This window comes from Elephas maximus, chromosome 3, assembly GCF_024166365.1.
Source record: "Elephas maximus indicus isolate mEleMax1 chromosome 3, mEleMax1 primary haplotype, whole genome shotgun sequence".
In the NCBI taxonomy this organism is placed as follows: domain Eukaryota; kingdom Metazoa; phylum Chordata; class Mammalia; order Proboscidea; family Elephantidae; genus Elephas; species Elephas maximus.
The window spans coordinates 64,083,097-64,154,295 of NC_064821.1; the positions used below are offsets into that span (position 1 = coordinate 64,083,097).

The following is a 71,199-nucleotide window of genomic DNA, read 5'->3' on the forward strand; positions in this document are numbered from 1 at the left end:
AGAAGGCTCAGGTGGAATGGGGGGAGGGTGCAGTGAGCTGGGAGAAGAGGCAGGGCCCCTACAGAAGGCAGACAGGTGGGGCCAGAGCAAGGCCAAAGTGAGAGATCATAAGACAGCTACCACATTTGAAGGACGGCACTGTGCTTGGAAATCATCACCTTTCGCCCTCTTAATAACCCTGAGAGGCGGGGAGAGTTATTGCCCTCATTTACAGCTGAGAAACTGTGTCAGGGAGCCCAGGGTCACACAGCAAGTAAATATGAAGCTGGAATCTGAACGCAGGAAGTATGACTGCCGGGAGAAAGGAGATGATGGAAATCAGAGAGGCTGGGAGCAGGCAACAGAAGGGTCCTGCTGCTGAGCATTCCTGTGTCTGTCATTGTGTGTGTATGAGTGTGTATATGTGACATGGGTAGGGAGAAAGTGTCTCTGTGTCACATCCTGGTCACAGCCGTGGGGCGTGAGTTGTCTGACTGTGGCTGAGCAAGCTGAGGTTGGTGAGGGGCCTGAGAGGCTTCTTGTCCTCCCCAACTCTGGGTGGACTCCTAGGTATCCTTCCCAACTCAGATTAAAAGTCACCTCTCCTGGGAAGCCCTCCCAGATTGCTAAAATGGGATCAGATCCCCATGTTACACACTCTCACTTCCCCTGTCAAGTACTCATCGTTAACCATGTAAGTGGCTAAAGTGTCTACTCAGTAGAAGTCCTTTGTTCTGACACAACTGGAACTGGGAGTAGGCAGGTTCCAGAATGCTAGATAAAAACAGACATGCAGTGGTGGATTGCAGAAGGACCCAATGACCATGAACATTTGGGGTCTCCTCAGCTCCAGGCTGTGGGTTATTTGGAGGCTTGTCAAGCGAGCTTCTACATGTCTGCTTAATGTCAGTCTCCCTTGCAGCCCACGAGACTGTGAACAACTTCAGCCAGGATAACTGTCTTGACCCCTGCTGCATCCCAGCGCTTAACACAGTGTTCTGGCACTTAATAAATACCTACTGAATGAACAAATGAGTAAATGAAGCATGGGTTTGGGTGCGGAGCTGGGGAGGCCAGATTTGTGAGTGAGGGAATGAGGGGAAGGGACCCAAGAAGGTAGGGCACCAGTGGTGCAGGGAGCCACCAGGACACATGTGGTCACCTTTGTGATGGCGCCCCCTGGCCTTGGGGAGTGCACAGCACAGCCTGTAGGGCCACCCCTGGGGCCCTGAACCATCCCCTCTGCGTGGGCTGGCTGGCCTTAAAGGCAGTCATGGGACACAGAGCCTGGCAGTGAATTTTGGGAAAGCAGGAAGCCAAAAGGTACCCTAAACGAGCCCCCTCCTCCTTGATTTCTCCTGGAAGCTCCTTGCTCGGCCTCCTCACTGCTTGGCTTCCTCATAGCTGCAGAGTTCTGGACAGTGGATCAGCTGGGAGGGCAAGCGCCCACAGCCTTGGACTCAGCTGACCCTGGAGGGGGTGGTTAAGGCCCGGCTTCCCCTCCTCTGGCTGCCTCACCTCAGGCCCACCGAGGAGTAAGGTAAGCCTGCCTCTCTGACGCCCTGTGACCTCCTCTCCTGTGAGATGGGTCCTTAGGCTAGACCTATGGAACAGGAAGGAAGGAGGCCAGGGCTGGAGAAGGCAGGCAGCTTGTCCCCCTTCCTCCCAACCACCACCCCAGGTGACAGGTGGCTAGCTACTCCTTGCCCTCCTCCTCCCTCCCAGACACCCTCTTGCCCAGGTTTCAGGAAACCAAGGAGGCTAGGCAGCCACCCCACCACAGGCAGCTGGGCCAGACCCCTTACCAGGCAGCTGCCAGATACCACCCTGGGCCTTTCGCCTTCAGCATTCCTGGGAACTTCAGTAACGGAAATAAAAACTCCCCCAAAACATTTCACTTCTCACCCACTGCCAGGCCTGATCCGATGCTTGGCTGTTTAGTTGCAGGCTTCACAGCCTCCACCTGTGCCTCCCCTTGGGGACATGTGTGCTGCAGTTTGGGAAACCCATGACAGAGGCACTCGGCAGTTATTACTTTTTTTTTTTTAACCTGTTATGGATTTCACTCATTTAAAGTGTACAAGTCAATGGCTTTTAGTATATTCACAGATATGTGCCAACTATCACCACGGTCAATTTGAGAACATTTTTATCCCCTCAAAAAAAAAAAACAACAAAAAAATCTACCCTTTAGCTATCCTCCCCTGTTTTGGATTGACTTGTGTCCCCCCAAAATATGTGTTGTAAATCCTAACCTCCGCCTGTGGTTTTGATCCCATTTGGGAATGGATTGTCTTTGTTATGTTAACGAGATGGGATTAGTGTAGGGTGTGTTTTAAATCAATTTCTATTGAGATGGAAAAGAGATTAAACAAACAAGCAAAAGAAGCAGAGATGAGGGAAGAGAGATGCCAAGCTACATGAAGACCACCTGGGAGCAGAAGCTCAAAGAAACAAGGGCCTTCCTCCAGAGTTGGCTGAGATAGAAAGCCTTCCCCTAGAGCTGGTGCCCTGAGTTTGGACTTCTAGCCTCCTAAACTGTGAGAAAATTAATTACTGATTGTTAAAGCCACCCAGTTGTGGTATTTCTGTTATAGCAGCACTAGATAACAAGACATCTCCCATTCCCCTTACCTCCAGCCCTAAAAAAGCCCTAAGTGACCACTAATCCACTTTCTGTCCCTACAAATTTTCCTGTTCTAGACATTTCATATGAATGGAATCACACAATCTGTGACTTTTCTGTCTGGCTTCCTTCACTGAGCATAAGGTTTTTAAGGGTCATGCGTGTAGTAGCATGTATCATAACTTCATTCCTTTTTAAGGACCGAATGCTACTCCATTGCGTGAATACACCACATTGTGTTTATTCGTTCATCAGCTTATGGAGACTTGAGTTACTTCTACCTTTTGGCTAATGCTAACGACTAATGCTGCTATAAACATTCATGTACAAATCTTCATATGGACGTAAGTTCTTGCTAATTTGAGAGTGGACAGTGACTGGTCATATCTGCATTACAGAAGGTATACCGTGGCAGGAATGTGGGGGAGGGACTAGAAGAGGGACTCTGGAGGCTGGGGTGCCGCAGTCCAAAGTCCCGGCCTCCAAGGCCTGGGGTGGGGTGATGTCTCCGGGCATGACCCCAGTTCCAGGGCTCCACGCCTTCCAGTAGGGCCGGTGCTCATCATGCACGTCATCTGCATGGTCACCTACTGCCAATGCATGGAGGTGAGCTGGCCATCATGGCCTTGTGGTGAGCAGCTGCCTGGCCTCTAGTGATGCATGCCCACAGCCTTGACCTGAGAACTTTAATGCAACGTGTCCCACCACCTGAGAAGAAAACATACTTCTCAGGATGGGTTGTTGGAAGGAGGAAAGGTGAGCGGGTGTCCATTGGCTTGTAATCACAGGCAGAGAGACCAGCCAGAGCAAAGGCCTAGAGGTGGAATGTGTACAGAGAACCAACTCAACTCAAACCTCATCTGCTCATGGTTCAACTCCCAGAGAACACCCCCATCTTTCTGCCTCCCCAAGCCTGATGGAGATATTTATTATCAGCCTGGCTCAATCCATTAACAAACAGTGTATGGCTGGGGCTAGGGATGGCCTAGTAGCAAAGGTCTTCAAAGATGAGAAACTTGTATTCAAATCCCAGCCTCACCCTTTATAGGCAGTATGACCTTACATGGGTCACTTCACCTCTCTGAGCCTCAGTTTTCTCATCTGAAAAATGGAGAGAATATCAACCAAACTCAGAGTGTTGTGGAGAAGGTTGGATGAGCCTGACTCTCCAAACCTCCCACATTCCAGGCCCTGTGTCCAACTGAAGCTCAGAGTCTCGTGGGCCCTCCTGCTCGTCACCTTCTCGTATGGCTACCTTTCACCCAGATCCCGGATGCTGCTGGACATCCTTGTCTGGGCTGCCGGTCTCCTCCCTGCTCAGAGTCCTGGTGCCCTCAGCCACCATGCTAGACCTCCACTACCTCATCCTCCTGCAGGCCCTGTGGGGTTCACAGAAACAGACACACCCTTGTGGAGCCCAGCCTCCAGGACCTGAGCTCAACCGGGAGGGCAGGGAACCGAGACCCCAGCTACAACTTTATGAGGAAGCAGAGGCAACCCTTAAATGTTTTAGTTTTTTAAAACTAAGATGTGCAGAGTGGCCATACCAGTTGGTATAAACCCATTGCCATCGAATGGATTCCAACTCATGGAGACCCAGGTGTTGCTGAGTAGAAATGCCCCATAGGCTTTTCTGGGCTGTTATCTTTGTGGAAGCAGTTTGCAGGACTTTCTTCCATGTTGCTGCCAGGTGGGTTCAGACTGCCAAGCTTTAGGTTAGGTCATGGATTGACTTGTGTCCCCCCAAAATATGTGTCAACTTGGTTAGGCCATGATTCCCAGTATTGTATGGTTGTCCTCCATTTTGTGGTTGTAATTTTATGTTAAAGAGGATTAAGGTGGGATTGTAACACCCTCATCCAGGTCACATCCCTGATCCAATGTAAAGGGAATTTCCCTGGGGTATGGCCTGAACCACCTTTCATCTCTCAAGAGATAAAAAGGAAAGGGAAGTGAACAGAGGGAGGTAGCTTATACCACCAAGAAAGCAGTGCCAGGAGCAGAACGTATCCTTTAGACCCGGGGTCCCTGCTTAGAGAAGCTCCTAGGTCGGGGAAGGTTGATGAGAAGGCCGACAGACAAAGGAAGCCTTCCACTGGAGCTGATGCCCTGAATCTGGACTTTTAGCCTACTTTACTGTGAAGAAATAAATTTCTTTTTGTTAAAGCTATCCACTGGTAGTATTTCTGTTATAGCAGCACTAGATGACTAAGACAGGTTAGCAGGTGAGCACAAACCGTTTGTGCCACCCAGGGACCTTATACTAGTTGGTAAACTATGGAAATATTTCTGCATTGGGTGGTAAATAGTAGTTGCTCAATGAGCTATAGTTTTGTCATTTTGAGAAGGTTATATAAATGGACTCATACAGTATGTAACCTTTTAAGATTGACATTTTTCACTCAGCATAGCTCCCTGAGGTCCACCCAGGTGGCTGCATGTATCAACAGTTCATTCCTTTTTATTGCTGGGTAGTACTCTATGGTATGGATGTACCATTTGGCCATTAGAGGACATGTGGATTGTTTCCAGCAATTTGCTGTTACAAATTAAGCTGCTATGAACATTTGTGTTCAGGTATGAAGTTAAGTTCTAATTCCTCTGGGATCAATGCTGGGTCGCGTGGTAAGTGCAATTCTTTAAGAAACTGCTGAACTGTTTTCCAGAGTGGCTAGACCGTTTTACGTTACTATCTGTATTACTTTTATCATCTGAGAAAAAGAATTGGATTTTTTTAAAGAAAAAAAATCTAAAAGAAATACACTAATTTAACTGCAATAGTGTGTGGGTGTGGAAACCCTGGTGGCATAGTGGTTAAGTGCTACAGCTGCTAACCAAAGGGTCAGCAGTTTGACTCTGCCAGGCACTCCTTGGAAACTCTATGGGGCAGTTCTACTCTGTCCTACAGGGTCACTATGAGTTGGAATCGACTCGACGGCACTGGGTTTTTTTTTAGTGTGTGGATGATTGTAAGATTCTGAATAATCCGGTGTTCTTCTGTTTTTTCTGTAACCTCTATATTGTGCACGTATTGTTTTAATTTTTTTTCAAATCCAAACTTTAGTATTAGGTTAAAAAAAAAAAGGAGACAGACCCATGAAGGGATGATGTCTGGTCAGTGACAGACTGAGCTTGGACTGTGTGTTTTGTACCTTCTCACTTCATTCCCAGCCACAGGCCTGACGAAGGATGCTTTAGTCTGATTCTGGACAAAACTCACCGATTCCTCGAGCATTCAAGGAAGACCTACTGTGCACCAGGCCCTTTGCTAGACCCTGGAGGATGCAAAGGTGACTGAGGCGTGGTCCCTGCCCTGGAAGACCAGATAGGCTAATGGAGTCTCCAGTGGGTTTTCCTCAGAGCTAGAAGTCTTTTAGCTGGGGGCTCAAGACTTAGGCCAAACCAAAATGTCCAAAAATGGAATCTGAGTAATCAGGAAACCAGCAGGAAAAACCCTTTGGAAGGAGGAAAGGAAGAAAGAAGAGACAGTAGTTGCTGATGTTTTAGAAAAGGAAACTGAGTAGCAAATTACTGATGGTGGGATTTCTGGCCACTATGACAGGCTGGGGCAGAGAGGGACTTCAGGGGACAGTTAAGCCATTACCAACTTCATTTGGCAAAAAGCCTATCCCTGTGCTTTCAAAACCAACACATACCAGAAAAACCTCTTGAGAGGTAAAAAGAAATTTCTGACCCACTCGGTAGATTGGGAAGGAGCCCTGGGTGGCGCAAACAGTTCAGCACTCAGCTGCTAATAACTAAAAGTTTGGAGGTTTGAACCCAATGGTTCTGTGGGAGAAAGACCTGGCAATCTGCTCCCATAAAGATTACAGCCTAGAAAACCCTATGGGGCAGTTCACATGGGGTCGATATGAGTCAAAATCAACTTAATGGCACCTAACAACGGGGAGTCTGGGTGTCAAATAAGGGCACATAATGAGTCCATTTATTAGGCACCTATTTACATATTCCCATTCGCCAATACCAGTCTAGGACATTCTTACAGCACTTTACAGTTTACAAAGCCCTTTTACAGCTAGCCATCACAATAATCCTGTGAGAGCATCTATCATTCTCCGTTTCTCACTGATGAGATGAGGCTCGGAGAGGTGAAGTGACCTGCCCAAGATCACACAGCCAGGAAGTGGTGGGGCTAGGACTTGAAGCCTGACCTTTGGATCTAAAACCAACCAGTTTTTTTTCCTCAATACTCCACAGATACTCTCAGGGCCTCACTTTACCTTTTATAAATTTATGGGAGTTATGGCCATGAAATTCTATTAACCTCCCTCCCAAATGCGAAATAATTCCTGAAAAGCAAAGTTTAGATGAAGGTGAAATTAGCTGTATTATCCAACCACCCACTCACAAAATTTTCTCTTCCACCACCTGTATTCCAAGAGGAGGGACCAGAACTGGTCCATGTAAGAGGAAAGGGTCGGAATGACACACCCTCATTCAAGTCCCCCCATACTTGCCCAGGTTGTAAGAACGTTGTTCTCTGTGGGTTGTGGTTAGAGCACCCCCATGTGTTTCTACTTTGCCTTAAGTCTTTAAAGAATCTATCATCAGCATCAAAGGAGTCCCTGGGTGGCGTAAATGGTACTCAGAAAGGTTGGAGGTTCAAACCCACCCAGAGGTGCCTCAGAAGTAAGGCCTATCTGTTTCCAAAAGGTCATAGTATTGAAAACCTTATGGAGCCCAGTTCTACTCTGAAACACAGGGGATCACTATGAGTCGGAATCTCGTCAACAGCAACTAACAGTAAGATTATCAGCATCTACAAAGAAAGGCCTGGCAATCTACTTCCAAAAATCAGCCAATGAAAACGCCGTGGATTACGGTGGTCTGATCCACAACAGATCATGCGGATGGCGCAGGACGGGGCGGTTTCCTTCAGTTGTGCATGGGGTCACCATGAGTCAGGGTTGACTCCATGACAGCTAACAAGGACTGTAACAGCATTATCACTATTTATAACGGGAGAGCGTGCGTGGGGGCAGGGCTTTATCTCCTGGAACCTGGCAACATGGAAAGGTAGGTGAAGCCGAGCTTCAGAGGGGCTAAGGGACCCATCCAAGGAAAGGGGAAGAGCCAGGATTCTAATCCTGCTCATCTCAAACATCTGTACTTTCTGGAAACTTTCTCCACATCAGGTTGGTTTCCAGGCACAGAGCCTGGCCCTTGGGAACGAATGTATGGATTGTTCTAGAAACTCAGAGGATGCAGGACTATACTGCCCTCGGGCTATAGTCCAGTGGCTCTGACCCTCAACAGTGAGGGCTGCCCTTCTCCGAAGGGAGATAGACCCTCTCCAGGTCATCTTACTGCTACACTTCTCCCGGTGTCTGACCCTAAATATTCATTCAACACCCCGTGCTGTGTGCTGGGACCCCAGGGGTGAACAGGGGTGAGGTTGGAGTCAGGTTCTCACTCACCAACAGGCAGAGCTAGGCTCTGGCTAAGATTCTGAGGTCAGGGAACAACTTGCATTCCAGTCCTAGTTCTGCTCTTTCTAACAGGTGGTCCTGCTCCTGGCCTCCAGTTTCACCTCTGTAAAAGGAGGTGAATGATAGCCACTCTCTGCAATTCAGTCACTAGATAGTAAAACCTGAGCAGATCTCTCTGACCCTTGGTCTCCTCATTTGTCGATGATGTTGGTAGTAGTAGCATAAAGGAGATGGTGCCTACAGAGCTTGGGGTCAGGGCCTGGAAGACAGTACACAGTTTCTGCTGGCCGTTATTCATTCACTTAACAAATTCAGTAAGGTTTACCATGGGTCTGGCTCTGTGCTGGCCGCTGGAGACAGATGGTTCGTGATGCCCAAGATGACCCAGGAGGCGGATATGTAAAGAGTTGGAGCCCCCACCCCCTCTCTCCATCCCCCCCCATTCAGATACACACCCCTGAATGGCCACAGAACCCGAAGGCAAGGCTTCAAACTGGTTTATCCCGGTTTGAACCCCTGTGGAGAATTTATATTTCCACCCCAGATATAGTGAGTCAGAATCTGCAGTTTAACAAGATCCCCAGGTTATTCTTATACATAGTAAATTTGAGAACCACTGCCCTGCTAGTGGTTCTCAGTATGACTCCCTAACCAGCAGTATTAGCATCGCCTGGGAGCTTGTTAGAAATGCAAATTATAACAATTTCAAGGGGAGGGAGTCCGGGGTCCTCCCCAGACCGCAGGTTCCTGCTTTCCCTTACCCCCAAGCCTGCCTTTGACCCTGGGGCCACCTCCTACTGCCCAGTCTGGGGGGAAGAAAGGAGGTGGCAATCAATATCTCAAAGCCCAGAGCCGCCTCCTCCAGGAAGGCACCTAGCTCACTCCCCTCCCCACCTGAAACACTAGAGGCCTCTGGGTTTTTCCCATGAGCATCCCGAGGGCCATTGGGAGCCAATGAGGATGCCGGGATGTAAAGTGTAAAAGGGGGTGGGGAGGGGTAACCGGTTGGCTGCTGTCACTGAGTGTTGGTGTGAGGCTCCTCCTGGCTCAGGAGGTAGGCATGTCCTCTTTGGGGCTGGGTAGGGGAGAGGTTTGAGCACCCTCCCAGCTGGTGAGAAGTCTTGGGGTGGTCCCCCTTCTCCTGCCTCCCTGGCCCACTGTTTCCTGGCCATCCTCTGGCCAGGTGGTCCAGTGCCAAGGAAGATGGGTTGGAGGTAGGGGATAGTCAATTTACCCCCTGAGCCTGTCCTCCTCTCTCCTTGCAGCCCCCACTATGGGCAAAGATAAGACTCACATCAACATTGTGGTCATCGGCCATGTGGATTCAGGCAAGTCCACCACCACTGGGCACCTCATCTACAAATGCGGGGGCATTGACAAGAGGACGATAGAGAAGTTCGAGAAGGAGGCGACAGAGGTGAGGCTGCTCTGCCTGAGGTCCAAGGTGGAGCCATTTCCAGCCTTAGACCCCTGTGGATGCCTTGTGGTGGGGGAGGGGGCAGACCATGTCAGCTGTGCAACTAGTGGGCTGGTAGGTGCTTTCCATCGCAGTCATGACGGGCAGGTGGTATTGCCCCCACTTTCCACATGAGGCAAATGAGTCTCCAAGGGTTGAGCAGCTTGCCTGAGATTGCTTAAGGAGAATGGCAGCAGGTTTAAATCCTAGTGTGACATAAGATGCCACACTACGTCTCAGGAGGTAAAGGTGCCAACATTGACCAGTTTAAAAGGGGGAAAGGATCTATTCTTTGCCGTACATCTACTATGGACCTTGGGGTAGCCCCCGGGGACACAGTGGTGGACATGACAGGCCCTGCCCCCCAGGAACTTGTGGTCATACACCCTATGTCATATGATAAGCTCAGCAACAGTGGGGGTGCTGTAGAAGCCCAGGGCAGGGACGATGAACACCGCCTGGGAAGCCCGGAAGGCTTCCCAGAGGAAAGGACCTCCTCTGAGCCTTGAAGAATGGGTGAGGGTGTCTGTGAGCCATGAGGACATCAGAACAGGGGCGCAGAGTGCCTGAGATGGACAGTGGGCATCTGGTGAGCTTGGGGGTGCAGGCTCGAATGCCTTGTGTAGGAGCCTGGCTGCTTTCCCTGCAGCCAGTAGGAAGCACTGAAGGAGGGGAGCACGGGAATGGTGGGATCAGGCATGTCTTTGAGGAAGAGCACTCCAGCCACAGCGTAGGCAGAACAGACCGGAGGGCCCAAAGCTGGGGGCTGAGAGGCCATTTAGGAAGTTGTTGCAGCTGATCCAGGACAGTGAGGATGGAAACCTGGGCGCAGGCAGCAACAGTGGGGATGGATGAAACTTATGGAGTCCAGGAGCATGGAGGCAGGGAACCCACAGAACTTAGAGGTTAGCATAGGGAAGGGGGCAAGGGAGGAAGAGGAGTTGAGGGTGACTCCCAAGTTTCTGGCTTGGGAAATCAGATGGTAGGTGAATCCCAGAGGCAGAGCTGGTCTGGGGTGGGATCAAGTCTCTCCTAGATGTGTGAAATTTGAGGCGTCCATGGGGCCTTCAGAAACCCTGGTGTCGTAGTGATTAAGAGCTACACCTGCTCACCAAAAGGTTGGCAGTTCAAATCCACCAGACACTCCTTGGAAACTCTGTGAGGCAGTTCTACTCTGTCCTATGTGGTCGCTATGAGTCGGAATTGACTCAATGGCAACAGGTTTGCTTTTTTTTTTTTTTGATGGTGCGTTCTGTGCTGATCTCCTGGGGCAGCTGAATATTGAAATCTGGAGCTCAGAGCAGAGACTTGGCTGCGAACTGTGAAGCACTGGAGTGAACTGGGTGTATGCTTTGGGAAAAGGTGAGAAGGAGCCAGAGCCCTGGGGATGGTGGAGAAAGAGGAGCCCGTGCAAAAGGGAGAACCAAGGAGGTGAATGGAAAATTATGGGATGGATTGATGAAGTCTCTCAACAAGATGAGAGTGGTCTTTAGAATCAGCTGCTGCAGAAGGAAAAATGGGGAGGGTTGAAACAAGTTAGCAGGTTGTAAATCAGTGTCACTCAGCTATATAGATCCCGTCTTCTTCATCTGGGCCTCCTGAGGTGTAATCTGAATTGTTGTGGGGCGCTTGCATTGCAGGGGCTTTAAGGAAAGTTTAGAACCCTGAGAAAAAGCTGATTGGCCTGTAGCCCCCCCATATGGTAGAAACATAACCAAGAGGGTTATGGAAAGAAAAAACTGATGCGGTAGTTCTCGAACTTTCTGGTCTGAGGAACCCTTTCCACTCTTAAAGGAACCCAAAGAGCTTTTGTTTATGTGACTTGTATATCCCACAACGAAAATTAAAAAGAAGTTTTAAAAATATTTAATTCACTTAAAAATAACAGTAACAAACTCCTTACATAGTAATGTAAATATATTTTTATGAAAAATAACTATTTTCCAAAACAAGAAGAAGTTAATGAGAAGAGTGACATTAATTTATATTTTTGCTGCTGTCTTTAATGTCTAGCTTAACAGAAGATAGCTGGATTCCCGTATCTGCTTCTGCATCCAATCCTTTGCAATATTACATGTCATGTTGTCTCTTGAAAATGCCACTGCGTGCTCACGAAGGAATGAGAGGGAGAAAGGCAAATAATGTTGTGGTATTAGTATGAAAATTGTTTTGACCTTGTAAACTCCAAGGGAGTCCCTGGGAGGTGCAAACGGCTAATGTGCTTGACTGCTAACCAAAAGGTTGGAGGTTTGAGTCCGTCCAGAGATGCCTCAGGAGAAAGACCTGTCAATCTACTTCTGAAAACTCAGCCATTGAAAACCCTGTGGAGCACAGTTCTACTCTGACACACCCGGGGTTTCCATGAGGCAGAATTGACTTGACAGCAACTGGTTGGTTTTAAACCTCAAAGAGTCTCAGGGAACCTCCCATGGATCCCTGGGCCCCCCCGAGAACTGCTTATCTAATGGATGGACTTTATACAGGTTTCTATGGTAGGAAAAGACAGGACACCTAGGTTCTAGTCCTGTTTTTTTTATTTAAAAATTTTTTTTATTGTGCTTTAAGTGAAAGTTTACAAATCAAGTCAGTCTCTCATACAAAAATTTGTATACATCTTGCTCTCCCCCTAACGAGACAGCACACTCCTTCTCTCCACCCTGTATTCCCCATGTCCATTCAGCCAGCTCCTGTCACCCTCTGCCCTCTCATCTCCCCTCCAGACAGGAGCTGCCCACATAACCTCATGTGTCTACTTGAGCCAAGAAGCTCACTCTTCACCAGTATCATTTTCTGTCTTATAGTCCAGTCCAATCCCTATCTGAAGAGTTGGCTTTGGGAAAGTTAGTCTTGGACTAACAGGAGGTCTGGGGACCATGACCTCCGGGGTCCTTCTAGTCTCAGTCTGGTCTTTTTACAGGAATTTGAGGTCTGTATCCCACAGCTCTCCTGTTCCATCAGGAATTCTCTCTTGTGTTCCCTGTCAGGGCAGTCATCGGTTGTAGTCAAGTACCATCTAGTTCTTCTGCTCTCAGGCTGATGTAGACTCTGGTTTATGTGGTCCTTTCTGTCTCCTGGGCTCGTAATTACCTTGTGTCTTTGGTGTTCTTCATTCTCCTTTGCTCCAGGTGGGTTGAGACCAATCGATGCATCTTAGATGGCCGCTTGCTAGCTTTTAAGACCCCAGACGCCACTCTCCAAAGTGGGATGCAGAATGTTTTCTTCATAGATTTTTATTAGGCCAATTGACTTAGATGTCCCCTAAAACCATGGTCCCCAAACCCCCGCCCCTGCTACTCTGGTCTTTGAAGCATTCAGTTTATTCAGGAAACTCCTTTGCTTTTGGTTTAGTCCAGTTGTGCTGACCTCTCCTGCATTATGTGTTGTCTTTCCCTTCACTTAAAATAGTTCTTATCTACCACCTAATTAGTGAATACCCCCTTCCCTCACTCCCTCTCTCCCCACTCTTGTAACTGTCAAAGAATATTTTCTTCTCTGTTTAAACTATTTCTCGAGTTCTTATAGTAGTGGTCTCATACAATAGTATTCTTTTTGCAACTGACCAATTTCACTCAGCATAATGCCTTCCAGATTCCTACATGTTATTACGTGTTTCACGGATTCATCCTTGTTCTTTATCGATGCTTAGTATTCCATTGTGTGAACGTACCGTAATTTATTTATCCATTCATCCATTGATGGGCACCTTGATTGCTTCCATCTTTTTGCTTTTGTAAACAGTGCTGCAGTGAACAGTCAGTTGGCCAGGAAGCTGTCTTCCATATTTCTTGGCATAGACGAGTGAGCACTTCCAGCGCTGCATCTGTTTGTTGAAACATCTCAATTGATATTCCATCAATTCCTGGAGGCTTGTTTTTCACCAATGCCTTCAGGGCAGCGTGGACTTCTTCCTTCAGTACCATTGGTTCCTGATCATATGCTACTTCTTGAAACGGTAGAACATAGACTGATTCTTTTTGGTATAATGACTCTGTGTATTCCTTCCATCTTCTTTTGGTGCTTCCTGTGTCGTTTAATATTTTCCCCATTGAGTCCTTCACTATTGCAGCTCAAAGCTTGAGTTTTTTCTTCAGTTCCTTCAGCTTCAGAAACGCCGAGCGTGTTCTTCCCTTTTGGTTTTCCTTCTCCAGCTCTTTGCACATGTCATAATACTACTTTACTTTGTCTTCTCAAGACACCCTTTAAAATCTTCCGTTCAGTTCTTTTACTTCATCAGTCCTTCCTTTTGCTTTAGCTGCTCGACGTTCAAGAGCACGTTTCAGAGTCTCCTCTGACATCCATCTTGGTCTTTTCTTTCTTTCCTCTCTTATCAACAAGCTCTTGCTTTCTTCAGGTATGATGTCCTTGATGTCATTCCACCACTCGTCTGGTCTTCAGTCACTAGTGTTCAATGCATCAAATCTACTCTTCAGATGGTCTCTAAATTCAGGTGGGATGTACTCAAGGTCATGTTTTGGCTCTTGTGGACTTACTCTGATTTTCTTCAGTTTCAGCTTGAACTTGCATATGAGCAATTGATGGTCTGTTCCACAGTCGGCCCCTGGCCTTGTTCTGACTAATGATATTGAGCTTTTCCATTGTCTCTTTCCACAGATGTAGTCAATTTGGTTTCTAGTGTTCCATCAAGCCAGGTCCATGTGTATAGTCACTGTTCATTTTGGTGAAAGAAGGTATTTACAAAGAAGAAGTCGTTGGTCTTGCAGAATTCTATCATTCGATCTCCAGCATTGTTTGTATTACCAAGGCCATATTTTCCAACTACTGATCCTTCTCCTTTGCTTCCAACTTTCACATTCCAATTGACAGAAATTATCAATGCATCTCGATTGCATGTTTGATCAATTTCAGACTGCAGCAGCTGATAAAAATCTTCTATTTCTTCATCTTTGGCCCTAGTGATTGGTGTGTAAATTTGAATAATAGTCGTATTAACTGGTCTTCCTTGTAGGCATATGGATATTATCCTATCACTGACAGTGCTGTACTTCAGGATAGATCTTGAAACATTCTTTTTGACGATGAATGCAGCACCGTTCCTCTTCAGGTTGTCATTCCCAGCATGGTAAACCATATGATTATTCGATTCAAAAGGGCCAATACCAGTCCATTTCAGCTCACTAATGCCTAGGATATTGATGTTTATGCATTCCATTTCATTTTTGACGATTTCCAATTTTCCTAGATTCATACTTTGTACATTCCAGGTTCTGGTTATTAATGGATGTTTGCAGCTGTTTCTTCTCATTTTGAGTCATGCCACATCAGCGAATGAAGGTCCTGAAAGCTTTACTTCATCCACATCATTAAGGTTGACTCTACTTTGAGGAGGCAGCTATTCCCTAGTCATCTTTTGAGTGCCTTCCAACCTGGGGGGCTCATCTTCCAGCACTATGTCAGACAATGTTCTGCTGCTATTTTTAAGGTTTTCACTGGCTAATGCTTTTCAGAAGTAGACTGCCGGGTCCTTCTTCCTAGTCTGTCTTAGTCTGGAAGCTCAGCTGAAACCTGTCCTCCATGGGTGACCCTACTGGTATCTGAATACCAGTGGCATAGCTTCCAGCATCACAGCAACACGCAAGCCCCCACAGTATGACAAACTGACAGACACAATCTTGCTTGCTGAAAGTGAAGAGGACTTGAAGCACTTACTAATGAAGATCAAAGACCACAGCCTTCAGTATGGATTGCAACTCAATACAAAGAAAACAAAAATCCTCACAACTGGACCAATGAGCAACATCATGATAAACGGAGAAAAGACTGAAGTTGTCAAGGATTTCATTTTACTTGGGTCCACAATCAACAGCCATGGAAGTAGCAGGCAAGAAATCAAAAGACGCATTGCATTGGGTAAATCTGCTGCAAAGGACCTCTTCAAAGTGTTGAAGAGCAAAGATGTCTCCCTGAAGACTAAGGTGCACCTGACCCAAGCCATGGTATTTTCAATTGCATTATATGCATGTGAAAGCTGGACGATGAATAAGGAAGACCTAAGAATTGACGCCTTTGAATTGTGGTGTTGGCGAAGAGTATTGACTACACCATGGACCGCCAAAAGAATGAACAAACCAGCATACAACCAGAATGCTCCTTAGAGGCAAGGATGGCGAGACTGCATCTTACATACTTTGGATGTGTTGTCAGGAGGGATCAATCCCTGGAGAAGGACATCATGCTTGGCAGAGTACAGGGTCAGCGGAAAAGAGGAAGACCCTCAATGAGGTTGATTGACACAGCGGCTACAACAATGAGCTCAAGCATAACAACGATTGTAAGGATGGCTCAAGACCGGGCAGTGTTTCATTCCATTGCGACTATGAGTCGGAACTGACTTGACAGCACCTAACAAAAACAACAGCAGCTGCAGTGTACACGGGTGTGCATATATCTATTCCTGTGAGGGCTCCTATTTCTCTAGAATATATATTCCAAGGAGTGGGATTGCCGGATCGTATGGTAGGTCTATTTCTAGCTTTTTAAGGAAATGCCAAATTGATTTCCAAAGTGGTTGTACCATTTTACATTCCCACCAGCAGTGTATTAGTGTTCCAGTCTCTCTAAAACCTCTCCAATGTTTATTATTTTGTGTTTTTTGGATTAATGCCAGCCTTGTTGGAATGAGATGGAATCTCATTGTAGTTTTGATTTCCATTTCTTTAATGGCTAATGATCATGCGCATATCCTCAAGTATCTGTTAGCTACCTGAATGTCTTCTTTAGTGAAGGGCCTGTTCATATCATTTGCCTATTTTTTAACTGGGTTGTCTTTTTGTTGAATTTTTGTAGTATCATGTAGATTTTAGAGCTCAGACGCTGATTGGAAATGTCATAGCTAAAAACTTTTTCCCAGTCTGTATGTAATCTTTTTACTCTTTTGGTGAGGTCTTTGGATGAGCATAAGTGTTTGATTTTTAGGAGCTCCCAGTTATCTAGTTTCTCTTCTGGTGTTTGTGCATTGTTAGTAATATTTTGTATACTATTTATGCCACGTATCCTAATACTAATAACAGCATCATCCCTATTTTTTCTTCCATGATCTTTATAATTTTAGATTTTATATTTAGGTCTTTGATCCATTTTGAGTTGGTTTTTGTGCATGGTGTGAGGTATGGGTCTTGTTTCATTTTTTTGCAGATGAATATCCGGTTATGCCAGCACCATCTGTTAAAGAGACTGTCTTTTCCCCATTTAACTGATATTGGGCCTTTGTCAAATACCAGCTGCTCTTATGTGGATGGGTTTATGTCTGGATTCTCAATTCTGTTCCATTGGTCTATGTATCTGTTGTTGTACCAGTACCAGGCTGTTTTGACTACTGTGGCAGTATAACAGGTTCTAAAATCAGGTAGTGTGAGGCCTTCCGCTTTGTTCTTCTTTTTCAGTAATGCTTTAGTTATCTGGGACCTCTTTCTCTCCCATATGAAGTTGGTGATTTGTTTCTCCATCTCATTAAAAAATGTTGTTGGAATCTGGATGGGAATTGCATTGTATCTATAGATCGCTTTTGGTAGAATAGACATTTTTACAATGTTGCGTGTTTCCTATCCATGTGCAAGGTATGTTTTTCTACTTATGCAGATCTCTTGGTTTCTTGCAGTAATGTCTTGTAGTTTTCTTTGTATAGGTCTTTTACGTCTCTGGTTAGATTTATTCCTAAGTATTTTATCTTCTTGGGGGCTACTGTAAATGGTATTGATTTGGTGATTTCCTCTTTGATGTTCTCTTTGTTGGCATAGAGGAATCCAACTGATTTTTCTATGTTTATCTTGTATCCTGATTCTCTGCTGAACTCTTCTATTAGTTTCAGTAGTTTTCTTGAAAATTCTTTACAGCTTTCTGTGTATAAGATCATGTCATCTGCAAATAGAGATACTTTTATTTCTTCCCTACCAGTTTGGATGCCCTTTTTTTCTTTATCTAGACTAATTGCTCTGCTAGGACCTCCAGCACAATGTTGAATAATAAGAGTGGTGATAAAGGATATCTTTGTCTAGTTCCCGTACTCAAGGAGTATGCTTTCAGACTCTCTCCATTTAGGATGATGTTGGCTGTTGGCTTTGTATAAATACCATTTATTATGTTGAGGAATTTTCCTGCTATTCTTATTTTGCTGAGAGTTTTTACCGTGAATGGGTGTTGGACTTTGTCAAATGCCTATTCTGCATCAATTGATAAGATCATGTGGTTCTTGTCTCTTGTTTTATTTATATGCTGTATTACATTGATTGTTTTTCTAATGTTGAACCAACCCTGCATACCTGGTATGAATCCCACTTGGTCATGGTGAGTTTTTTTTTTTTTTTATGTTGTTGAATTCTATTGGCTAGAATTTTGTTGAGGATTTTTGCATCTACGTTCATGAGGGATACAGGTCTGTAATTTTCTTATTTTGTGGTGTCTTTACCTGGTTTTGGTATCGGGGATATGCTGGCTTCATAGTATGAGTTTGGGAGCATTCTGTCCTTTTCTATGCTCCGAAATACCTTTAGTAGTAGTGGTGTTAACTCTTCTCTGAAAGTTTGGTAGAACTCTCCAGTGAAACCGTCCAGGCCAGGGTTTGTTTTTGCTGGGAGTTTTTAAATTACCTTTTCAATCTCTTCTTTTTGTTATGGGTTTATTTAGTTGTTTTATCTCCGTTTGTGTTAGTTTAGGTAGTGAGTGAGTTTCTAGAAATTCATCCATTTCTTCTAGGCTTTCAAATTTGTTAGAGTACAATTTTTCATAGTAATCTAATATGATTCTTTTAACTTCAGTTGGGTCTGTTGTGATATTGCCCAGCTCATTTCTTATTTGAGTTATTTGCTCCCTCTCCAGTTTTTCTTTTGTCAGTTTGGCCAATGGTTTATCAATTTTGTTAATTTTTTCAAAGAACTAGCTTTGTTCTTGCATCTCTTTCAATTGTTTTTCTGTTCTCTGTTTCATTCAATTCTGCTCTAATTTTTCTTATTTGCTTTCTTCTGGTGCCTGAGGGTTTCTTTTGTTGCTCTCTATTTGTTCAGGTTGTAGGGATAATGCTTTGATTTTGGCCCTTTCTTCTTTTTGTATGTGTATTTATTGATATAAATTGGCCTCTGAGCACTGCTTTCTCTGTGTCCCAAAGGCTCTGATAGGAAGTGTTTTCATCTTCACTGAATTCTATGAATTTCTTTATTCCATCCTTAATGTCTTCTATAACCCATTTGTTTTTGAGCAGAGTATTGTTCAGTTTCCAAGTGTTTGATTTCTTTTCCCTGATTTTTCTGTTATTGATTTCTACTTTTATGGCCCTATGGTCCCCCAAGCGTCTGTGAGGAAAGCATGTTCCTGTTCCCTAGAGCACACAGGTGGGTGGATTCTGCAGCCAGACCATGGGTAGCCAGTGCTTATGGTTGTAAGGTCTAGTCCTATCTGTTAATAACCTAATTCATTTATTTGAGGAAGTCGTGGTCTCTTGTCTTCCTTATTCTCCACAGTGCCCCTGGGGCCTAGTGCAGCATTCTAATTAGAACTGAGATGAACACATGCCTAGGGTGTTGCAGCTGACAATGGGTAGCGTCTACCCTCAACCAGTATGGTCACCTGTAGATGCTATGACTTTATTAGCATCAGTGCAGAAAGTTCAATTTATCAAGCTACCATTTACTATAGGTTAGTGGTTAACAGCTTGAATTTTAGAGTTAAACTTTTGGTTCAAATCCTTGTTCTGCAGCTTATTAGCTGTATGATCTTGGATGAATTATTAATTTCTCTGTTTTTCATCTGTAAGATGGAGATAACAAAAATAGCTACTTCTCTGAGTTCTCGTAAGGATTAAATGAGATAATCTGTGTTAAGTGCTTAAAACAGTGCCAGTTACATGGTCAGCAATACTGAAGTGTTTGCTGCTGTTACTAACTTGAGGGCTTATTGATCACGTACCAGGCCCACGTGACAGGCTAGGCACTTTATGATATGACCCTGGGTCATTCTGACTCTAAAACTTGCTCTTAAAAAAAGAAACGAATTATGCAGGCAATACATTCAATTGAAAAAATTAAAATTCAAACAAAGACCCTTCTGTTTATTGCCTTGTTACTTCCACTCTGACTCTAACTTATTTGGGAACTTTCTTCTTGGCTGATGCCCACCCGACTTGGCAATGGAGGTGACCCTAGGGTTTTCCCTCCCATTCCTGGCCCAGATGGGTAAAGGCTCCTTCAAGTACGCCTGGGTGCTGGACAAGCTGAAGGCAGAGCGGGAACGTGGCATCACCATTGACATCTCCCTGTGGAAGTTCGAGACCAGCAAATACTACATCACCATCATTGATGCTCCAGGTCACCGTGACTTCATCAAGAACATGATCACAGGCACCTCCCAGGTACTGCCAGCGTGGCCCTGGCCCTGCCATGGGGTGGGAAGTGGGTATTCCAGGCCAGGTCTGAGCTGGCACTTCCTCCGTGTGTCTCTGGGGCCAGGCAGACTGTGCTGTGCTGATTGTCGCAAGTGGTGTAGGCGAGTTTGAGGCTGGCATATCCAAGAATGGGCAGACCCGTGAGCACACACTGCTGGCCTATACGCTGGGAGTGAAGCAGCTCATCGTGGTGGTCAACAAGATGGACATCACAGAGCCGCCTTACAGTTGTGCACGCTTTGAGGAGATCACCAAGGAGGTGAAGGCCTATATCAAGAAGATTGGTTACAACTCTGAGGCTGTGGCCTTTGTGCCCATTTCAGGCTGGCACGGGGACAACATGCTGACTGCCAGCAGCAAGGTGAGTGCTGATGGGCCAAGGCCATTGAAATGAGACTTTCCTACTCAAATCTTTGTGCTTTTACTATAATATAATATCCAGGATTGACGGGGTGCTTATGGGCTAGGTACTACGAATGATCTCCATCTCCATGGGATACAATCCCCATTTTCAGATAAACAAACAGAGGTTGTGTATACTGAAGACTACATGACTACTAAGCATAGAGCTGTACTATCCAAAATGGTAGCTGCTAGCTACACGTGGCCATTTTAATTTAAATTAATTAAAAATAAATAAAATAAAAATTCAATTCCTCAGTCACACTAGCCACATTTCAAGTGCTCAACAGTCACATATGGCTAATGGCTACGATATAAGCACAGTTATAGACTGTTTCCATCATTGTGGAAAGTCCTATTGGATAGCGCTTTTAGGTTCTAGAAGGCTGGCAGTGTGGGGGCAATATTAATATGTCTAAGATACAGTCCCTGTGTTCATGGATCCCACAATCTAGTAGGGTTCGATATTTCTAGACAAATGTCTCACTACCAAGGAAGTCTAGCTCTGGGGTCAGACCCGGGTTCAATCCCAGCTTCAGCCCTTTCCCACGGTAAAGGAGCGAGTGAGTCATTAATGCACTGGACCTCAGGACTCACTTCATGGGGGTATGAGAATGACATGAGAGAATCCACCTGGGTGCTCAAATGCTAATTGCTATCACTTATTACATTTACCTAAAGCCTACCTTTTCTTAACTGACTTCAGAATACTCTTAGCCTTTTCTTCCACATGTACACAGCTATCTTTTTCTGATGACAAAATAATATCTACCATGTCTACAATGAGATGTGAAGCATAATCCCATAAAATATAGTTAACCTAGTTTTTGTACAGGTCTTTCTAGGTATTCACAGCTGGACTCAAACTACACATACTGTTCTATAACACTTTTTATTTTCTTTTAATTTTTCTTGCCACTTAAACATGTTGAATAGTCAGTCAATGGCTTTATTGTATCTCATGGAGGTACAGTCATTTGTTTAGCCATATCCATTAAACCAAAAAAACCCAGTGCTGTCGAGTCAATTCTGACTCATAGCGACCCTATAGGACAGAGTAGAACCGCCCCATAGAGTTTCCAAGAAGCGCCTGGTGGATTTGAACTGCTGACTCTTTGGTTAGCAGCCGTAGCACTTAACCACTACACCACCAGGGTTTCCATACCCATTATTAAATGAAAATGTGGTTAATGATTTGAGTCATTATGTGCCAGACACCTGGCCAAGCACTTTGCACATATAGAACCCCATGATGAAGGCATTCTATCTCCACTTAAGATGAGAAAACTGTGGTACAGTGCAGTTAAACAATAGTGTATTGTTTCTAATTTTACCAAAAGCTGCCATAAGCATCCTGATAAATAAATCTTTGCATGTATCCTCGATAATCTAATTAAAATAAATTCCTAATGAAACAAAGGGTAGGCATTATTTTGGGGGTATCTGACACGTACTGCCTGACTGCCCACGAGAAAGATTAGAACTGCCACCCTCAGGGTGTTTATTGATTTATCTGGTGTCTGAAAGTTTGCGTACTGGGCACTGTCCTTGGTGCTGAGGGCACAACAATGAATGAGACGCAACTCTGCTCATGGCCCTTACAGCCTCCTAAGGAAGGCATAATATGGTAGATGGTGACAAGTGCTGGGAAGGAAAATCTAAAGAAGGGTAAAGGAGCATGGCATGGGAAAGCTGTTTTATATTGGGTGGCCAAGGGGGGGCTCTCCTAAGATAATGTTAGAACAGAACCCTGAGGCTTTAGTGCCTGTTTCCCCACACTGAGTACCACCACGCCGCCCCCCACCCCACACACGCTGAGTATCATCACACATTTCAGCTTGTGAGGTAAGGGGGTTTCACACCCATGTTCTTTTGAACATTTATTTACCAGTTTTTTTTTTTTTTTATTGAGTTGGCTTTGATTCATGGCAACTCCACCTATGTCAGTGTAAAACTGGTCCATAGGGCTTTTAATAGGTGATTTTTCAGAAGTAGATCACCAGGCCTTTCTTCTGAGGTGCCTTTCTCTGGGTGGACCGGAACCTCCAACCTTTTGGTTAGCAGCCGAGTGCTTAACCACTTTCACCACCCAAGGACTCCTGTGCTAGCTGTTCCCACTTCTCAGAGACACAAAGAGGGTGGCCTCCTTTATGCCACAGCTGGGAACAGGCTTTGGACCCTGAAGCATATTCTTTAGGGCATCTCTCTTGGGGAAAGCTTTAGTCTTTAGAAGGTATTGGTATTGGAGTATTAGAGTCTGGTTTTCGTTCTTACTTCTGATGCTTATTTAACTTGCTGTAACTTCAACAAGTCCCTTCCCTTCTTTGGGCCTCAGTTTCCCCATCTGTGAAATGAGCGGATAGAACGAGATCTAAGTGCTATTCAGATTCTGTGAATCTCTGCTTCCTGAAATACATTGGCTCAATTCAGGAGCAGTGTCTGTGAGCTTTGGGTTTGTTGCTGCCATTTAGTGGGTATATAGTAGATGTCAAGCATTGTGCTGGGTAGCACGTGTGGTGGTCTTTTCTGTCTTGACAATGACATGTAAGATAGGTGGTGATAATGCTATTTCACAGATGAGGAAGCTGAGACTGAAAATGCATGAAGAAATTGCTTGAGGTCTCATGTCAAGTGTAGGCTGTTACCTGGGACAGAGCCAGGCTCTCTGTCAGCTGAGGGAGCTGCACACGTTTGCTTGGTGGCTTTTCCAGATGCCCTGGTTCAAAGGCTGGGAAATCACCAGGAAGGAAGGGAATGTGACAGGCATGACATTGCTGGATGCACTGGACTCCATCATTCCCCCTGCCCGCCCCACCAACAAGCCCCTGCGGCTGCCCCTGCAAGATGTGTACAAGATTGGGGGTGAGTACATGTCGTGTCAGGGTACCTGGGGTTGAGGCCCCATTGAGACCTGGCCTCTGACAGCCTGGTGGCTCTATCCCTCCAGGCATTGGCACTGTACCTGTGGGTCGAGTAGAAACAGGCTTCCTCAAGCCCGGCATGGTGGTGACCTTTGCCCCCTGCAATATCACCACAGAGGTCAAGTCTGTGGAAATGCACCATGAGGCCTTGGCCGAGGCCTTGCCTGGTGACAACGTGGGCTTCAATGTGAAGAATGTGCCAGTGAGGGACATCAGGCGGGGCAACGTGACAGGGGACAGCAAGAACGACCCACCCTCGGAGGTGGGAAGCTTCCTCTCCCAGGTGAGAAGGCCCACTTAGGAGCTTCCTCCTAAGGTGATCACACTGTCCTGGGAATAGGATGGGCCACCAGGTCATTCAGGATGCGGGTCGGTGAGCACGTGCTCCATGCTGGACTCTTCACAGTAAGGTAGGTGGAGTGAGACTGCTTGGGTCAGAATCCTGACTCTGCCACTTACTTGCTGTGTGACCTTGAACATGACAATAGACTTCTCTGATCCCATTAGTTCCCACAATAAGGTCTTGATGTCTTAAAGCAGTGGCTCTCAAACCAGGTGGAACAGAATCACCCGGAAGTACTTTAAAATCACAGATTCCTAGGACTCTCCCTGGTGGTTCTGATTCAGTAGGTCTGAGTGGCAGAGTCGCTGGGTGATGCAAACAGTTAAGCACTCAACTACTGACTGAAAGGTTGGCTGTTCAAACCCCACTCAGAAGTGCCTTGGAAGAAAGGCCTAGCAATCTGCTGCCAAAATGTCACAGCCTCGAAACCCCCACAGAGCAGTTCAGGGTCGATTCAATGGTAACTGGTTGATTGGTTAACGCTGGGTGGGATATGGGAATCTGTCTATTCAGAGCTTTCAGGTGGTTCCCTGGCACACTGACTTAGAGCATGAAGCCTCCGTTAACGCAGTGTCTGGTACATGCTTACTACCCCAGTGGAGGCTGGCTCTACCTAGCAACAGCCTTGGGATCATTAAATGAGATGGTGATTTCTAAAACAGCTGACCTGGAGCCACTAACAAATTACATAGCTGCTATTGTAACTCATTTTTCTAAACCACACATCTATGTGTGTAGGCTGGGAAGTCCCTGGGTGGTGCACACAGTTAGTGAGCTCAGCTGCTAACCAAAAGGTTGGAAGTTCAAGTCTACCTGGAGGTGCCCCAGAAGAAAGGCCTGACAGTCTACTTCTGAAAAAAATCAGCCATTAAAAACCCTAGGGAGCCCCGTTGTACTGTGACACGCACGGGATCATCATGAGTCAGTCAGCTCGACATCAACTGGTGGTGATGCTGTAGGCTTTAGTATCACTCGTCCCCAGCTGTGACACTTCCTGTGAAAACTGGGGCAGGTAACTCGTCTCTCTGCCCCTCAGTTTGCTTGTTGAAAAGAGAAAATGTGAATAATCATACTGCGTGTACCTCATAGGGCTGCTGAGAAAATGAACTTGGAATATACAAGACTCACTTATCGTGGAACTTGGTATATCCCATAAACACTGAACTGTTCACTTTAAAGTGTGTCCAAGGTACCTGGCCGCGTAGCTGGTTAGGGCCATCTCCTTTGGAGGTTGCTGGGCTAATGCCCTCTCCTGTCCCCCTTCCCACCCCATCCTGTGCCCCAGGTGATCATTCTCAACCACCCCGGCAACATTGCAGCCGGCTACTCCCCAGTTCTGGACTGCCACACAGCCCACATCACCTGCAGGTTTGCTGAGCTGAAGGAGAAGATCGACCGGCGCTCAGGCAAGAAGCTTGAAGACAACCCCAAAGCCCTGAAGTCCGGGGACTCGGCCATCATCCACATGATCCCGTGCAAGCCCATGTGCGTGGAAAGCTTCTCAGAGTACCCACCCCTTGGTAAGGCTCAGCACCATTTGGTCACCTGGGACTGCCCTTTCCTCCTCCCAGGTCAGGGGATTCAGTTGACCCATGTGTCACACCCGAGCCAGGGAGCAGAGCCTGGATACAAGGGTCCAAGTGCCATGTTAGCAGGGCCTAGAAAGGGGAAGTCTTGCCAGGTGTCACACAGTAAGTCAGGGGCCACTTTAGAGCCTTGCTACTGTAAGTGTGGTCTGTGGACCAGCAGCATGGACATCACCTGGGAGTTGGTTAGAGATACAGAATCTCAGGCTCCACCCAGACCTGCTAGCCAGAATGTACATTTTAACAAGACCCCCAGGTGATAGCAACACACATCAAAGTTTTCAAAGCACTAGCGTAGAGAAGGTGAATACTGCAAAGGTTAGTAGGGACTTCTATTCTCTTCTGCTCTCTAGTGCAGTGGCTTTCGAACCTGGTCGATAAGCAGAATCACTGGGGGAATCTCTGAAACCCAGGGCCCAGACCCCAATAAATTTGCCAGATCAAGGCTGTAGCCTGAGTCCATTTTTTTTTTTCTTTCTAAAGTATTTAAGCATTCTTTTTCTTTATGAGTTGGCAGAATGAGGTGGTGCCCTAGCAACCTGCACAGGTGACTAATGAGTTCTTTGAGTATTGTTGTTTCATTTATTTATTTTTTTTAGGTACTGGGTTCATTATGAACTCACAGCTTTTTATACATTTTTATGTTTCCATCTGCTCAGCCTTTAATTAATTTTTCTGCTTACTTTCTTAATGCTCAAATTGTTCCGTCTTTGACCAACAGGAATTTCCTCTAATTGGCTCCTGGGTCCATTTGATAGGACCTGGTCATCCTTTTTTTTTTTTTTCCAATTAAAAAAATTTTGTGTGTGTATGGTAAAATATATATAACAAAAATATTGCCCTTTAACTATTCTTAAGTATAGAATTCAGGAATACATTTCTTGGGCTCCCCAGGTACCCTATGCATGGCCGGGCTTGAACCATTTACCTAGAACATTCTAAACTGAAATCTATAGAAGTAGGCACTTTATAGGAGCCCTGGTAGCTCAGTGGTTAAGTGCTCAGCTGCTAACCAGACAGTCGGTAGTTCGAGCCCACCAGCTGCTCTGTGGGAGGAAGATGTGGCAGTCTACTTCGATAAAGATTTACAGCCTGCAAACCCTATGGGGCAGTTCTACTCTGTCCTATAGGGTCACTATGAGTTGGAATTGACTGGACAGCAATGGTTTTTTGGGTTTTGGTGGCACTTTTATGAGGGTTTCTGTGCCAAGCTATGTGCTAAATGTTAGTTACTAAGAGACAAGGAGAACAAGTCCCTGTCCTCAGGGGCTCCCAGTTGAATTCTCCCAGGGGTGAATTTTAAACAAGGCTAATCCGAGAGCGAGATATGGGCCAGAGAGGCTGCCACATGAATGTTGTGATGCTGAGTTACTTCCTCCTGCCTCTGCCAAAAATACTGTGAGGCTCAAAGCCAGATGCCAAGCCTTTCCCTCTACAACTTGAAGAAAGGGGTGCATTGAAGAACCCCCTTGAGAAGCAAGTGCCAAATTCACAGTTGACGTAAGTGAGATCCATCAGCAGATGAGTTGTGATGAGCACAGAGAAGGTGCTAGGTGCTTGGTTGCTGGGAGCATTAGGATGGTAGGGCGTTGGGTATACCAAAAGGAAAGCTTTCCCTTTAACCTTTACTGTGCTGATGGAAGCAGGACAGTCAAGCTGCTAAGAATAAAAGCTCTGGTGTGTGACTTCCAGGTTTTCAACTATTACAGCCACTCTGTAATAGTCCTTCCACTTCTTCACCTCAGTTTCCACACCTGTAAAATAACGAGATCTACTATAAGTTGCTGGGAGGATTAGACGTATGACTCAGATTATCATGTACTCGGCTCACTTGACATAGTCCCTGAGTGGTGCAAAAGGTTAACATGCTTGCTGCTAACCTAAAGGTTAGTTGTTTGAGTCTACTCAGAGGTACCTCAGAAGAAAGGCCTGGCAATCTACTTCCAAAAATTCAGCCGTTGAAAACCCTACGGAGCACAGCTCTACTCTGACACATATAGAGTCACCATGAGTTGGAATGACTCAATGGCAACTGGTTTTTTGGCTCATTTGAGTTTCTCGCAGCGCAGTGGTTAAGCGCTTGGCTGCTAACCAAAAGGTTGGCAGTTCAAACCCACCAGATGCTCCATGCGAGAAAGATGTGACAGTCTGCTTCTATAAAGATTACAGCCTTGGAAACCCTATGGGGGAGCTCTACTGTGTCCTATAGGGTCGCCATGAGTAGGAATCCATTCTATGTCAACAGGTTTGGTTTTTGGTGTGCAGTAGCTCTTGCCCTGGTGGGGTTCCCTGCTTGTTTCTCCATATCCTGTGTCCTAGGCCGCTTCGCTGTGCGTGACATGAGGCAGACGGTGGCTGTTGGGGTCATCAAGGCCGTGGAGAAAAAAGCAGCTGCTGGCGGCAAGGTCACCAAGTCAGCCATGAAAGCAGCCAAGAAGTGAGGAGTGGAGGCCACCCCAGGCCCTGGGCAGCCTGTGCAGAGCCACACCTGGGAAGAGCAGCTCAAAGAGAAGCCTCAAAGGTCCACTATGCTTTGGCCTGAAACTGTCTGAAGCCTACCCCTGCTAACACTGTTGTCTTTTTGCTGATGACTTTGATGCATCGGAATAAAGCCCAGCAAGTCTTTTGGCCTCTGCCTCTGTTGACCTTCGTATCTCAAGCAGGGGGGAAGCAGTTGGGGCACTGGAAGTCTAATTCTGCCACTCCAGCTTGCTTTGGGGGCCTGACCAGTGCAAGAACCAGAGAGTGGGGATCATGGGGAGGGAAGAATGTCAAGGAGGAGGGGCAAGGGCCTATCTAGGGGAAAATAGGGCCCATGACAATTAGTTTTAAGTTACTGAATGATCTCTCACAGCTGGCCAATAGAAACTGTTCCTTAACGTCCCTCCTCTTATTAGCGCACCTCCTCAAGTGGCGCCCAGGGCACCCATCCTATCCATCACACCTCAGTTATACCTGGGGAGGGGATACTCTGAGGAAGCTTTTGGCCCTGGCCTAGTTCATTATTCCTCAATCAGGTCTAGACTCTGGTGTTAGACTACCTGACTTAAATACTGGTCATAAAAGCTGCTAAACTTCTGTGCACCCGTTTCCTCATCTGTAAAATGGGTTCTATAGAGGAGCAAAACTAATGAAGTGTATATAAAAATATATAGAAATAAATTTATTTCAGGGAAATGGCTCATTCAATTGTGAAGAAATGGGTTACATAAATATGGGGCTGGCATTCCCAAATCTGAGCATCAGGCAACAGGCTGAAGACTTATATTGGCTCACAGGGTTGCCAGGGGCTGACAAACCCAAAATCTGCAGGTCAGGTGGCAGGCTGGAGGCCTCTCCTGGCTCACAGGGTTGGGGGGGTTGTCGAATCCAAAATCTGCAGGTCAGGCAGCAGGCCAGAGACATCTGCAGGTTTACATCCTGTCTTAGTCATCTAGTGCTGCTATAACAGAAATACCACAAGCAGATGGCTTTAACAAAGAGAAATTTATTCTCTCACAGTCTAGGAAGCCAGAAGTCCAAATTCAGGGCATCAGCTCCAGGGGAAGGCTTTCTTCCTCTGTCGGCTCTAGTGGAAGGTCCTTGTCATCAATCTTTCCCAGCTGAGGAGCTTCTCAGCACAGGGACCCCAGGTCCAAAGGATGCTCTATTCTCCTGGCTCTTGTTTATTGGTGGAATGAGGTCCCCACGTCTCTCTGCTTGCTTTTCTCTTTTATATCTCAAAAGAGATTGACTTAAGACACAATCTAATCTTGTAGATAGGGTCCTGACTCATTAACATAACTGCCTCTAATCCTGTCTCATTAACATCATAGTGGTAGGATTTATAACACATAGGAAAATCATATCAGATGACAAAATCGTGGACAGTCACACAATACTTGGAACCATGGCCTAGTGAAGTTGACACGGATTACGGGGGGACACAATTAAATCCATGACACATCCCAAAAAGTGGAGGTCAGGCAACTATAGAGGGCAGAGGGCAGAAGGCAAGCCAGCTTTGCCAGAACATCCATTTCTGGAGGCAGAACCCACCCCCAAGAAAACTCCCTTTAAAAGGATTGGCTGCTCACATCAGATCACAAAATGGAAGGTGATTACACTGAGAATCATAGCCTAGCCAAGTTGACACATAGCATCAACCATTCCAAATAGTATCTGCCTCCATAGGGTTATTGAAGATCGAGTGAGCTGATACCTGCTGTGCACACCATTAGCTGTTCGTTAGCTACTCTCATTAGCACGGTGTGGGTACTGGAGCCAGGTGAGAGCTAGTTCATTTGAAGAAAAGTTGGGAGGGACAAGGAGGAGGAAAGGAACAAATTCTTGGGAGAATGAGCCCTGTTTTATATCTTCCCAGGTATATGCTTCCCTCAAGTTTTTTTCTTTATTTTGACAATTTCAGACTTACAGGGAAGCTTCAAGAACAGTCCATTTTCATATATATTTCACCCCGATTCCCCAATCATAAATTTACCCCACTTGCTTTTTCCTATCCCCTCTCTCTTTCTATATATTTTCTGAACCATTTGTGGGTAAATTGTAAACCTGATGCCCCATTTAGCCCAAATACTGTATGTTTATTTCTTAAACACGAGAACATTCTCTTACACAACCAAGGTTTGATCATCAGAAACAAGAAATTAACATGGATACAATACTGAAATCTACAGGCCTTTTTCAGATTTTGCCAGTTCCCACTAACGTGCTTTATGTTGTTGTTAGCTGCCATTAAGTAAACCCCTGGTTGCTGGTGACCCCATGCATGATGGAATGAGACACTGCTCAATCCTGCACCACCTCCATGACTGTTTGCAGTTCGGACCATTTTGCTGCATTGGGTTTTCATGGCTAACTTTTGGAAGTAGATCGCCCTGTCTTTCTTCCTAGTCTGACATAGTCAGGAAGCGCCACTGAAACCTGTCCAACATCATAGCAACATGCAAGCCTCCACTGACAGACGGATGGTGGCTGCATGTGCTTTATGTTGTTGTTGTTGTTAGGTACCGTCAAGTCAGTTCTGACTCATAGCAACTCCATGTACAATAGAATGAAACACTGTCCAGTCTTAACACCATCCTTATAATCGTTGTTATGCTTGAGCCCATTGTTGCAGCCATTGTATCAATCCATCTCATTGAGGGTCTTCCTCTTTTTCGCTGACCCTCTACTTTATTAAGCATGATGTCCTTCTCCAGGGACTGATCCCTCCTGATAACATGTCCAAAGTATGTGAGACAAAATCTTGCCCTCCTTGCTTCTAGAGAGCGTTCTGGCTCTACTTCCAACATAGATTTGTTAGTTCTTTTGGCAGCCCATGGTATATTCAATATTATTCATCAACGCCATAATTCAAAGGTGTCATTTCTTCCCTTGGTCTTCCTTATTCATTGTCCAGCTGTTGCGTGCATATGAGGTAATTGAAAATGCTATGGCTTGAGTCAGGCGCACCTTAGTCTTCGAGGTGATATCTTTGCTTTTGAACACTTTAAAGAGGTCTTTTGCAGCAGATTTGCCCAATGCAATGTGTCTTTTCACTGCTTGACTGCTGCTTCCATGGGCATTGATTATGGATCCAAGTAAATGAAATTCTTGACAACTTCAATCTTTTGTCCATTTATCAGGATGTTGCTTATTGGTCCAGTTATGAGGATTTTTGTTTTCTTTATGTTGATGTATAATCCATACTGAAGGCCATAGACCTTGATTTTCAGCAGTAAGTGCTTCAAGTCCTCTTTACTTTCAGCAAGCAAAGTTGTATCATCTGGATAACACAGGTTGTTAATAAGTCTTCCTCCAATCCTGATGCCCCATCCTTCTTCATATAGCACAGCTTCTCGGATTATTTGCTCAGCATACAGAAAGAATAAGTATGGTGAAAGGATACAACCCTGACACACACCTTTCCTGACTTTAAACCACTCAGTATCCCCCTGTTCTGCTCGAACAACTGCCTCTTAGTCTATGTACAGGTTCCTCATGAGCACAATTAAGTGTTCCGGAATTCCCATTCTTCACAGTATTATCTATAATTTGTTATGATTCGCACAGTCGAATGCCTTCGCATAGTAAATAAAACACAGGTAAACATCTTTCTGGTATTCTCTGCTTTCAGCCAGGTTCCATCTCACATCAGCAATATCCCTTGTGCCATGTGCTCTGCTGAAACTGGCTTGAATTTCTGGCAGTTCCCTGTCAATATACTGCTGCTGCCGTTTTTGAATGATCTTCAGCAAAATTTTACTTGTGTGTGATATTAATGATACTGTTCAATAATTTCCCACATTCAATTGGATCACCTTTCTTGGGAATAGGCATAGATATGGATCTCTTCCAGTCAGTTGGCCAGGTAGCAGTTTTCCAAAATTCTTGGAATAGATGAGTGAGCACTTCCAGCCCTGCAACGGTTTGTTGAAGCATCTCAATTGGTATTCGGTCAATTCCTGGAGCCTTGTTTTTCACCAATGCCTTCAGTGCAGCTTGGACTTCTTCCTTCAGTACCATCAGTTCCTGATCATATGCTATCTCCTGAAATGGTTGAACATCGACCAATTCTTTTTGGTACAGTGATTCTGTTTATGCCTTCCATTTTCTTTTGATGCTTCCTGTGTCATTTAATATTTTCCCTGTAGAATCCTTCAGTATTGTGACATGAGGCTTGAATTTTTTCTTCAGTTCTCTCAGCTTGAGAAATGCTGAGTGTGTTCTTCCATTTTGGTTTTCTATCTCCAGGTCTTTTTACATGTCATTGTTATACTTGACTTTGTCTTCTTGAGCTGCTTTTTGAAGTCTTCTGTTCACTATTTTACTTCATCATTTCTTCCTTTCACTTTAGCTACTTGATATTCAAGAGCAAGTATCAGAGTCTCTTCTGACATCCATTTTAGTCTTTTCTTTCTTTCCTGTCTCTTTAATGAGCTCTTGCTTTCTTCAGGTATGATGCCCTTGATGTCATTCCACAATTCATGTGGTCTTCAGCCATTAGTTTTCAATGTGTCCAACCTATCCTTGAAAGGGTCTCTAAATTCAGGTGAGATATACTCAAGGTTGTACTTTGGCTCTTGTCAACTTGTTCTAATTTTCTTCAGCTTCAACTTGAACTTGCAAAGGAGTAATTGATGATCTGTTCCATAGTCAGCCCCTGGCTGTGTTCTGACCGATGGTATTGAGCTTTTCCACTGTCTCTTTCCACAGATGTAGTTGATTTGAAGCCTATGTATTCCATCTGGTGAGGTCCACGTGTATAGTCTCTGTTTACGTTGTTGAAAAAAGGTATTTGCAATGAAGAAGTCATTGGTCTTGCAAAATTCTATAATGCAATCTCTGGTATCATTTGTATTACCAAGGCCGTATTTTCCAACTACCAATCCTCCTTCTTAGTTTTCAACTTCTGCATTCCAATCACCAGTAATTATCAATGCATCCTGATTGCATGTTCGATTAATTTCAGACTGCAGAGGTTGGCAAAACTCTTTGGCCTCAGTGGTTGGTGTATGAATTTCAGCAATAGTTGTATTAACCCATCTTCCTTGTAGGCGTATGGATATTATCCTGTCACTGACAGTGTTGTACTTCAGGATAGATCTTGAAATGTTCTTTTTGACAATGAGTGCAATACCATTCCTTTGCAAGTTGTCGTTACCAGCAAAGTAGACTATATGATTGTGTGATTCAAAATGGCCAGTACCAGTCCATTTCAGCTCACTAATGTCTAGGATATTGATCTTTATGCGTTCTGTTTCATTTCTGATGATATCCAGTTTTCCTAGATTCATACTTCATACATTCCAAGTTCCTATTATCAATGAATGTTTGCAACTGTTTCTTCTCATTTTGAGTCGTGCCACATCAGCAAATGAAGGCTCTCAAAGCATGACTCCATCCATGTCATTAAGGTCAGCTCTACTGTAAGGAGGCAGCTCTTCCCAGTCATATTTTGAGTGCCTTCCAACCTGAGGGGCTTGTCTTCCAGCTCTATATCAGTCAGTGTTCCACTGCTTTTCATAAGGTTTTCACATTTTTTTCAGAAGCAGACCTCCAGGTTCTTCTTCCTAGTCTGTCTTAGTCTGGAAGCATGACTGAAAATGTCCACCATAGGTGACCCTGCTGGTATTTGAATACCGGTGACGTAGCTTCCAGAATCATAGCAACACTCAAGCCCCCACAGAATGACAAACTGACAGATATGTGGGGGTACATGCTTTATAGCTAAAGAAAATTCGGGACCATGCATTTCATTCAGTTGCCTTGTATTTTTAGTCCAAGTTTTGAAACCCCTCCGTGTTCCACTCAAAGTTCTGGCTGAGGCCACAGCTCTGAGCTGGCCGGTGGATGCTTGATGGAGTGGGCTCAAAGGAGGGGCCCTTTGTCTTTGCTTTCCTCCATCAGCCCAGCTTCTCACAAGTGTCCTCTTGTCACTTGGGTGAAACAAGAAAAGAGTAGGGGCTTCTGCTTCCTCTACGGGATGAGAAAAGGGAACTATGGCAGAAGAAAGGGGCTCAGCTCCTATTCCTCCAAAGCTCTCTGTGTTCTCTTTTTCCCATTTGCTCCAGTTAAGGGAACTGGCTAAGGCCAGCTTTTGCCTAGGGCATGGATACTGACTCTGCATTGGGTACACGCATGAGGATTGAGGATGGACCAGGGAGCCCTATTACCTGTTGTCTGGGGCTGGAGTCCTTGTATGTCAGATCAAGTTGTAAGTCATTTTTGTGCCTACAGGAATACCTTCTCTCAATTATATACCCTGACTAACATTTGGGGGCAGGGAGGCAGGGAGAGAGGTTTACTTGGATATAATTCTTTATTAATAACAAATTCACCACTTATTGTGGGTTTACTATTTGCTTTACACAATTGTCTCATTTAATTTTTTTTTCTGGTGAAAATATACACACCAGCACATTCACCAATACAACATCTTCCACATTTACAATTCAATGACATTGATTGTATTTTCATCTTGTAACAATGTAACATAATAATGGTGATTATCACTCTCCTTTTCCAAACTACTCTACCACATTAACACAAACCCAACGTCCCCCGAACAAACCTGCCCCTTTTCTCCTTCCTCCCACCCGTGGTAACCATTAATAATCTTTGGCTTCTACATATTTGCTTATTTCATGTAAGTGAGACATACAATATTTCTCATTTTGCAACTGCCTTATTTTGCTCAGTACAATGTTTTCAAGGTTCATCCATACTGTGATATGCATCAGAACTTCATTTCTCTTTATGACTGCATAATATTCCAATGCACGTATAGACCACATTTTGTTTGTTCATTCGCCTGTTTTGGTTGTTTCCACCTTTTGGCTATTGTGAAAAGTGCTGCCATGAACACAGGTGTACAGGTTTCTGTTTGCATTCCTGCCTTCACTTCTTCTGACTCTGTATACCTAGAATTGGGATTGCTGGATCATACCTCATTTGACAACTTCATGAGCTATAGGTACTACTGCCTGTTTTACAGCTGAGGTAAACTGAGGCTGAGTGAGGTCTAATTAGTAACCAGCCCAAGGCCACATAGGTATTACGTGGCCAAGACAGGCTCCTACCTGTCTGTCTTCACAGCTCAGGACTCTTAAGCCACCACTCTATTTGTAAAAATTTGATTTGTTTACATTGTTACAGTACAAATTCTTTATTTGCTTCACAGTTTGGAGAACTGATTTAATACAGCCTTGCAGTTCCATTTCATTTGGAGCCCTGGTGGCGCAGTGGTGAAGACCTCGGCTGCTAAGCAAAAGGTAATCAGTTCGAATCCACCAGCTGCCCCTGGGAAACACTACGGTGCCTTTCTACTCTGTCCTACAGGGTCGCTATGAGTCGGAATCAACTCGACGGCAACGGGTTTTTTTTTTTTTTTGGCAGTTTTATCCCGCAAGAAGCACCAGGTCTTGATAGTGTATGAGAAGAAAGGTGTCAACGGGGTCCGGAAGCTCAAAAAAACGCTAGTTCAGAGAGCTTTAAAAACTATCCTCGGAAAACGTCAGCCGGCGTCGCCTGCTGTTGCCAGCAGTGGCCACGAGGGGGAAGCCGATGCCGAGCTGCAGGAGGCACGCCTCTCTTCCTCTCTCTCATCTCTCTGGTTTGCTTGGGAAAAGAGCCCGCCTCCTGGCCCATAAGGCCCAGGGCCGGAAACCTCGCTCTCTTTTCCTGTTCTCCATCATGGCGGTGAGTAGCTGAGGTTTAGGGTTTGCTTACTTCATCCGCCTCCATCCGCGGCTGGCTGAGGCCTCGTGGGCTGCCCTGTCCGTGGCCCGAGGAGAACGGAGCCCGCAATGCCGGCCAGGCCGAAACTGGCGGAGCGGCGCGGGTGCGAAGCCGGTCCCCTCCCCTCGCATCCTCCTAGCAGCGGGCTCCGGGCAAGCTCCCGGAGGGCTTAGAGGGCCGGCCTGGCCGAATGGGGCGGCCCAGGACTCGGGCTCCGGGCCCGTCCCCGGTCTCAGGGGCTTGGGGCTGTTTCCCGGGGTCAGGAACCGTCAGTTGGTTCCTCTGTTTGGGGCGTCAGCCTTCGGCCGTAGCCAGCGAGCAGGACTGTGGAATGGGGTGGGGGGAACGTCGCATAACCACGTGTTTCCTGTTTTCTCAGCAATTAAGCTTTATTCTCTAATCAGCCCTGTAATGGGGGCGCTCTTCCACAGGCTGCACCTTGAGCCCTTTGAGGTTCATCCTCGGTGGTTAACTTAACGCTCGGTACCTCGGTCTCAGATCACCCGTTACGTGGCCGGAGGAAGATGCAAGGTCTCGAGTTGTATTTTTTTAATGCGTCTGTTACAAACACGGTGAAACACTTAGGGCTTTTGTTGCAATTTGAGATGAACAGAAACATGCTGTGAAAATGGAAAGAGTAATAAAGATACTAAGTTTGCAACTGTGTTGGGCTTGTAAGTGTGTTGACTGCTGCGCTTGCCCGTTGCAGCAGGATCAAGGTGAGAAAGAGAACCCCATGCGGGAGCTTCGCATCCGCAAGCTCTGCCTCAACATCTGTGTGGGGGAGAGTGGAGACAGGCTGACCCGGGCAGCCAAGGTGTTGGAGCAGCTCACAGGCCAGACCCCTGTGTTCTCTAAAGGTGAGTAATGTTATTACACCAAGTTGTTTCTTAACTCACCTGCTGTCAGGCCAGCTTCGTGCCCAGTTTGAAGGTGACAGTTGGCATAATTTCTAAAAAGCGTGAAGTATATGAACTACATGAGGAGTATCTTCCTTTGAAGATAGGATTTGGTGTCAGAATACTTGATTTTATATGAGCAGAGATGAAGCTAAAACTATCCCAGGTAGAGATTTTCCACCCAGGGCGTGCAGTCCCTGGGTGGTGCATATAGTTTGAGATTGGCTATTAACTGAAAAGCTGGCAAGGTTGTGGTTCATTTCCATCCAGCAGCACTGTGGAAGAAAGGCCTGGCCATCTTCCTGTAAGATTACAGCCATTGAAAACCTTATGGACTGCAGGTCTCTCACATGGGGTGGGTGTGTCTGAAGTATAAAGTTGTGAAGGACAAAATGAGTTGGTATGTGTGAAGTGCCTTCTACATACCAAGGGAAATGGAGGTGTTAACTATTGTTACTTTGTTTTTAAAGTGTTATTGACTTAGAATAAAGATTGATTAAAGTGTCTGGGTTCAAAATTAGCCTACCACCTGTGTGACTTTACGCAAGTTTGTTAATCTCAGAACCTCATCTGTAAAGTGGGGATAACAGCACAATAAGATTTTAACAGTAGCTATTATGGGTGTTTTGTTTTCTTAAGAACACAAGGACTGTTTTCCTTTCTAGGTGGCCTGTTTGGCTTATTCTGGTTGTGACCTTGACCTTCCTGAGTCTTTAATATGGTTTCAAGTTTTTAATTGTTTGAATTGTGGTTGGGTGACTTCGAGAATCTGTTTTCTGTGTTGTAGATGAAATCAATTAACAGATGTAGGTGGAACTAGTTAGACTACCACCGCTTAAGTGTGTAGATGGATTCTTAGTATCTCATTTGAGTTACGGAGATGATGTTTTGGGAAGAAGCAAGTGCCTGGGATTATGACAACACCTCGCTGCTTGTTCCCTTTTGCCTGCAGCTAGATACACCGTCAGGTCCTTTGGCATTAGGAGAAATGAAAAAATTGCCGTCCACTGCACAGTTCGTGGGGCCAAAGCAGAGGAAATCTTGGAGAAAGGTCTAAAGGTGAGACTGATTCCCTAATGATTGCAAAGAGTATTTAATTACGGTGGTAGTAATTACTACTAATGTTTTTGAAGCTTCTAAAGGGCTTTTTCTGCACCCAGCAGTTTTAAAATACATTCTGTTCTTTGGTGGCTTAAAAGGTACTGGGCATTGTTGTGTTGCCATTGCTTTCCCTGGGGTTTTCCCTGCTCTTTGGCAATTGGGAAAGCTCCACAGAATCTGTAGAATTGGGATGTCATTTGGTGTCAGGGAGAGGTTTCGTTCCCAGCCAAGTTTTTCTTTGATGGGGGTGCTGAGTGTTGCAGGCTGAGCGAATTATCTTTTGAGGAGTTGATGCTGATGAATGTCATTACTGCGTTTTCTTCTCAGGTGCGGGAGTATGAGTTGAGAAAAAATAACTTCTCAGATACTGGAAACTTTGGTTTTGGGATCCAAGAACACATCGATCTGGGGATCAAATATGACCCTAGCATTGGTATCTACGGCCTGGACTTCTATGTGGTATGAATATTTAATCTTCTCTGCTCTTGGTCTTTGCAGAGAGCAATCTACTGCTGCTTTATTTTGTATGTGCTCTCTTGATGTTCAGGTCTGGGGTTGAAGCTTTGAGTATTGTCTGCTTGTCTGTTCTCCTCTTTTGGGAAGGTGTGCGTCCTGTGTGGCAGGCATAGGGATACAGTAGTAAACGAGATAGACAGGATCCCTGCTGTCAGGAAGCTTACAGTCTAGCATCTAGTGAGCACCAACATGGCCTAAAGGTGGAAGGAAGAAAGTGTTCAATCCAGGCACTGAATTGGAAAATTTTTGAGAGAGAGTGTTGGTGCTACTTTTGGCGCATGGGTTAGCTGCTCGCTGCTCTGGGGCTGCTCTTTCCCAGCCCGCCCAGTAGATCCAAGGATGGGGTGACATCTGCCCAGATGATACAGACAAGAGTTTTGGGTGACGTGGCTGTTTGCTCGGGATGGGGATTTTTAAATGTGGAGATGACCATTTGTGTTAGCAGCATTTTGGTCCAACCATACAACTAAAATAGTAATGAGATAGGATGATGATAGGGAGTTTGGGGGTGGCAAAAGTTTGGAAAACATTTTTGAGCTGAACCAGAATGGGGAAAGTTTGACTTTGTTTCTTTATGCGTCTCAGAATTTTTGAAGTTTTTTTTACAATATACATGTTGTAGTAAGTTTTGGGTTTTTTTTTTTTTTTTTTTTTTTTTTGACGTTATTTTTTTAGAAAGTGCTTTGGAGGTTGGGGAAGCAGTGGTGGAGGATCTTTACCATTGGAAGTTTAGGTAGGAAGGGGGAGGGTGCTGAAAGTTCCAGCCTCCAGAGTGAACCTGTAGCGTGGTGGTGTGTTGTCTGGGATGCTGAGAGCAGTTCTGCCAGGCAATTACGAGCATGGGTCTTGCTCCAGAATTCATTGGGCTGCAGGTGACTCTCGAACATCTCTCCAGTGTGTGAGTCTTGTCTGTCCGCTCTTGACTTGAGCTAGCTAGGTGACTGTTGGTTATTCCTGGGACAGGTGCTGGGTAGGCCAGGTTTCAGCATCGCAGACAAGAAGCGCAGGACAGGCTGCATTGGGGCCAAACACAGAATCAGCAAAGAGGAGGCCATGCGCTGGTTCCAGCAGAAGGTAAAGCTGATTTATCAAGTGAGGCGGTGGTCTGTGGTGGTGGTGAATGGAGTTGGGATTTGGGGGTGCAGAATATAGCACCATTTGGCGGGTAGCTTTTTTTAAAAAATGGAATATTTGGGCACTTTGGTATATGGGAGCTTCCAGGGCTGGTGGTTGGAAAAAAACACCCAGAACTAAGTTTTCTGCTGTCCAAATGAATGTGGGTAGCTGGAAGGGGAGGAATATGGCTTTAAAAGGTGCCCCCTTTTCTGAAGATACAGAGGTTGAGCACAGTGTTGGAATTTTAAAACAAGCCAGCTTCCTGTTTGGTCCAAAAGGGGTGTGGGGTTTAGAGCCAGAGTTCTGCGTATCAGGTTTTAACTCTCAAATGTTAGCCATTGCTGCAGTCTTTGCCATTGCCGCCTATTCTGAAAAAAATAAAATCTCTTCTCTTTCAGTATGATGGCATCATCCTTCCTGGCAAATAAATTTCCGTTTCTATGCAAAACGCCAATAAAAAATTTTCAGTGAAATGTACGTTACTGTTGTGTGTTCTGTGAGAGGAGCCTGGCCATGTTGAAGTCCTTGGACATCAAGCCACTTAAAGCTTCGATGGGAATAGCGGGTAACCAAACCCTGTCGTCCTGACTGGAGGCCAGTGTTGCCTGGCAGATGGAGTCCGCGATGTGTAGCGTTGCCCGTGCTCCCCACACCCTGGTTGACGTGCTGTGGTGCGGCAGTGTGCCTTTCATGTAAACTGATGTTAGGGAGGCGGCGGGTATGGTTGGGGTTGGGGTTTGAAGTTAGGTGGGGTGCAGTGCTTGCCATGTTCTAGGAGGCTCCCCTCTGGTGATCCTGTTCGTCACTAAGGATTTTATCAGTACTGATATGCTGGTAGGGTATCACAGGCTCTGGTGTGGCCCTTGGGATTAAATCTTGGCTTAACTGTTCAGGCTCCATTTTCCTTTGAAATGAGAATTCTGAGTTGTTGAGGGGCAGTATAAGTGGAGTGAATAAAAGGGTGGTCTTTGAGACAAATTGCCTGGATTTGCTTCCCAGCCCTGCTGTCCGCTAGCTCTGTTACCCTGAGCGGGGTTATTAATCTCCACCTCACTTTCCTCATCTGTATCAGAGAGGCAGTGATAATAACCCTCAGAGGGTTAAATGGATTAGTACTTGGAGAAGGCTTAGACCAGTACCAGTCCCAAGTGCTCAGAGTTACTTTCATTTATTTATTTATTTTGGTATATATGAGACATGTCTTATAAGTTTGCTCCCCCTTTTGGTGTGGAAGTTAGGCTTGCACCTGTACTTTTCCAGATCACTGGAACAGTGACATGCAAAAACCATTTCTCTGACCATTAGACACAATACTTGACCAGCGGGTTGGTTCATGGTTTTAAAACCTTGCATTTAAATTTTAAGCACATTTTAATTCAGGTATATAATTTATTCATATGTGACTAATGAGTTCATTTGTCCTCCGGCCACCTTTTAATTGCTGTTAAATGGTCCCCTGATTTGTTACCTGCTTTTATAGAGGCATTTTTTTAACGTGACAAGTACTTGCTGTGCCCTATTTTTTTTTTTTTAATGAAAATATGGTATTTTTTGTCTGCCTGATATTAAAATTAACACAGTAGATGTTCTCTTTTCCAGTTAAGATCAGATCCATTTGGTTAAAGGGGAGAATCATGAAATGTGTTCCCATATGTTATCGATCTCGCTTAAAATATAAATGTGCGTTCACATGTCAATCTTTTGCAGTAGGGCCAGGGTCACCACCTAAACAGAATGAAAACCTCTGAAGAAGTCTGATTCTTGTGATTCTGCTTCATTTTTAGAGGGGGGAAAGCACTCATTTTTATAACGTATGTAATTACAATAACAACTACAACTGACATAAACATGGTTGGGAACAAACTAACTCTTGGGGACTACGCAGTCAAGTAGCGCTGAGTGCTCGCTGCAGTGGGGAGTCAGTACGTTTTACAGAGGAGATGGAGGATGTATCTCAGTGTAACCGAAATGAAGCGTTTCAGAAGTAGGAAGTGTAAAAAGTGAAAGTCCCTCTAATGCTCCTGCTAACCACGTCCACGTTAACTGCTCTCAGCCACCTGCTGTGTGTCTCATGTTTTTGTGTTGATATTACTATCGGTCTTGCTGTATTGTGTACTTGGTTGAACAAAAAAATACCTGGGCTCCTGGCCCAGTGGAAGGAGCACTGCTGGGTGTTCAGAACCAAAACAAACCCACTGCCGTCGAGTCGATTCCTACTCATAGCGACTCTATAGGACAGAGTAGAACTGCCCCATAGAGTTTCCAAGGAGCGCCTGGCGGATTTGAACTGCCATCCTCTTGGTTAGCAGCTGTAGCACTTAACCACTACACCACCAGGGTTTTCAGAGATCCAACAATTTTAGTCCTAGCTGTAGCTAGCAGGTTTGGGATGAATCATCAAACATCTGGACTGGAACAAGTGGAAACATTTCCCTAACCAGCTTAGAGCAACTTGTGCTTGCCACTGACCTGATTAGAAGTTTGACTTCAGTCGCATCCCGCTGAAGCAGTGAAGTTTTGGGTTGGACTTGAAGTAGGTAGGTAGATAAGGTCACCTGGGAGTTAGTTAAAGCTCTGAGGCCCCACCTCAAACCTGCTGAATTAGACTCTGCCTTTAACCCTTAGGTAACCCAGTTATTTTCTGCTTTGAATTTTTTGCTGTTAGCATGCTTTCATTAATGGAAGCATGCCGAGTCACTGAGTGTATTTGGATTTTTGGTAGATAGTGTGGGCTTTCTTTCTTGCCCCTACTCACAAGCCTACCCTAAGTGTTCAGTGGTACATATGAAGTACCACTAATCATACCCTAGAGTGCCCACTGGTGTCTGTTGGTACATAAGTATAACAAAATCTCGTTTTCTTTTTCCTACCATAAATTCAGACAGCTCATACAATACCCTGTAAAAATAGTAGTTTACAGCGCATGCCCATTTCTTTGGTTTCAAACAGTCATAAAGGCCCCTGCCTTGTGGTAGCATGCACTATCAGTGTACAGCAGCTTCCCAGTAAACCCCAGAGGCTGAAAAAGTTCATGGTTGCTGTATGACTGCCAGGCACAAAGGGTTAACAAGATCCACAGGTGGTTTGTATGCACGTTGAAGTTTAGCAGCACTGGCCACATCCTAATACCAAAAAGGTGGGAGGACATGAGTGTCAAGGTTTCTTTAATAAATTTAGTTTTGTTTTTGCTGTGTGGTTATTTTTCTCCTTTAGCTACCCATTAAAGCTTGGCAGTGGATCAGCGTTTGGTGGCCTTGTGCCCCATGTCACATTGTGTAATTGTCTTTGGAGTAAGGTGGTGTCTTTAGTGGGCATCTGTCTTAATATCCCAATACCAGGCCAAGAGAAGCCGCATGCTATTTTGCTGAATAAATGTTCTAGCTCTGCAGCTGTCCTCTAGGGCATAGTTCTCAAGCTGGGTCAGTATTCCCCAGCCCCATCCTGGGGTAGTTGAACATTTAGGGGAATGGATTTTTGATTTTCACAGTAATTGGAGCTGCCATGGGCATTAAGAAACCCTGGTGGCATAGTGGGTTTTTTTGTTTGTTTGTTTTATGGGCATTAGTACTTGAAGGTCAGGAGTGTTATTCCATTCAGGATAATCCCATGCAAACCAGTAAATACCTAAAGTGCTGTAGGTATAAAGGGTGTCACTGATAAGTGATAGAGCTGGACAGCTGTGCAAGCAGTAGGAGGGAGACCCCAGAGTATTTGGAGTGGTTGAGGAACAGCAGAGAGACCTTGTGGCTAGAGTGAGCAAAATTGGAGGCCAGTGAGGGGCTGGATTCTGGCGAGTGTGGAAAGCCTACCACTGCAGGTTTTGGCTGCTGTGACAACATGAGAAGGGATTTAGGGCAGAAGTGGGGAAATAATTAGGTTATGGTGTTTTATACCTGTGTGCTGGTATTTTCATCCATATAGGATGGCAAAAGGATAGGAGTAAAAATCTGGTAATAGTCTAAGTATCCTTTTAAAGGTGTGATCAAAACTTTAAAAAGTGTGTGAGAATGTGTGTCTATAGATACATACATAGAGATGTACATATTGGAGCCCGGGTGGCACAGTGGTTAAGTGCTAACTGCTGTGAACCAAGAGGTCAGCAGTTGGACTCCACCAGCCACTCCCAGGAAACCCCTGTGGGGCAGTTTTCTGTTCTGTCCTATAGGGTCACTATGGACCTGACGACAGGTTTGGTTTGGTTTTTAAATGTATATATACACACGCAGACATTCACTGTGTTTCGAGCTGTTAGGTAGAAAATTCCTGACCACAGGGATTGTTTTAATGTTAAATAATACACATGTTAAAAGCAGCACAGCTCGCAGAAGAGCGCAGGCCTAGGGAGGAGGTTCTCCCCATTGGAATCCCAGTACTTGCAAACTGCTAATGTTGCCTTATAGGCTTTTTATAATTTTAGTGTAGTTGAAAGCGGTGATTTTAATTTGTGCGTTTTACCCTGAACATAATTGTTCTCATGTCATTACAATGGCTTCATGATGGTCCATTTTATGGATGTATAGGACACACATACTTTGGACATGTTATCAGGAGGGACCAGTCCCTGGAGAAGGACATCATGCTTGGTAAGGTAGAGGGTCAGCACAGAAGAGGAAGACCCTCAACAAAATGGATTGACGAAGTGGCTGCAACAGTGGGCTCAAACATAGCAACATTTGTGAGGATGGCAGAGGACCGGGCAACGTTTCACTATGTTGTACCTGGGGACGCTATGACACCACCTAACAATAACATAGGACACATTGCCTTACCTACCCAGCTGGCAGTGAATGTCAGGAACGTCATAGAACTGTCCCAGTAAAGATTCTGTTTTGTCCTTTTGGCTTGGTCCTTTGGCCAGTGAATACCTGTTAGGTCCTTGCAGTGGCTCTCAGAGCTGTTAGTTGGTATGTTACAGTGGAAAGAGCACTAAGCTGGAAGAGGGTTTTCTTCGCATTCTAATTTCTGCTGTGTTTCCCCTGCTAGTGGTGTGACCCAAGGGAGCTATAGCCTCTCTGGCCTTCCAGAGCAGAACCTATTAGGTTTTGTGTGTAACCATTTATTTCCTGAGTTTGTGCTTTTGCCTTTCCCTGCAGTTTTACCTCCTGCAAGTTGTAACTTCTTAGTCCATGCCCATGCTGAGTAGCTCAGGCCCTCCGATGGCTGAAGACCACAAGTAGGCTGCCGGAAGGGCCTGAGTCCTAAAGGGTTAAGGCCCAGGCCTCTAGGTGAGTGGTGAGGTCAGGGCCCAGAATCTACTCCACAAATAGCCTAAGCTGCCAGCCACTGGGGACAGAGCTGGTGCCTGGGGCCACAGAGCCCCTTTCAGGGCAGCTTGTTATGGAAACCACAGTTGTGGTTGTCAGAGGGGAATCCAGCCTAAGGCACCTGGGGGCACCAGGAGAACTGAACTGAACTCTTCAAGATGTGGGAAAGCTTAGGAAACAAACCTACAGTGCATAGGGTTTGTGCTTTCACACATCAGTGAACGAAAATGATGAGGCTCTTACATAACTTGATTTTAGGATATTATGTAATTATATTTATTGCTGTTGATACAATTATGTTGTAAGTATGTCAGCAGTTACCTGGAGTCTGAAAGTAGCTGGAAAGGCAGTGGCATTCCACAATTTAAGCAGAAATGAAGTTCTTGCCCCACTCAGTTACCCTGCTGTTACTGGGGATTGGGGGTAGTGGATAGCTTTGATACTGGATGAGTACAGGTGGTCATTAACCCTTTGAATACCATGGTGACTGGCTCTGGGAACAGTATTTTTCTATTTTTTGCTTTAAAGATTGGTTCTGTTCAAACAGTGTGTGGTGTTGCCTAATGGTTAAGAGCACAGAATTTGAAGTCACACCTGGGATTCAGTAAGAACCTGAGACCTGGCCCTTGCTGCATTTGAAATAAAGCACTCGGCATGGTCCCTAGCAGATAATGTAGGCTTGTTTTTTTTTTTAATGAAGAGTCCTACTAGCTGCTGCCGGCGCCCCTTCCAGCCCTGACTTTAGGACTTAGTTGTGAGATGGTTGTTAGGGGGTGGTCATGTAGGCGTACTCTCAGGGAAGGTACACTTGCACTGCTGGTGCTTGGGATTCTTGATGTGCGTGTGTTAGCTTGTTTAGTGTTCAGGACTGTGAGGTAAGGTGGTAACCTTGCCAGGTAAAGACACAGGCATAGAGAAAAATGAAACCAAATTCTGTCTTTGTTTCCTAGTGCTGCTGTAACAACACCACCACCAAAAAATAACACACAATCGGATGGCTCTAAAGAAAAGAAATTTATTTCAGTTTTGGAGGCTAGAAGTCCACATCAGGCCATTGGCTCTGGGGAAGGATTCTTCCTTGTTGGTAGCCCTGGGCATTCCGTGTTAGTCTTTGTCTTGTAGAGGGATCTTCACATGGTGTCTGTCTTCCCCGTGTGTGTGTCTGTCCTCTTTGTAAGATACCACTCAGCAGTGATTGGGTTTAGAACCACTCTGCTCTGGTATGACGTCACTAACGTAACAAAAGAAACTCCTATTTCCAAACAAGGTCCTATTTATAGGTACTTTGGAAGGGGTTAAGACTTCACGCTAACTTGGGAGGACACAGTTCAATCCATAACACTCCACCCTTTGGCCCCCCAAAATTCATGTCCTTCGCACGTGCAAAGCAAATCCCCCCCTACCCCAGCATCCCCAAAGTCTTAATCCGTTCCAGCATCCACTCTGAGTCCAAAATCTCATCTTCTGAATCATGATAGGTGAGATTCCAGGTATGGTCCATCCTGGAGCAAAATTTCTTCCCATCTACAGACTTGTAAGTTACCTGCTTCAAAAGTGCAATGCTAGAAAAAGCATAAGGTAGACATTCTCATTCCAAAAAAGAAAATTGGAGGGAAAGAAGGGTCACAGATACCAAGTAAGTCCCCAAATCACAAATAGGTGATGGCAGAGCTAGCCTTCAAACCCAGGCAATCCAACTCCAGAACCTCCAGTCCTCCTGTCCTTTTGTACAGGCTTGTGGCTCTAAATCACATCTGCCCCTTGAAATACCCTCCCAGAAACTTTGCCCTCAAGTAAAGTTGACCAACCCACAAAATATTGTTTATCGTTCCAGCCTATATGTCCCAAGTCTGCCAGGAGGGCCAGGAATCACAAAAACAGAGTCAGCCTTTCCTTGTCAACAGGTGAGTCTAAATGACACACCCAAATAGCCCCTGAATTATAATTGAAGAAAGCTGCTCAAAGTGGAAGGTGTGTGCATTTTATTACTGACATTCTGAATGCTAGTTATAGGGCTCTGTCTCACTGTCCATATGTTCCCAGCATCTGACCTTTGAGACCAGCTAGCTGCTCGAATTGGGCACAGGCAGCAGTGTTGTCCCTTACTGCCTGGGTGAGATCTTGGGCAAGTCAGCTAGACTCTCTGGGCCTCAGGTCTTGTGTAAAATAGGTTCAGTACCTACCTTGCTGGAGTGCTTTCAAACGTTAAGGGTAGTGTGTATAAATAGCTGGGAATAGAGTAGGAGTCGTCGTAAGTGTTGTAAATAGTATTATTTATTGAGTATATTCTTTGTGTTCTGTGATAGGCTTGAACATAAGAGGTTTTCTGTAGCTTGAGTGCTTTCTCCCTTCCCTAGGGAAGAAGAGGGTGAGGATGGGGATTATTCACTGTAAAGGTATTGAATAAGCTCGAGTTTAGGGGTTTATTTGCTGGGCTTCTCTCTTAAAATCTATGGAATCCCTGAAATCTATGAAGAACTGGGCTATGGGAGTGAGAACGACTTGGAGAGAGACCAGATACAGCTTCCTGTTCTCTCAGTTCGGCATTTATCCTTTAATCCATTCAACAAATATTTGAGTGTTTACCTACATGAAGTGTGGCATTTAACTAAACAGATATAGTCGTGTTGCTAAGTGGGTGAAAAATGTACATGTTCTTCCTCCACCCCCTTTTCAGGCAGAAGGAAATCCAGTGCCCCTCTTTAATGCTATTTAAAATAACATAATAGGGTTTCTCCTACCTCCCCAATATCACAGTACAATATTAACCATGCTTGTTCAATCCTTTACCGCTACCAAAAAAAAAAAAAAAGGAATTTGCTTCCCCCGAGGCCATTCTGAAGGAGTCCTGGTGGCACAGTGGTTGAGCACTTGACTACTAACTGAAAGGTCTGCAGTTCGAATCCATCAGCTGCTCCACAGAGAAAAATGTGGCAGTCTGCTTCTGTAAAGATTACAGCCTTGGAAACACCATGGGGCAGTTCTACTTCGTCCTGTAGGGTTACTATGAGTCAGAATCCGTTCCATGGCAATGGGTTTGGTTTGTTTTGGTTTCCCCTCTCCCAGTATTGAAAAGCACTGCATGTGTTATAGTGTTTCTGTAAGTGTGGTTGAGAAGACCACCTGCGTCAGTCACCTGGGAACTTACTAAAAATACAGATTCCTAGACTCTACTTCCAGAGACTTAATTTTGTGGGGCTTGGAAATCCGCATTCTTCCAGCATTGAAGGTTGGATCATTGTTCTTTCTACAGCAGTGGCTGTCAGAGTTTTTTGACCACAACCCACGGTAAAAAATGTGTTTGATCAGTAATTACTACCTATGTATACATAGGCATGGGTTGCTTAACATTCACGGCATGCTCTGTGAAATAGGACATCATGGGATTCAGATGTCGTGGAAACACTGTTATATACAGGCAGTCACCAGATTACAAACGTCTGACTTACCTACAACCTTTAGTTACGAACCAGCCCCCGTAAAGCCTATTAAAAATTAGAGGTACATACAGTGGTTTGTAACAACAAATGGGTGCTACTTTGTGACATGCATGAAAACATTATTATTGCTGTATTATTACTCTGGGATTCCTGAACTCTGTTATAACCTCATGGGACCACAGGTGTACATGTGGTTGGGTGTTGTCTGAATGGATGTTATACAGCATGTGACTGTACTTATCTCCGAAAAAGGTTTTACAAAACAGTATCCTTTACTACAGACAGTGAATTTTTATTTTATAATCTGTTTTTTCTAATGGTGATTCTAACCCATTAAATAGATCTAATCTGCAGTTTGAAAAGCCCTGTGTACTGAATCAAGTTTCAGTCACAGAATTTCTGAGCCAGAAGATCCTTCAGAGGTCATCTAATCCAGCAGTCCCTACATACTAATCACTGCATAGTGCGGGGCTCGTTACAGGAGAATCAACTAAGACATTTGTTTAAAATCTAGATTCTGGGGCTTCGACCCCAAAGCACTTAGAGTGGAACACAGGAATCTATTTTTTATAAGCTTCCTAGCTGATCTGTATGCTCAGCCAGCTTTGGCAGTTCTAGGATGCAGCACTTACTCTGTGAAAGCCTTCTGGAATGGCAGAGGATTTAGAGAGCAGTGTTTCTCAACTTGCGTATATGTAACTGTCTAAAAAAACGTGTTCTGCTGAAGTCATTCATCCAATAACTTTTGAGTGCCTCTTACATGTTAAGCACTGTTTAAGGTGCTTAGGATGTATTAGTGAACAAAGACAAAAATTGTGCCTTCATGGGGCTTACATTTAGTGGAGGGAGACGGGCAATAAACAATACACATGTTAGAGTATGTCATAAAGTCATATGTGCTATGGTGAAAAGAAAAAGTCGGGTGGAGGAAGGTGAATAGGGAAGGCCGGTCAGAGAAGGAGAGATTTTAGAGTACTTGAAGGAGGTAAGAGTTGGCCTAGTGGTTGTCTAAAGAAGAATGTTCAGAGAGGAAACTGTTAGTGCCAAGGCCCTCAGACAGAGGAGCGGAAGGCAGTGGGTGGGGAGGGGGAAGGCAAGATGGGAAAGCAACTCCTGTAGGGCTTTGTAGGCCGTTGTAAAGACTTTGACCTTTTCTGTGAGTGAAATGATTCATTGTAAAGTTATGAGCAGAGGCATCACATAATCTGACTTCTGATTTAAAACGATAACTCTATGACTGCTGCGTTGAGAATAGAATCGAGAGCAAGGGTGGAAGCAGGGAGACCTGTTATGAAGAACTGCATAAGCCAACCAGTCATGTTGGCTCTGACATGGTGGCAGCATTGGAAGTGGTGAGAAATGGTCAGATAATGGATATGTTTTGAAGATAAACCAGCAGGATTTCCTTGAATGATTGGATAAGGGATATGAGAGAAAAAGAAGTCAAGAATGACTAAAATTTTTGGCCTAAGCAACAAGAAGGCTGGAGTTGCCATTAACCTAGGTGGAGAAGGTTGCACGTGGAGCAGCTTTGTCAGTAAACTAGGAATTCTGTCTTGAACATGTTCAGTTTACAGTGTCTATTAAGAGGAGATGCTGGGTAGGCAGCTTGAAGTCTGGAGCTTGGGAGAGGGGTCTGTGCTGAATCTGTGTGTTCGGGGGTCTTCAGCATAAGATCCATATTTAAAGTCTTGAGCCTGAATGAGTTCATGGGGAGCATATTGAAAAGGAGAAGAGGTCCCAGGACTGAGGTTTAGGGTACTCCAACATTAAGAAGTCTGGGAAAAGCAGAAGAATCAGTGAAGGAGACTAAAGAGGAGGGACCAGTAAAGTAGAAAGAAAAAAACCCAAAAGAGTGTGGTATCCTGGAGTCAAGTGAGAGAGTGTGTGAAGGAGGTGGGCATGATAAACAGGCGAGTGCTGCTGATGGATCAAGTAAAATGAAGACTGAGAATTGACCGTTGGATTTCACACCATGGAGGTCATTCATGACCTTGACTAGAGCAGTATTGGGAGGGTAATGGAAGTGAAAGCCTGAGTAAAGTGGGTTTAAAAGAGACTGAGAGTAATTGGAGAAAGTTAGTATAAAAAATTCTTTTGAGGAGTTTTGCAGTAAGCAGAGCAGAGATAAGGAAAATAAGTTTTTATGACGGTTAGGAAAATCCAGTAGAGACAAAAATGAATTTGGGATTGGGGAGACTGGCTGCAGCAATGTCATTGAATAGGTGAGGGGAAAAAAAAAAAAAAAAAAAACCCAAGCCCGTTGCCATCGAGTTGATTCTGACTCACAGTAACCCCTACAGGACAGAGTAGAACTGCCCCATAGGGTTTCCAAGGAGCGGCTGGTGTATTCAAACTGCTGACCTTTTGGTTAGCAGCCAGGCTCTTAACCACTGCGCCAGCAGGGCTCCTGAGTAGGTGAGAGGGCTTGGGTTTTAGCACACAACCGGAGGGATTGGGTTTGCATTGAAGCAGGGTTGGGATATGGGGATAAGTAGAGAGGCTGGTATATGTGTGCAGATGTTGGAAGGTGGTAGATGTAGGATGAAGATCCAAGGACATTCTCTCCTGATTGCTGCTGTTTTCTTAGTGAAGTAGGAGAGGGAGGATGGGGTAAGAGGTGTTAGGTGTGAGAGGAGTGAGTCAGCTGGGAGAGTGGGACAGTCCTTGCACCAAATTTGGGGAAACACTACTGAACAGCAGGACCCTCTCAGTGGAGCACCCATGAATGAAGAAACAGGTTAAAGAGGTAAAGAGCTGTGCTCAAGATCACACAGCTGGTTAATGGCAGAGCCAAGCCTAAGCAAGTGGCCTCATTTTACTTGATAGATCCAAAAGGAACTAATCGTTTCATCATCCTGACAAGACAATCCTTTTCAATCTTGGCTCCCCCTGGTAGTGCCTCAGCCCCTGTTCTGTTGCAGAGAGCGGTCCTGTGAGCAGCTTTCTCTCCTCTCTGCTCTTGCTCTCTGGATTCTGTCTTGGCTGGCTGCTGTGTATGTTTAATAGACCCGTGATGCTTGAACTTAACTGCATTAGAATCACCTGGAGGCCTTGTAAAACTAGATTGTTGGGCCCTATCCTCAAAGTGTCTGATGTAGTAGTTTTGGGGTAAGTTCTGAGAATTCACGTATCTAACAAGTTCCCAGGTGATGCTGAGGCTACTGATTCAGGAACCATGCTTTGAGAACCACTATAAGCTTCTCTGTGGGTCTCAAGTTCATGAACACAGAAGTCATATGTACTCCATCATGCCTTAGGAGTCTGTCACTTTGACTACGTGTCCTAAAAATGTTTGCTGAACTCATTCAGCAAGTTGTTATTGAGTGCCCGCCATGTTCCCAGATAGGTGTTGGGATCTGCGGATACGAAGGTGGAATGGAAGACAGTCTCTACCACTGAGGAACTTGCAATTCAGTGAGGGAGACAGACGAATAAATCCATATGCTTCCCCAACTTTATTCATTCCAATACTGCTTTTATTTTTATCTTATTTTATTTTTTTACCATATCCAGATACTGCTTGTGTTAGTACCTAATGTTTAAATAGACTTACTTATTCAATTTCTGTTTCTCTCTCTTCTACTAGAAATGGAAAGCCAGTATTACTAGCAGGTTAAATTCTGTTTCCTACATAAGACTGAGCCTGAGTCTTGCTCTATTCAGGAATAATTAGCAAGACTTGGAGGTGTTCAAGAGAGTGACTCTAGCTGTTTGTTCCTGAGTGCTTACCATATGCAAATCAGTGTGCTATTAACTGTTTTGATCATTAGCAGGACCCCATTTATGACGCACACGCACATAAAAAAAAACCAAACCCATTGAGCTGATTCCGACTCATTGTGACTCTATAAGGCAGAGTAGAACTGCCCCATAGAGTTTCCAGGGAGCCCCTGGTAAATTCAAACTGCTGACCTTTTGGTTAGCAGCTGTGGCTCTTAACCACTACGCCACCAGGTTTTCCCTATGAGGTAAAAACCCAAACCCATTGCCGTGGAGTCGGACTCAGAGTGACCCTATAGGGCTGAGTAGAACTGCCCCATAGGGTTCCCAAGGAGTGCCTGGTGGATTTGAACTGCCAGCCTTTTGGTTAGCAGCTGTAGCACTTAACCAGTATACTACCAGGGTTTCCTGTGATGCACAGAGAAGTTAATTGGCTATTAAGTGTCATAGCAGGGATTGAACCCAAGCAGCCTGGCTCCAGAAGCTTTGCTCCCAGCCACTTTCTATGCACTGCTACCCAACTGAAACTTCATTCCTGTAGTTGGAGGGATTGCAAGAGAATTTAAAAGGGAATAACTGCCAAAGACACAGGGAAAGATTAGTCCAAAGGACTAATGAACCACAGCTACCACAATCTCCACCAGAATGAGCCCAAAACAACCCTGTTACCACCACCAACTGCTCTGGCAGGGATCACAGTAGAAGGTCCTGGACAGCTGGAGAAAAATGTAGAACAAAATTCTAACTCACAAAAAAGGATCAGACTTACTGGTCTGATAGAGACTGGAGAAAACCCTAAGTATGGCCCCTAGACACCCTTTTAACTCAGCACTGAAGTCACTCTTGAGGTTTAGCCTTCAGCCAAAGATTAGACAGGTCTATAGGGCCAACAATAACTTGTGAGGAACGTGCTTCATAGTTCAACCATGTATAGGAGACTAATGGGCACACCAGCCCAAAAGCAAAGACAAGAAGGCAGGCAGGAAGGGACAGGAAAACTGGATGGATGGAAACAGAGAACCCTGGGGTGGAGAAGGGGAGAGTGTTGACATATTGCAGGGTTAGTAACCAATGTTGCAAAACAATTTGGGCGTTAGCTGTTTAATGAGAAACTAATTTGCTCTGTAAACTTTTGCCTAAATCACTCACAAAAAAAGAATAGCTTTTTCACTGTGATTCCATATTATTTAGTATTGTGTCCATGTGCCACGTAAAATCACATGCACTGTAGTAGTACCTGTCCCACACTTTGGGATACAGCAGGTGGGAGGACAGTGTGATGTGTGGGGTGCCAGAGGTTTGCTTAGGCTGTTCTGTGAATATACATTTTGCAGGGAGGGGAGCTGATGACAAAAAAGCTCACTTGATTTAAATCGGTGTCATGAGTGAACCAGGAAAAGAAAAGGGATGAGGGAAAGGCATTTCAGGCTGGGAAGGAGTCCTGGTGGTGCAGCGGTTAAGCGCTCAGTGGCTAATGAAAAGGTCAGCAGTTCAAACCCATCAGCTGTTCTGCCAGAGAAAGATGTGGCAGTCTGCTTCCGTAAGGATTACAGCCTTGGAAACCCTATGGGGGCAGTTCTACTCTGTCCTATAGGGTTGCTATGAGTTGGAATTGACTTGACAGCAACGGGGTTTTTTTTTGTTGTTAAGGTATGGATGCAAGAAGGACAGCAAGTTATTAAGTGTGTCTGGAGCTGAGAGGAATTGTGGGCATGTTAAGACATGGGCTGAATTGGCTGTTTCTGAAGGGCCTTGTACGCCATCACAGAGAGCCCGAACCTGATCCTAAAGGCTTTGGGAAGCCTATCAGGAAACCCTGGTGGCGTAGTTGTTAAGAACTATGGAAACCCTAGTGACATGGTGGTTAAGAACTACGGCTGCTAACCAAAAGGTCAGCAGTTCGAATCCACCAGGCGCTCCTTGGAAACCGAATGGGGCAGTTCTACACTGTCCTAGAGGGTCGGTATGAGTCGGAATCGGCTCGAGGGCAGTGGGTTTGGTATCAGGTATAATATGCTCTGGAGCCACAGGGATTTGGGGTAGAATTCCGGTTCTGGCACTTAATAACCTTGTGATCTTGGTGAGTTTCTTAATTTGTAGTTTCTTTGTCTGGTAAATGGGGATCGCAGATGAGGATTCCTATCTAACTACTTACTTATGAGGAGTTTCATTCAAAATGAAAATAAAATGCCTGGCATGTAAATGTGACTTAGATGGTATCAAATTACCTTTGTGCTTAGAAAGCTCACCTTGCAGGTGTACAGGGGGTACCAAGGCAGAGGCAGCAGGAACAGCTTGCTGTATTCCTGATGAGAGGTGATGTAGCCTGAACTGAAGCAGTTGGAAAAGGGATGGCAAGTAAGAACAGTTGACTGATCTATACTGTTTGCAAATTTTAACAGTCAAAGTTGCTACTGTTTGCCAGCAACCCTGACAGACTGTAGCAAATTTTAATTTGTAATTTTGTTGCCATCTCAGGAAAGTCAGTTGCTAGTGAGAGTGATGGAGGTAAAGAGAAAATGATGTAGCCTAAGACTGGGCTTCTAACTGGTTTGTTCCATTTGAACTGCTGCTGAGAATTTGCATTTCTAACAAGTTCTTAGGCAATGCCAGTGCTGCTGGTTGGGGACCAACTCTGAGAACTGCTAGTAGAGCAGTGTTCTCAAAATTTATTATACGTAAGAATCACCTGGGGATCTTGTTAAAATGCAGATTCTGATTCAGTATATCTGGGGTGGAAATACAAATTCTCAGCAGGAGTTTGAACCAGAACAAACTGGTTCAAAGCCCCGATCTTTTGAGGGGTCTTTTTTTTTGTCCCCCCAGTATACTTTACTTCATGTAAGGAGGCAGTTATGTGGAGGCATAACTCTTATCCCTCCAGAATATCAAGTGTTCTCTGTAGAACTGACAGGCTTTGGTCTATAATTTTCAAGGTTACACTTATCTTATGCTTTCAAAGATGATAACAAATGAAGTCATCTAGTGTAGGTTCTGAAAAGTAATTACAGGATAGGAATGTGGTTTGAGATACGTTAACTCAGTATGCTGGTCTGGTTTTTCAAAGCATTTGTCACTGATCAGAGCATGTCTGGAGAACTCTGGTTAGTTTGGAAGTTCACGCTTTAAGAGGGGAGCTGGAACATTAAAGTCCAGGGAGGGCCACTGAATATAAGGTATAAAAGATGTCTATACTGTCCTAGGTATTTTGTACAGACTGGTGGGTTCAGTGTAGACTGGGTTTATGCATTAACCTCTCTGAGCTTCGGTTTCCTTATTTGCAAAATGAGCCAAAAACCTGGAACCCACTGCCATTGAGTCGATTCCACCTCATAGCAAGCCTGTAGGACAGAGTAGGAGTGCCCCACATGATTTCCAAGGCTATAAATCCGTGAAGCAGACTGTTAGGTCTTTCTTCCACAGAGCAACTGGTGGGTTCGAACTGCTGACATTTGGGTTAGCAGACGAGTGCTTAACTACTGTGTCACCAGGGCTCCATTTGCAAAATAGAGATATGTAATACTACTGTTACACAGGGCTGTTGAGAACTGAGATCATATCTATACAGTTTCTGCCATATAATAGATCCACGGTATGCATTGGCCCCTGATATACTTACAAGTAACTACTAAACAGCCTTTGTATCCATTTATCTGCCTAGCTATTCATCTAACAAATATTTATTGAAGGCTAGTGTATTTCAGGCACTACTTTAGGGTCTAGGTATACTTACTGTCATGGAGCTTTACTTAGTAAACAAATATATGATGGCAAGCATTGGTTAAGTGCTATGAAAGGTAAGTGGATAGAGAATGATGTTAAGGATAGTAGGGGAGACCTCTGGGGAGGTTACATCTGAGCAGCCTTAAAGGGAATGAGGGAGGCAGCCTTGTGAATATCTGGGAGAAGAGCATTCTAGGCAGAGGGAACTTGCAAAGATCTTGACATGAGAAATGACTTGGCCCCTTTGAGCACGGAGGCCAGAGTGACTGAAGCACAGTGAGGGATGAGAGAGTGGAAGGAAAAGAGGCTGAAGTGCAGGGGAGATGGGGAAGGACCTTGAAGGCCATGGTAATAAGGACTTTGGATTTAAGTGTGATAGTCAGATGTTGAAGGGGTGGTACTTCATCAACTTTTTTTTTTTTAATAATTTTACAGAAGAGCTGGAAAAGAAAAAAGTCTCTCACACACACAAATGAGTACAAGTATAATGGGGAGGATGAGTAGATTGTATTGATGTCAGTCTCCTGGTGATATTATACTATGTTGTTGTTGTTAGGTGCCGTTGAGTCACTTCCGACTCATAGCAACCCATGTGTACAGCAGAGTGAAACACTGCCCAGTCTTGTGCTATCCTCACAATCATTGCTATGTTTGAGCCCATTGTTGCAGCCACTGTGTCAATCCATCTTGTTGAGGACCTTCCTCTTTTTCGCTGACCCTCTCCTTTACCAAGCATGATGTCCTTCTCCAGGGATTGATCCCTCCTGACAATACGTCCAAAGTATGTGAGACAAAGTCTCACCACCATTGCTTCCAGAGAGCATTCTGGCTGTACTTCCAGGACAAGCTTGTTCGTTCTTCTGGCAGTTCGTGGCATATTCAGTATCCTTTGCCAACAGCGTAATTCAAAGGCATCAGTTCTTTGGTCTTCCTTAGTCACTGTCCAGCTTTCACATGCATACGAGGCCAATTGAAAATACCAGGCTTGGGTCGGGGCAACTTAGTCTTCAAAGTAACATCTTTGCTTTTGAACACTTTAAAGAGTTCTTTTGCAGCAGATTTGCCCAATGCAAGGCGTCTTTTAATTTCTTGACTGCTGCTTCCATGGACGTTGATTGTGGATCCAAGTAAAATGAAATCTTTGACAACTTCAGTCTTTTCTCCATTTATTGTCATGATGCTTATCGGTCCAGGTATGAAGATTCTTGTTTCTTTGTGTTGAGGTGTAATCCATACTGAAAGCTGTAGTCTTTATTCTTTCAGCAAGCAAGATTGTATCATCTGCATATCGCAGGCTGTTAATGGGTCTTTCTCCAATCTTGATGCCATGTTCATCTTCATATAGTCCCAGTTCTCAGATTACTTGCTAAGCATACAGATTGAATAAGTATGGTGAAAAAATACAACCTGACACACACCTTTCCTGATTTTAAACCATGTGATATTCCCTTGTTCTGTCCGAGTGGCTGCCTCCTGTTCTATGTACAGGTTCTTCATTATAGTGTTGCACTATCGTTTCCTATACTGTAGTTTTGCAAATGTTAATATTGGGGAAAACTGGACAAAGTGTACAAGGAATCTCTGTATTACTATTGATAACTGTGAATCTATAATTATCAATAAAAATTTCAGTTTAAAAAAATAGTAAAGGGGGTTCTAGTATACTCTTTACCCAACTTTCCCTAATATTAATATCTTACATAACCATGGTACAGTTATTAAATCTAAGAAGTTAATGTTGGTACAGTACTATTAACTCTACTACGGACTTCATTTGGATTTCACCATTTGTACTACTAATGCGTGTTTTTTGTTCCAGGATCTTACATTTCATTTAGTTGCTATTTCTCCTTACTCTCCTCCAATCCGTGTCAGTTCTTCAGCCTTCCCTTGTCTTTCACAACCTCAGCACTTTTGAAGAGTACTGATCAGCTACTGCATAGAATGTCCCCCAATTTGGGTTTGCCTGATGTATTCCCATTAGATTGAGATTGTGTATTTTGAGAAAGTGCCACAGAGGTGATGTGTCCTTCTTGGTGCGTCCTTGGGGCATATGATGTGGATCTTATACTGAAGAGGTAGGAAAGACCTAAGTAACTTTGGAAAAGTGTTTTCATTTAATACTGTAAGGCTAAAGAAAAACAGAACTGCACACAAACACCGTGCTGTAGTTGGAAAATTTATTTATCATGGGGGCTGGGGGCATGGAGTGGGATGGACCTGGGTTAACAATTCTGAAACAACTTTACTGTAATACAGTGTAGACAATGAGAACCAGGTTTCTGTGTTCAAAAAGAAGTTTCAAAAAGAGTTACAAGTAGGCGATGAGTATACCTAACACCTAGATCTTGGTTTTTAGATGCCACTTTCCAATAAAAAGAACCAGGGCGCCCTCTTTGGAGAAGTGATTAGTTCCAGGGCTTGGATGGGGAAAATACAAGAGCCTGGAATATCTTGTGCTGTCAGATAGTAAGAAAATACTTTAAAATAATAATAAAGGTGGGGACATGTTGAAAGGGCACAGCCATCCTGAAAGAGCTCCCAGCATCCAAAGTTAGAATGATTTGAGCAAACAAATAATAATATTGGAGTATAATCCAAAGTATAAATAAATATTCTTGAGCCAGTACTGATATAAATAAATTATTAAATAAGTAAATACAAAAATCATTGCCGTCAAGTTGATTTCAACTCAGTGACCCTATCAGACAGAGTAGAACTGCCCCATACTGTTTCCAAGGAGCACCTGGTGGATCCGAACTGTTGACTTCTTGGTTAGCAACGGTAGCTCTTTACCACTATACCACCAGGGTTTCCCATAAATATAAGGGGAGAAGGAATAACTCTTCCTTGAAGAAGAAGTCCAATTAAAAATGTAGAAGGAATGAGAAGATTGCCATTAAAATACCACAGTAGTAATTGCTGCAGGCAGGATCCACTGATGACTGCTAAAATTAGTGGGTGAAAGTTTTAGGAGAAACATAGCATTCGCATAGGCTTAAGGTGTCTTCCTCTAAATATTTATTAATTACAAAGGGAAAAATAGTGACTACAGTGGAGAAACCCGATAGATTCCACCTTAACTAAGTGATCAAGATTAACACCACCAGTCACGAGACATATCAACATGGTAATGTATGTTTTTAAAAGATTACCAGTATTTGCTGTGAGAATAGACTGTAGGGGGCAAAGAATGGATATGGAAGCCATTGCAATGAGCATGGCGGCTTGGACTGGGTTGGTAGTGGGAGAAGCATGGTGAGTAGAGTGGAATTCTGGATTCTTCGTTCTGGATATATTTGCAGAATTGACTGGATTTGCTGATCAATTGGATTAGATCAGGTGCATTAAAGGGAATGGCGTTAAGATGACCATGTAGATTCCTGACCTGAACAGCTGAGTGAATGACTGTGCTAGTTCTCAATGGGGGGAGACTGCCAAAGGACCAGGTTCAAAGAGGGAAAGTCAAGAGTTTAGTTTTAGACACATTTGAGATGCTTTTTAATCATCTAAATGGAGCTGTCAGATAAGCAGTTGGATATATGAGTTGAGCTCAGGAGAGAAGTGGGGGAAATAGATACAAATTTGGGAGTTACCAGGTGTCTTAGTTATCTAGTGCTGCTATTACAGAAATACCACAAGTAGATGGCTTCGACAAACAAAAGTTTACCCTCTCACAGTCTAGCAGGCTAGAAGTCCAAATTCAGGGTGTTAGCTCCAGAGGAAGGCACTTTCTCTCTGTTGGCCCTGAAGGAAGGTCCTTGTCATCAATCTTCTCCTGGCCTAGGAGCTTCTGAGCACAGGGACCCTGGGTCCAAAGGACACACTATTCTCCTGGCTGTTGTTTCTTGGTGATATGAGGTCCCTTTGTCTCTCTGCTCATTCAAAAAAGATTGGTTTACAGTACAACCTAATCTTGTAGATTGAGTTCTGCCTATTAACATAATTTCTGCTAATTCCATCTCATTAACATCAATGAGACAGGATTTACAACATATGGGAAAATCACATCAGATGACAAAATGGTGGACAATCACACAATACTGGGAATCATGGCCTAGCCAAGTTGACATACTTTCTGGGGACACAGTTCAATCTATGACATCAGGGTACTGAATGAACCAATTTATCTTTTGTGTGTAACAAAGTGCTTCTCAACCTTTAGTGGGTTTAAGAATCTCCTACAGAGCTCATTAAAACATAGATTCCTGGGCCTCCCAGGAATTCTGATTGAGTAAATATGAGGTGCGGGTCGAGAATTTGCATTTCTAACAAGTTGCCAGGTGATGCTGGTGCTGCTGGTCTTCCAGACTATACTTTGAGTAGAACTTAATGCTGACTTTCACTTTTTTCCTCCGTGTTCAGTTTTTCCCAGGGCTTCAAAGTGGTGCCTTATGGTTCCAACCCCTGCCGAGAATTTGTATTTCTAACAAGTTCCCAGGCAATGCTAATGCTGCTGGTTGGGGACCAGTTCTGAGAACTGCTAGTAGAGCAGTTGTTCTCAAAATTTATCATACATAAGAATCACCCAGGGATCTTGTTAAAATGTAAATTCAGATTCAGTATATCTGGGATGGAAATTTAAATTCTCAGCAGGGGTTTGAACCAGAATGAACTGGCTTAAAGCCCTGGTTTTCCCTTTGTCTCTCTCAAGGAAGGCAAAATACTCTGGAAGATAAGTGTCTAGAAATCATATGCCTCAGTTAATTATTTCTTTTTCTAAAGCATATAACCTGAGTCTTATTTACTCTCTCTTGCCCCAAACCACAGCATGAGTATATGGCAGAGTCAAATTTGAATCCAAATCTCCTGATGCTTTGCATTATGCCCTGGGGCCATGTGCAAGTTATCTAAACTTAGGTCTTTAAGCTCTCTGTCTTAGTTACCTTTGAAGCCCTGGTGGCACTGCTCATGCTAACCAAAAGGTCGGCAGTTTGGCGGTTCAAATCCACCAGCCACTCCTTGGAAACCCTGTGGGGCAGTTCTGCTCTGTCCTACAGGGTTGGTATGAGTTGGAATAGACTCCACAGCAGTGGGTTTGTTTTTGGTTTAGTCTTAGTTATCTCGTGTTGCTGTAACAGAAATACCACGAGTGGGTGGTTTTAAAGGACAGAAATTTATTTTTCACAATTCAGGAGGCTAGAAGTAAGGGCGGAAACTATAGGAGAAGATTCTGTCTCTGTTGGCTCTGGAGTAAGATCTTTGTTTCTTTCAGATTCTGTAGCCTCAGCGTTCCTGGGTTCCTTGGCATCTCTCTTCTCTCTGTTTGTGGTTGCTTGTCTCTACATACAGGCTGCTCTTTATCTTATTTATTTTTTAAATAATATTTTATTGTGTTTTTGGTGAAAGTTTACACAGTAAATCTGGTTCTCATCTAACAATTTCTGTGCATATTGTTCAGTGACTGGTTGCATTTTTCACAGCCTGTCAACATTCTCATTATTTCCATTCTGGCTGTTCCAGTTCCATGAATTTAGCTTGCCTCCCCCTGCCTCCCCACCTTCTCATCTTTGCTTTAGGGTAAATTAATTGTTTGGTCTTGTGTAACTGATAGGCTGTTTATTATATCACTCAGATTAGGTTTAAAACACACCCTATACTGATATGACTGCTGTAACATAACAAAGAGAACTCTGTTTCCAGATAGAATTATATCCACAGGTATGGGGGGGATCAGGACGCCAACATATATTTTTGGAGGACACAGTTCAATCCATAGCACTCTCCACCTGTCACTGCCTGGCTCAAAAGAGATATTATATATGAAAGTGCTGGGTAAACTCTAACATAGTATATCCTTGGGAGGTGTTCTCATCATCCTCATTATAGATGTGGTCAGTGTTTGTTCATGTGCCTAACATTTCTGATCTGGGAATAGTAGTTAAGTCTCTCAGCTCTAATTGTGAATCGAGCCTCCGTGGAGAGAACGTGTGGTGCGTAATGAATTCCTCTGCAGAATATGGTCCTTTGGCCTTTGTCTTAGAAATTGCCCTCATGGTGACTAAAACCATAAAGGCTTTCAAAAACAGATTCTCCTGCCTATCAGCTAAGCACACACAGGGTAGGGGGCGGGGAAAGGCTGCAGAGGAGGAAAGGAGGGCTCCATGTACAGGCCTTAAAATCAGAAAACTTTAAAACATTGGGCAAAACAAGACAAACCTGTGGGCAGCCTCTTTGAGACCTCTGGGAATGAAAAAATCCCATCAAGAACTGCTTCATTTTTCTGCCGTTTACATCTGCTTCCGGCTCCACCTTTCCGCCCAACTCAGATAAACTGCCATTAATTTATTCATTTAGCAAATATTGATTGAAGCACCGGGCACCTGCCAATCCCAGTATCGCGTGAGACGGACATGGTTCCAGCCCTCAGGGTGCTAAAGGCTTCAGTGGAGGAAGGACGAGGGGGGAGAGGAGTGTAAACAAAACAGTAAAGAATGGACGAAAAGTCATGCAAATAAGCATATAATAGCAATGGCGGTAAGTACTGTAGAAATCCTATCTGATGTTGAAGGGCAGTGGTAGTTCGGTGGCAAAATTCTCACCTTCCATGTAGGAAACTCAAGTTTAATTCCTGGCCAATGCACCACCTCAAGTGAGTGTTGCTGTGAGACTGAACAGGTTTCAGCGGAGCCTCCAGACTAAGACAGACTAGAAGGAAAGGCCTGGTGATGTATTGAAAATCACCCAGTGAAGACCCTATGGATCACAACAGCCTGAACCTGTTGTGCATGGGGTCACCAGGAGGGTGCAGCTAACAACACAACCTGGTGTTGGGAGAGAGGATTGTTCCAGTTAGTGGGGTTAGGGAACCAGGTAGAGCTTCCTCAGTAGAATGGCATTTAAACTAAGCCCTGAAAAGGTTAATTTGGTAAAGGAGAGGGGATTGTGGAGGACAAAGCATTCCAGAAGGAAGGAACAGCAAGGTGAAGGCCAGGGACCACAGAGTTTGTATGTGGAGCACAGAGGAGGAGGGAGAGTGGGGAGAGGGCAAGTTGGAGAGCCAGGCCATCATCACACAGGCCCTTGCAGGCCACACAAAGGATTTTAGGTGCCTTCCAGGAACAAATGAAATCCACTGAAAAGTTTTGAGTAAGGGATGTATATATCAAACCAAACCTGTTGCCGTCGAGTTGACTCATAGCAACCCTATAGGACAGAGTAGAACTGCCCTATGGAGTTTCCAAGGAGCACCTGGTGGATTCAAACTGCCAACCTCTTAGTTAGCAGCCGTAGCACTTAACCAGTACACCACCAGGGTTTCCTGATATGTGTGTGTGTGTGTGTGTGTGTGTGTGTGTGTATTTTTTAAATAATATTTGTGTTTTTGGTGAAAGTTTACACAGCAAATCAGGTTCCCATTTGACAATTTCTATACAAATTGTTCAGTGACATTAGTTACATTTTTCACAATTTGTTAACAGTCTGTAATTGCTTTATGGTTGTTGCGTTTCCAGTGCTCTAGTTGCCCTGCCCCCTTCTCCTCTTTGCTTGAGAGTCATTGTTGACTTTTTGGTCTCATACAGATGGTTTTTTGGTGGCGCACCATACTCACAGGTAATATCCTTTATTTTGTGTCCCAAATCTGTTATTTTGCTAAAAGGTGACCTCAGGGGATAGTTTCTGCTCAAGGTTTAAAGAGTATCTCAGGGCAGGAATTTCTATTTTTAATTTGCAAGCCCATTGATCTTATTTGAGAGTAAGTAGATAGAGAAGGAAGTTAAAGTCTATTGAGGGCTCACTATGTGCCAGCTGCTTTACTTACCATTCCTTTCTTGGGTGGAAACTCTGTGAAGTCGGAATTATTGGGAGATGAGTTCCTTGAGGACAACAATCAACCATCCTTGTATCATAGTCACTAAGCATAGCACTTGGCACAGACAAGGTGTTCGATAATTACCTGAACGATTGATCTGACAGATGAGGCTCAGGGAGGTGAAGTCATTTGACCCAAGGGGTTCTGCATGTGAGTCCTGGACTTCGTGCTTTAAAAGTGCCTGCCCTGGATCTCCACCAGCTGTGCACCTCCCCTCAGGGTAAAGAATCTTTGTGGCCCAGAGGACGTTCCAACCTAGATCCCATACTCCCTCCCAGACCGTGCTGCAAGTACCTGAAACCCCAGATTTCCCTGCTCAATAGTTCCAGCCCTCTTCCACAGCCTCAGTGGACCTCTTCTCTGGGCCCTTCCTCCAGAGAGCACTGGTGTCTGTACCCTTAGCCCAAGGGTTTGTGGGGCTTGTGAACTGGTGTGACCCCACAGGTGAACATGGGGCCCATGTGGTACAGGGTGGAGCCTAGGTTGTTGTACTAGTTTCCTAATGCTGCTGTAACAAAACAACACAGATTTGTTATCTTACATTTCTGAAGGTCTGACATGGGTCTCCATAGGCTAAAATCAAAGTGTCAGCAGGGCTTGCATTCCTTTCTGGAGACTCTAGGGGAGAATTCATTTGCTTGTGTTTTCCAGCTTTTAGAGGCCACTCACATCCCTTGGCTAATGGCCCCATTCTCCCATCTTCCATGCCAGCAATCACATGGACTCTGATCTCTGCTTCTTTCATTACACTCCTCTGACTCCGACTCTCTTGACTCCCTCTCTCGCTTATAAGGACCCTTGTGATGGCACAGTGGTTAAGTGTTTGGCTGCTAACCAAAAGGTTGGCAGTTCACATCTACCACGGCTCCTTGGAAACCCTGCAGAGCAGTTCTTCTCTGTCCTATAGGGTCGCTATGAGTCAGAATCAATTCAATGGCAATGGGTTGGTTGGTTGGTTGTGATTACATTGGGCCCACCCAGACAATCCAAGATAATCTCCCTATCTGAAAATAAACTGATTGGCAACTTTAATGCCATCTGTAACCTTAATCCCCCCCTTGTCCGGTAATATATCCATAGGTTCCAGAGGTTAGGACATGGCCATCACTGGGGGCCATTATTCTGCCTGACACACAGGTAGGAAGGGAAAGGGGAGTGGCAGGGGCTAGTTCTTGTACCACCACATTCCGAAGCAGAACTCTGAGGAATCTGAGAATTCTAAACTCAAACCTGGCCTTCCAGGTCATTATGAAGGTGTATTTGTCAAAGTAGAAGAATACAACATATTTAATAGTTTGTTAGTTTGAATTATAAAGTTTCAATATTTAAGTATATTATATATGGGCCTCTATTTGAACTCCTGCTGTGGGCCCTGCAAATGTTAGGGGTATGACTAACCCAGAGTCACATAACAAGTGAATGTTTAAATTAGAACACAGATCCTCTGTTATTTCCACCTCACAAGGCCACCTCTTCAAGGGGAAGTAAGGCAACAGGCTGCTAGCACTGTCTTACTCAGTCTCCCTGTTTGTTACAGAGCTGCCTAACTAACAACAACAATCTGGAACTTGGCTTCCTGTACCTTCGGAAGCTGCGGCTCTCTCTCTTTTTTTTTTTTTTTAACTGTGTTTTGGTGAAAGTTTACAGCTCAAGTTAGTTTCTCATACGAAAATTTATACACATATTATGTGACCCTAGTTGCTATACCTGTAAGACAGCACACTCCTCCTTTCTACCCCAACTTTCCTGTGTCCCTTCAATCCCATTCCTATCCCATTCTGCCTTCTCATCTTGCCTCCGAACAGGAGCTGCCAGTTTAGTCTCGTGTATCTACTTGAACTCTACTTGAACTAAGAAGCACACTCTAGATGAGTATTATTTTATGTTTTATAGTCCAGTCTAATCTTTGTCTGAAGAGTTGGCTTCGGAAATCGTTTTAGTTTTGGGTTAATAGAGAGTTCGGGGGCCATGTTTTTTGGGGTTCTGTAGTCTCAGACCATTAAGTCTGGTCTTTTTGCATGAATTTAAGTTCTGCACCCTACTTTTCTCCTGCTCTGTCAGGGACGCTCTGTTGTGTTCCCTGTGGGCAGTCATTGGTGGTAGCTGGGCATCACCTAGTTCTTCTGGTCTCAGGCTGATGTCATCTCTGGGTTATGTGGCCCATTCCGTATCTTTGCTCATACCTTGTCATATCATGTATTGCCCTATGTGAATACTTCTTAAACTGACCCCTGCCCTTCTCTGGATCGTTTGAATTCATTTATGGATTCACCAGAACTTAATGAGCGTGTCCACTGGGCTGACCTCAAGGAGCTCACAGTCTAGTGAAGGCGCCAGACAGTGAAACAACAAGGGTGATGATACAGATTCTGTATTACAGTGGTGATCTGGAGGTGGGGTGAAGGGGAGACTTTGCAGAGGAAGTGATTCTCAAACCAAATCTTGACTAGGCCAAGAGTCTGAGGGCTGGAATTTCGGGTTGAAAGTGAGGCATATTCATAGACCTTGAGGCTACCAAACCAAAAAAAACCCATTGCCATCAAGTCACTTCTGACTCATAGTGACCCTGTAGGACAGAGTAGAACTGCCCCATTGGATTTCCAAAGAGCAGCTGATGGATTTGAACTGCCAACCTTTTGGTTTGCAGATGAGCTCTTAACCATTGTGTGTCACCAGGGCTCCCTTGAGGCTACAGTGGGGTAAATTTGGGGAATCACAAATGGGTCATAATGACTAGAACAAAGAGTAGGAGGAGGCCGAGATGAGGCTTAAAACACTTAACAGCTGAATTGACCCTGATAGACTATAAGCTTCATGAAGAACTCTAAATATTTATCCTTTTCTATAGTCTTAGTGCCCATAGTAGGTTCTCAGTAGGTATTTGCTGAAAGGGCAAATGACCTGGAGCTCCTGAACACCATTCAGAGGAACCTGGACTCTATTCCAGAGGCTAGTGATCACCTGGGGAGCTTTAAAAAAAAAAAAAAAAAAAAGTCCAGGCCACACCCCCAAACCGAAATCAATTTGTCAGAGTCTCAGGGTAAGGGGACTTGGTGCTGGGATATTTTTGAAAGCTCCCCAGCAGGGGCAACACTATCAGCCCTAGCTTTCAACAATGGATTATCTAATATAATAACAAAAGACAAAATAAATAAATGGGACCTCATAAAAATTAAAAACTTCCGTTCATCAAAACTTTACCAGAAAAGTGAAAAGACAAGGTACTGACTGGGAGAATATCTTTGGAAACCATATATCCAACAAGAATCTAATAACCAAAATATATAGAAAACTTCAACAACTTAACAACAGAAGGACAAATAGCTCAATCATGAATTGGGCAAAGGACTTGCATAGACATTTCACCAAAGGGAACATTCAAATGGCCAATGAACTTGTAAAGATGCTCAGCATCGTTAACCCTCAGAGAGCTGCGAATCAAAATCACAATGAAATACCATTTCACTCCCACTAGGATGGCTATGACCCGGCAATTCCACGCCTAGGTATATACCCAAAAGACTTGAAAGCAGAGACTTTGAGTCAAAAAGAGACTTGCACACCAATGTTCACTGCAGCACTATTCAGAATAGCCAAAAAGTGGAAACAACCTAAATGCCCATTAACAGATGAATGGATACACAAAATGTGGCACATACATACAATGTAATATTAGTCAGTAGGAGAAATGAAGTCTTGGTACATGCTACAGTATGGATGGAGCTTGAAGACATTATGCTGAGCAAAATAAACCAATGACAAAAGGACAAATATTGCATGACCTCACATAAAAAGACAAGAAAAGGCAGATGTATAGAGACCAAAGATTATTAGTGGTTACCAGGGGCAGGAGGGAAAAGGAGGATTAATGATGATGGAAAAATAAAGTTGAGTAAAGGTAGGGTTGCACAGCTGATTATTGTAATTGCTGTCAATAAGTTCTACACCTGTAAAAAGTTGAATTGGCAAAAGTTGTGTAATAGATATATTTACAATGACCAAAAAAAAAAAAAAAAAAAACGGAGTAGCTGCCGAGGCTGCTTATGTACAACTAAACACCTCATGGGATTTGGCTCCTTGGTTTGGAAGTTAGGGACATACAGTTAATTGGCAGAATAATGTGTTTAGCGCTTCTGTTCATTGCATAGCGCCTGTGGTCTTAAAAGCTTGTAAGTGGCCATCCAAGGCACAACAGTTGGTCTCTGTTCACCTGGAGCAACAGAGGAAGAAGAGGAGTCAGGAATAGGAGGAGGAAATAAAATATGTGGCTTATTGCCTCCATGAATAACTGCCTCCTTTGCCATGAGACGAGAAGAACTGGATGGTGCCCGGCTACCATTATTCAACAATTTGATCAAAGATTTCATAAATGAATCCTGATCAAAAGGGGGAACATGCAGAACAGAATTTTAAATTTTCATGTACTCTAGGCTTTCTGGAGCCATGAAAGGTGAATGAATCCCTGAAACTATTGCCCTGAGATAAACTTTAAACCTTAAATCAAAAATATCACGTGAAGTCTCCTTAAAACCGAACAATAGTTTAGCCTTAACTAGTGAAAAAGGTCTGTCTTGACCATTATGCTCTTTTAAGAGCTGTCTATATGGGATCAAATTGACAACAGCATCTCAAAAGATTAGATAAGAAACTTATAGGGAAGCGAGTTTATATTAATGAGGGAGGAACCACTCAGAAAAGGAGGGTGAGAATGGTTGCACAACTTAAAGAATGTGATCAATGTCACCAAATTGTACATGTAGAAACTGTTGACGTGGTGTATGTTTTGTAGTGTATATTCTCAACAACAAAATAAAATTTAAGAGAGAGGGAAAAAAAAAGGCTCCCGTCATTCTAATGTGCAGCCAGGGTTGAGAGCCGTTGTTGCAGGTCAAGGGAGACCATGGAAGTGTTTAAGCGGAATCAGATGTGTATGTTAGAAATCCGTCTGGCAGCTCTGCAAAAGGTGAATGGGTGGGTGCAGAGGTCGCAGTTGTTGTAGTGGTCCAGGTGAGAGAGGGGGAGAGCTCAGCTAAGAATATGGGGGAAGCAAATAGATTTTGAGAGAGCTTGTTTTTTTTTTTTTCTTGTTAGCTGCCGTTGAGTCAGCCCCTGACTCATGGGAACCCCATGTTCAATGGGATTGGACCATTGTGGTCCCTAGGATTTTCATTGGCTGATTTTTGGGAATAGATCACTAGTCCTTTTTTCTTAGACTGACTTAATCCAGAAGCTCTGCTGAAACCCGTTCAGCATCATAGCACACCCCAGCCTCTACTGACAGATGGGTGGTGACTGTGCATAAGGTGCCTTGACTGGGAATCGAACCTGGGTCTCCTTCATGGGAAGCGAGGATTCTACCCCGAACCACCACTGTCCCTGAGAGAGTTTAGGAAAGTGCAATCAACAGGATTCAGTGACCTGGGGGTGGATGATTTGGATTTGGGCAACTTGGTACATAATTGTGCCTGCTTCCTGGTATGGGAAATATTTGGTAGAGATTTATGGAGGGTTCCTTGTTTTATAGGAGCCCCTGAATGGTGCAGACAGTTAAGTGCTCAACTACTAACTGAAAGGTTGGCGGTTTGAATCCACCCAGAGGCTCCTCAGAAGAAAGCCCTGGCAATCTGCTTCCAAATGGTCACAGCCTTGAAAACCCTGTGGAGTCAGTTCTACTCTGAACCACATGGGGTCACCATGAGTCGCAATCAACTCTAGGGCAAATGTTTTGTTTTTGTTTTTTCCTTGCCCTGTAGAGCTCTAAGGGAGCCGTGGTGGTGCACTGGTTACACGCTTGGCTGCTAACCAGAAAGTCAGCAGTTAGAGCCTACTAGCTGCTCACAGAAGAGAGATGTAGCAGTCTGCTTCCATAAAGGCTATAGCCTTGGAAACTCTATGGGGCAGTTCTGCTCTGTCCTACAGGGATACTATGAGGTGGAATTGACTTAGCAACAGCGGGTTTGGTTTTGGTTTTTTGGTAGATCTCTAAATAGCTGCTTGCTCACCTACTGGCCTTCTGACTGTTAAGTCCCAGGTTACAGTGGGGGCTTATACCCTGTGCCTCAGGCTCTGAGTTCCAGCTACTTTCTGTTCTTTACTGCCTCCACCATCCATCCTATCCACTGGGACACTTCTTCCACAAAGCCTGGCTGCAGCATGGGGCACAGTCTCTTCAGCTCCCCTCTGCTGTGCTGTCCTTGAAGACTAACACTCAGGGTCTGCTTTTTCAAGAAAACAAAAATGGGGTTGGGGTGGGGACAACAGGGAGAAGGCTTCCTTTACTGATACGAAAGTAACACTCAGAAGAGAAACGAGATAACTGGAAGCTCCTAAAAATTAAACACTTATGCTCATCAGAATACTTCACCAAAAGGGTAGAAAGAGAACCTACAGACTGGGAAAAAAAATTTGGCTGCGACCTATCTGGACAAGAGTCTAATCTCTAAAATCTACAAAATACTTCAACACCTCAAAAACAAAAAGATAAATAATCCAATTAAAAAAAAAGGCAAAAGAACAGACGCTTTACCAAAGAAGACATTCAGGCGGCTAGCACACATGAGGAACTGCTCTTGATCATTAACCATTAGAGAAATGCAAATCAAAACTACACTGAGATACCATCTCACCCCCAGTAATACTGGCACTAATAAAAAAAAACAGAAAATAACAAATGTTGGAGAGGTTTCAGGGAGATTGGAACTCTTAGGCACTGCTAGTGGGAATGTAAAATTGTACAACCACTTTGGAAAACGATATGGTGCTTCCTTAAAAAGCTAGAAATAGAAATGCCATATGACCCAGCAATCCCACTCCTAGGAATATACCCTAAAGAAATGAGAGCCATCACATGAATAGACATATACACACCCATGTTCATTGCAGCACTATTCAAAATAGCAAAAAGGTGGAAACAACCTAAATGCCCATCAAGGGATGATTGGATAAACAAATTATGGTACATACACACAATGGAATACTACCCAACTATAAAGAACAATGATGAAACAGGGAAACATCTCACAAGATGGATGAATCTGGAGGGCGTTATGCTGACTGAAATAAGTTAGTCACGAAAGGACAAATATTGTATGAGACCACCATTTAAGAACTCAAGAAAAGGTTTACACTCAGAAAAAACATTCTTTGATGGTTATGAGGGTGGGGAAGGAGAGGGAGGGGAAATCACTAACTAGATAGTAGACAAGTGTTAACTTTGGTGAAGGGAAAGAACACACAATACAGGGAAAGTCAGCACAACCTGACCAAAGCAAAGGCACAGAAATTTTCTAGACACATCCAAACACCTTGAGGGACCAAGTTGCTGGGGCTGATTGCTGGGGACCATAGTTTGGGGAGACATCTAGGTCAATTGGCATAACATAGTTCATAAAGAAAATGTTCTACATCCTACTTTGGTGAGTATCTGGGGTCTTAAAAGCTTGCGAGTGGCCATCTAGATATATCTATTGTTCCCATCCCCTCTGTAATAAGGGAGAATGAAGAAAACCAAAGATGCAGGAAGTATTAGTCCAATGAACTAAAGGACTGTATGAACCGGAGCCTTCACCAGCCTAAGCCCAGAAGAACTAGATGGTGCCCAGCCACCACCACCAACTGCTCTGACAGGGATCACAACAGAGTCCTGGACAGAACGGGACAAAAATGGAGAACAAAATTCAAATTCACAAAAAATACCCAAACTTACTGGTCTGACAGAGAAGGCTTCCTTTACTGATAGGAGAGTAAAAAGACTGTGATCCCTGGACACTCTGTTAACGCAGAACTGAAACCACACCTGAAGCCCATTTTCCAGACAAAGATTAGATAAGCCTGTAAAACAAACAATAAGACACATGTGGAAACATGCTTCTTAGTTAAATATATATGAGACCAAATGGTCAACTTCTGCCTAAAAGCAATGCGAGGAGCCAGGAAGGGATAGGAACTGGACGAATGGACACAGGGAACCTGGAGTGGAAAAGGGGAGTATGCTGTTACATTGTGGGGATTGCAACCAATGTCACAAAATGATATGTGTATAAATTTTTGTATGAGCTGTAAATTTTCACCTAAAGCACAATAACAACAAAAAAAAAAACCCAAAGTAACCCTCATTTAAGAACATTTGGAAAATATTAAGGAAAAATTTAATCACTCACATTCAGCCTTCATAAATCCAGTCCCTGCTACCTTTTGGTGTGTTTCCTGCCCATCTTTTTCATTAGAGCTA

General features: G+C 44.4%; 2 protein-coding genes and 1 pseudogene across 2 annotated transcripts; 2 read left to right on the forward strand and 1 right to left on the reverse strand.

Annotated features, from left to right (window-relative positions):
* LOC126071283 (60S ribosomal protein L32-like) overlaps positions 1-3,121 on the reverse strand; it is a 21,527-nt pseudogene extending 18,406 nt beyond the window's left edge.
* A 6,207-nt stretch (positions 3,122-9,328) lies between these two features.
* Positions 9,329-27,594, forward strand: LOC126071669 (elongation factor 1-alpha-like). Its single transcript, XM_049875898.1, has 7 exons — positions 9,329-9,472; positions 19,689-19,868; positions 19,966-20,262; positions 23,015-23,165; positions 23,251-23,507; positions 24,853-25,087; positions 27,473-27,594. The coding sequence occupies exons 1-7, from the start codon at positions 9,329-9,331 to the stop codon at positions 27,592-27,594; spliced, it is 1,386 nt and encodes a 461-aa protein (XP_049731855.1).
* Positions 27,595-35,250: 7,656 nt separating this feature from the next.
* RPL11 (ribosomal protein L11) lies at positions 35,251-39,483 on the forward strand. Its single transcript, XM_049878245.1, has 6 exons — positions 35,251-35,335; positions 36,084-36,234; positions 37,226-37,332; positions 37,702-37,833; positions 38,854-38,964; positions 39,405-39,483. Exons 1-6 carry the CDS (start codon positions 35,330-35,332, stop codon positions 39,432-39,434), a joined length of 537 nt encoding a protein of 178 aa, XP_049734202.1. The 5' UTR covers positions 35,251-35,329; the 3' UTR covers positions 39,435-39,483.
* Positions 39,484-71,199: the final 31,716 nt, after the last annotated feature.

What these genes read in the sequence shown, in the direction of transcription:
- LOC126071669 (XM_049875898.1), top strand. Translation starts at nt 9,329, where the DNA reads ATGGGCAAAGATAAGACTCACATCAACATTGTGGTCATCGGCCATGTG. An exon ending in TGGGAAGCTTCCTCTCCCAG is followed by an intron (nt 23,508 to 24,852) that starts GTGAGAAGGCCC and finishes CCTGTGCCCCAG; the next exon opens with GTGATCATTCTCAACCACCC. An exon ending in CTCAGAGTACCCACCCCTTG is followed by an intron (nt 25,088 to 27,472) that starts GTAAGGCTCAGC and finishes CCTGTGTCCTAG; the next exon opens with GCCGCTTCGCTGTGCGTGAC.
- RPL11 (XM_049878245.1), top strand. An exon ending in GACCCCTGTGTTCTCTAAAG is followed by an intron (nt 36,235 to 37,225) that starts GTGAGTAATGTT and finishes TTTTGCCTGCAG; the next exon opens with CTAGATACACCGTCAGGTCC. An exon ending in TGCGCTGGTTCCAGCAGAAG is followed by an intron (nt 38,965 to 39,404) that starts GTAAAGCTGATT and finishes CTTCTCTTTCAG; the next exon opens with TATGATGGCATCATCCTTCC.